Source organism: Nelumbo nucifera, chromosome 3 (assembly GCF_055504915.1).
Source record: "Nelumbo nucifera cultivar China Antique chromosome 3, China Antique-T2T, whole genome shotgun sequence".
Taxonomy (NCBI): Eukaryota; Viridiplantae; Streptophyta; class Magnoliopsida; order Proteales; family Nelumbonaceae; genus Nelumbo; species Nelumbo nucifera.
In genome coordinates this window covers 63,010,408-63,071,355 of record NC_142651.1, presented here as the reverse complement: position 1 = coordinate 63,071,355, position 60,948 = coordinate 63,010,408, and the positions used below count along the sequence as shown (strand labels likewise).

Below are 60,948 nucleotides of genomic sequence, written 5' to 3'. Positions count from 1 at the left end.
CATGCACAAATCACTCTTTGCATTCACTCATTTTCTCCATTCTCGAGTTGTGAGATCGAGTGCACGGTTTCTAAGGTTGTTGAATCCAGGAGCAGAACGTTGAAATTCGTGTATTACACCGGATTTGATCCAGAGGAGGCAAATTCTGCTTAATAACAGTGTTTCAGACATGCCTCGGCTGACAAGTCTTCTTAACCTGCTTTTACATTTCTGCCCTTTTACACATTCACGGTAGCATCCTACTGCACACACTATACAATTCACATACGTATTGGCCCACTAATGAAACACCCAAAGGGTGTTAAGACAGCTAGGTAGGTTTTGTTTTTGAAAAGAAAAATAACTGCCATGTTAGCAAAACCAATATAATTTTTCAATAATTTATGTGGAGTGTGTAACTACCAAGTTACACTTGTGTAGAATCTTGGCTGCCAAGCGTGAGAATGTGAGTTCATGTCTAAAGGTGGTCATTTTCTGCAAAAAAAAAAATGCCAAAGATTAAAGACTCCGGTTTATCCCTCTCAAGACCCTGGGTAGCTGGGATCAAAATTAATGTTTTTTATTTTTTTTCCGCTACTACCATGATACACTTGAAAACGATAAGATCTGGTGGAAGAATTAAGATGCATAGGTACATTTATGAAACCAATATAAATCTGAGTAGTACTTGAAAAAAATACTAATTTTAATGAAGATGCAGATCCGGACTACTCTACAATACGATACTGGCTGATACTGTGCAACATGGATGGAATTGCACATGGACTCTAGTAATCTACTCATGCCATGTGCTGACCCAGTGACCCCCTTGAAAATCTAATACAATGTAGGTCATATGATCCACATCATATTGATATTTTGAACCTTTGATGTTAAAGAGAAATATGGTATTGATGTGCACAAGTAGAAAGCTAGTGATGCAACTTACAAGTGTTACGAGATTGAAAGGTTAGCTTCATTCTAAGTATGGGTTAGGATAAAGACACAAGATATCAATTACCATTTTTCCTCCATGAGATATAATTGCATATCAACTTTGCAGCAAGTTATGAGACTGAATCATCTGGAATATATAAATTAGACAACAAACAAAACAAATAGGACCTTGGCCTCGTTATTCTAGCTTAACCAATGATGGTTTTAAAGCAAGCTTGTTAAGAGCAGCATTGGTCCTTTCCTCATTGATTGTTTTATAGTTGTCATAGAAGTCCAATATCTCCATAGAGATGTTCTTTACCTGCAGAATACCATGGTAGTCCATATTTGAGGGATGCCAGAATGTCAGAAAATGAACAAGTGCACTACCATTCTTTTTTTTTTATTGTTAATCATCATCATCACTAAGTGCACTACCACTCTGGGGAATACAAGTATAAACTTAACATTCACATAAGTGGATGGTACAAGAAAAACTAATGAAGTACAAAAAAAAAATAATAATAAATAAATAATGAAGTACAAATGTGTACAAAATTATAGCCTCAGAGTATTTGTTTGACATTCTATGGCATTCTATCAAAACGAGAGTATTTGTATGGCATTCCTCCACCTCTTCCTACATGAGAATTGGTACTAATAAGACATGGATAGGGTACTGTAAGAGATCGCATGATAAAATCTTAGAGAGGAAAGTGGTGATTTCAGGAAGTATCTCCATTGAGGAAGCGGCTAAAAAACATGTAGAGTTCAGCAAAAGCCTGGGTCTGTTTTTCTGGGGTGGAGAGGAATTTGCTAGGAAGGCCTTTGAAAAATTTGAGAGGAAGAAGAGAGAAGAAACCCTGAAGGAGAAGGAAAACAGAGGTGGAGGTGGAATGAAGACGTCAACTGTCAGGAGGAGGTTTTTGAAGGGGAAGATTAGGGCCTTGGTACCAATAGGATTGCTGTTGCTCGTGTAGAAATCCTCTTTTTTATTTTAAAGTCTTGTAGTTGGTGGAGTTTCTGAGTCAGTAGTCATGTTTTCTCTGGGGTGATATCTTATCACCTTCCTTATTGTTAAACAACATAAAATCGCTCTGATACCATGTCAACTAACATAAAACATAAAATGAAATAGCAAACCACGGAGAAAAGATAAGAAGAAATAGAGAGAACACCAAGATTTAATGTGGTTCATCTTGGTAGCCTACATCCACGGGAGGAGAGGAAAAATATCCACTATGAGAACAAGAAATACATGATTTCACTCTCACACTCTCTCTTCTCTCACTATTCTCACTCCTCCTCACTCACTCTTCCTTAAACCCTAATCTCATACAACCACTAGCTTAAATAAGCAACAAACCGAAATATATCAGAATTACACAGAAGCCCCTTTTTTCCCAGAAATGCATATAGGTTGCCACAATTTATCAATATTACAAATATACCCAAATACAACCAAATATAATATTTCTCTCAACACACTCCCTCAAACATAGTGTTTTAAAAGTGCAAGGGTCAATTTGCACCTGAGGCACAATTCGCAAGGCGCAAGGTGAGGTGCACGCCTTCTTAAGAAAGGCGCAAAACTACAAAAAAATCTAAAAAATAAAAAAAGTCAGAAAATTTAAAAAAAATGAAAAAAAATCAAAAGATATTAAACATAATGTTAATAAAAAATATAAACATAAATTTTAAAATAAATGTTTTAAAAAACCAATTATCTAAAATTAAAATAGATAAAAATAACATGTAAAGCATATTCAAATGAAGATTTAAAAATAAAAGCAAACATATAAAGCATTTTCAAGCATGTAAAACCTACAATCTCATTTTTTCCTTATTTGCATTGCTTCAAATTGCTAATGTGACGTAAAACATATTGCATTCTTGATTCTATGAGTCGCCTTTGTGCCACGCCCCTCGAGGCAAGCCTTAGGGGGTTCTTAGAGCTTCGACATGTGAGAAATAAGAATTTCAAACCCTAACATAGACTTGTTCAGGCTTGCCTCGAGGGGCGTGGTCAGGGGTTTGGGGCCGGAGCCCCCAGCCTAGCCGTTAGACTCAAAGAAAGGCAAAAGGCACAAAATTTTAAAAAGGTGCATGCCTAGGTTGAAGCACAAAGCGCATCAGGCGCACCAGGTGTGTGCCTTTTGAAAGGGGTGCACCTAGGACTTGGGTGAGGTGCATACCCCAAAATGCACCTCGCATGTGTGCCTAGGCGTGCCTCAGGCATGCCTTTTAAATCACTACTCAAACTCAAGGTGGGAAAACCGGCTTGAGTTTGCAAGGATGTTAAAGCAACCTTCATGGAAATAGGTTTACTATTGAAGCAGCAGTAGCCATGAACCTTGAGATGTTGAAGGAACCTCCGAAGCAATAGTTCACTGATGCACCAAGGGAGCTTCACACTTTCACCAAGAGAAAGTTGAAGGAACCTCGTATAAGAGTGCGAGGAGGTAGCCCCATCCTAGAGAAAGTTGAAATAGCCACCAGTGAAGTCCTCTACTTGGTTAGAATTTGGCCGGAGATCTTCACTTCAGCTCGAAGATGGAGACCAGACAATCTAGGAAAGGGAGAAGCTCACAAAAAAGGGAAACAAGGGTCAGAGATTTCAAGAACGTTGGTTCTGGAAGGAGAAAACTTCACCTATCAAGATGGTAGAAAAGATCGGTCCTACAGCCTTCTGCCGTCCCCAAGAGTATCGGCGGGAACAATACCAGTTCAAGAAGTCAGAGGAAGGTGCTCTTAGCAGAAGAAATGAGGGCCATCCGATCTCTTTGCCTTCGGACGAACAGGATGCTGAAGAAGGAATAGGGACTGAGGAAAGCTTTCAAATTTTGAAGTGTAGGGGGGGAGGAGGGATAGCTGTTGAAAAACTAAAAGAATTGATTAAAGTTTGTCTGACAGAGTTACAAATGGAACCTTCAGGCCGACAAGTGGAGAAAGGGGAATCAAGGAAGATTTTAGGGGAGAAAGGTCAGGCTTCAGTTGAGTTAGGGATGTAGGTAGGCGACACTTGGGCCCAAGAGAAAAATCCAACTACCCATTCGACCCGAAAGAGAGCTGAGAAATATGCCCTTGACCCGATAGAGTTAATGAGCGAGCCACGTGTGCTCAACTTCGAGCCTCCTAGTTTATACCCAGCTCTGTCTGATTCAAACCGGGCCAACCAAACACCAGTCTTAGCCATGGATCTCCGTTCTTTATCGGAAAACCCAATTGCCAACTAGATAGAGGTGGAGGGAAGAAGTTTGAGGGAGGGTGTTGGTTCTCCTTCTCTTATACATCGGGGACAGTCGTCAACTCCCCAGGTGGTTCCAATGGATCAGACGAAGAGTCTGAACCTCACCCTAGCAAGGCTAGATGAAGAAGTTTTGGAGGTGATACCGATTGCAGTTATGGTCAACTTAGAAGACAAAGGAAAGATGAGCGCTCCCTTGTTTTCGTAATCAAATCAAGGGGCTCCACACTGTTCCAATGGAATGTCAAGGGTGACGATGAATTCAATCTTACGAATGTCAAACAATATAGGTACGTTGGTTGAGTCCCTGCCACTTTCATCCTGGGTAACCTCGAAACTTTTGGGGTTGGGTAAATTTTTGGGGATTTCTTTGGAAGGTTTTGAAAGGGAAACAATCAAATATCCAGAAGTGGAATAGAGGACTCTGCTTGAAAGAGGAAAACTGGCGGCTAGAAAAGGAGGGGGGCTTCTTCGAAGAAAAACAGAGAATTGATGAGGTTGACCTGGGGGCTAAATGATAAGGCAGGTAGTAGTGGTGGGACCTCGAGGAGTCACAAATAGTAGCTTGGAGGAGGAGTGGATCTCTTTTCTTTTATCTTTTCCTTTGGAATTAAAAATTCTTTCTTGGAATGTAGGGGGTCTAGGGTCGGGAAGAAGAAGGTTGGTGGTGAGTGATGCTATTAAAAGATCGAATTCACAAATTGTGCTTTTGCAAGAAACTAAGCTGGAAGTTCCTGAAGGCAGGTGTAATTAGGAGTATTTGGGGGGAGGGCCAAGTTAAATGGAGGGCAAAATCAGCTACCGGAAGTGCTAGGGGCATATTGACTCTTTGGAATCCTATGGTCTATAAACTTATATCTTTTAAAGTTGACCTTCAGTAGCTGGATTAGAGTCTCTTCTGGGAGGAATTGGCTGTCATGAGAGGTTCTTTATCTTGTCCATCAGTAATTGGAGGGGTCTTCAACGCCACCTTATCTTCAGAGGAAAGAAATTCTGGAAATAGAAGGACAAGGGAGATGAGCTTGTTTGCTGAATTCATAAATAATTTTGAGCTTTTGGGCATTCCTTTAATAGGAGCTCAGTTTACCTGGAGAAACAATCAGGAGGTTCCTACTCTGGTTAGGCTGGACAGATTTCTTGTCTCTTCAAATTGGGAGGTCTTTCCGGATTTTAAACAGTTGTCCCTTCCTAGGCCTGTTTCAGATCATACACCAATTCAGCTAGTCTGTGGGGGCAGGGAAAAAGTAAAGACTCCTTTCAAGTTTGAGAATTCTTGGTTTGAAGAAGATGACTTTATCTCTCTCCTGAAGTTAGTGTGGTGTGAAGTCCTGGTGGAGGGTACTAGTTCTTATATTCTTGCGAAGAAAATGGGAGAAATTAAAGAAAAGGTCAAAAGCTGGAAGCTAGAGAACTTACTTGAAAACTATTTCAGATATTGATAGGGCAGAAGAGGAGGGTCTAATCTCTGAAGAGTTCAGACTGAAGAGGGTTCAGGCTAAGATAAACTTTGACAAGGGGACTGTGAAAGAAGAAATTAAATGGAGACAAAGAGCCAAGGTAACTTGGTTAAGGCTAGGAGAAAGAAATTCTCATTTCTTTCATAAAATGGCAAATGCTCGAGTGAGAGCTTCTTCAATCAGCAAGCTGGAATGGGAGGATAGAGTTGGGGAATCAGTAGCTGGAATCAAATCAGTAGCCACCTCTTTCTACAAGAATCTTTACAAGGAAACTTGGGTCAAGAGACCTTTTCCTTTGGAGATAGCCTTCAAGCAACTAAGTTCATATCAGAATCAGCTTATTGAGAGGCCTTTTTCAGAAGAAGAAATTAAGTCAGAAATCTGGAGTTTGGATGGTCACAAATCTCCTGGGCCGGATGGACTGTCTAACTTGTTTTCATCAAATGTCGGGACTTTGTAAAGTCTGATTTGTTGAAGGTTTTCCAGGACTTCCATAGTAATGCATCCTTGCAAAGAAGTCTTAACACCATCTTCATTTCATTGATCCCAAAATTGGAAGGGGCTACAAATCTTAGGGATTTTAGACTCATCAGCCTTTTGAATGGTTTCTATAAAATTCTTGCAAAAGTGCTGGCTGCAAGCATGAAACAGGTGTTAAGTAGTGTAATCTCAAAAAATCAGTTTGCTTTTGTCCCGGGGAAACAAATGCTTGACTCTGTCCTTGTAGCAAATGAGCTAATTGATTCAAGATTAAGGGAGGGTTCTCTGGGCCTTGTAGTTAAGCTGGATATAGAAAAAGCATATAACCATGTAAACTGGAGGTGTCTGGATTGTGTGCTAGAGAAAATGAACTTTGATCAGAAATGGAGGAATTGGACCAAAGTATGTGTTTCCTCTCCCAAATTCTCAGTGTTGATTAATGGTCAGTCTGCAGGGTTTTTTTTTAAGTTCTAGGGGCCTTAGGCAGGGGGACCCTCTATCCCCTTTGCTCTTCATTTGCATAACAGAACTCCTGTCCCAATTCACCCTTAAGGCAGCAGCTAATGGTCTGTGGGAAGGTTTTGCTATAGCCCCGGAAGCGGAAAAAGTCAATTTATTGCAGTTTGCTGATGATACTTTCTGTTTCCTTGATGCCTCAACTGATCAGTTGGAGTTATTACTTGGAATTCTTTGCTGGTTTGAAGTAGTCTCAGGTCATAAAGTAAATCTTCATAAAAGCAAAATCATTCCACTGGACCCTGTTCCAAATCTGGAAACCTATGCAAGGTTGATGGCTTGCCAGGTGGAATTCCTTCCAGTGAAGTACCTAGGCCTTCCCCTAGGAAAGTGTTCTTCTGCTATCTGGGATCCAATCACTGAGAGAGTGGGAAAAACACTGGCCTCTTGGAAGGCTAAGTATTTGCCTATAGGAGGGAGAGTGACCCTTATCAAAAGTACACTGGCCAACCTCCCTACCTACTTCATGTCCCTTTTTCCCATTCCAACTAAAATAGCGAAGAAGCTTGAGAATTTGCAGCAAAATTCTCTGGAGAGGATGGGAAGAAGAGAGCAAAATGCATCTTGTGAATTGGGACCAAGTATGTTTGCCTAAAGCTGAGGGGGGTCTGGGCCTAAGAAGGTTGAAGGTGGTAAATTCAGCTATGTTGTGTAAATGGTGTTGGAGGTTTGCTTCAGAAAGATTCTCTTGGTGGAGGTCTTAATTGCCTCAAAATATGGGGTGGATTGGGGAAATTGGAAGTCTCAGGATCCATTCCCAAACTGGGGTTGTTAAGGTGGGAAGTGGTGGTAGGCTGAAATTTTGGAAAGATCCCTGGTGTTTGGACAGATCTTTAGCAGAGGCTTTTCCCCTTTACCAATGTGCAGCTAACCAGGAAATATCAGTGGCGGATTCCTATGTTTTGTCTAACAATATAGTGGTATGGAATCCTCAATTTAGAAGAGATCTGTTCGATTGGGAAATAGATGGGGTACTGCAGCTATTGCAGATATTACAGGAGCAGTCCATAGATATTAATAGTGAAGATGAATGGAGTTGATCCTGAAGTAGGGATGGCTGATTCTCAGTCAAATCCCTTACTTCTAAACTCAGTAGAACAGGGGTTACTAACTTTCCCTGCCATCAAGTGTGGAATTCTAGTTCTCCCTCGAAGTCTAACTTCCTTGTGTGGACAATGGTGCTGAACAAATGCCTCTCAAGAATCAATCTGGATAGAAGGGGTCTTCATCTCCCTTCTCTGTTGTGTGGTTTGTGTGGTCTATTGCCTGAATCCACAGACCATCTGTGTATCCATTTCCCTATCTCTTCCAGAGTTTGGTTTCATTTTATAGGGGCTGTTGGTCTTTGTTGGGTCATGCCAAATTCAGTTAAAGATCTGCTGCTTTGCTGGGATATTCAAGGCCTGAAGAAAAAGGAAAATTAATATGGAGAACCATTCCTGCAGCTGTGATTTGGGTAATCTGGTCAGAAAGGAACAGAAGAGTCTTTAGCAACAAATCAAAGAGCACTGAGGAGATTGTGCAGCAGGTGGTCAGCAAGTTGATTTCTTGGGTGTCTGTAGACCCTGATGTTATTAGGGAAGTGGAAAAGATTGCAAAGGAGGTAGAGGCTGAATTCAAATGGGTCAATAGGAGCACAAACGGGCTAGCTTATTATCTTGCCAAACAAGGGGCACTGAGGCAACAATTGTTTTGGGCTGCGCTGTAAAGTGGGACAGAAATATACTAGTCTGGGAGCATTATTCCCATCTACAAGCTGTAAAACTTTATTTTAAACTTATTTTAAATAAAACTCTCTTTTGCTGATCAAAAAAAATAAAAAAAATAAAAACTGGTTTTCACAAGAACTCTCTGGTTGCCTTTAAAGATTACTACCTGCACAACCAGCCCCTTGTACCACAGTAGTCATCACACCACAGCAATAAATTCCAAGAGAACATTGATATCATAAGAGGATGGCATATAATGAGAGTCATCAAGGACTGAAGCTTGGGACATCATTAAATTATAGAGAAGTTATCATGGAAGATGGCTGTTGGGTGGTGGTGCCCTGGATCACATAAAATATACTGGGACCATGGCTATTCAGGAATGTAGTAAGGGAGATAAAGAACTTGGTAGAAGAGGCAAGCCAAATTGTTGTAAATCAACATTCTTTTACACTAAACCAATAAAATGTGAATCACTTATAAAAAAAACATGCCATGGTGTCTTTCTCATGGTAATACAAATAAAGAAATTGAAAATTCAGATCTGAAGGAAGACATACCACATTCATGTCAACACGAAGTTCTTCAAACCATGCAGTGGTGTCTTTCTCTTTGAGTACACTTGCTATGTATATGCAAGCTAAAGCAATCATGTACGGTGGGTAGATAAGAATGAGATCCATCTTATAGGTGTCATTGACAAGACCCCTGTGCAATTAAAAACAATTAATTAGATCATAATGGATTTTCTTAACACCACAACTGTATTTACCAACATTTTTACAAATGTCCCAATTTTGGAAAGCATAACACACTCATCAAGGTAAGACAGAGTAGGTGCAAAGCAACAGCTTTGAAAAAAATAAATAGAATATTCCTTTTATTGGAGTAAAATATATTCAGAAGAGGTTGTCTAGTAAAAAAGAGAAGGATAAAAAGAAAAACATATACATCAACATATAAAATTAAAAAAAAAAAAAGAAACAACCACAAATTGTTTTCACAGTTTGCTCATTTTAAAAATCCTCTAATAACCAGCCGACACACTAATAGATAGTCGATAATTGTGAATTACAATTAAAAGAAATAGAAAACTATTTGAAGACAAAGCTTGAGGAAGAGACCAAGTTACTGTGATTTGTTGAAAAAGAATCATGGATTGGATTCTCATTCTACTGGAATTTGAAGGAATTTCCAATGAATCAATTGGAAGTGGTTTTTGGTCTTCATTTGACTTAGAAACCAAGGAATTAATGTCTTTGTTTTTTATTGTCTGGATTATTTCTTTAAATTTTGGGCTGTTAGCTTGGTGATTTCTCATTACCCTCTTCGATGTAATCCTTTTTTTTCTTTGTTTTTGATAATTATAATATTTCTTCTTTTATTAATAAAAGTTCTTTTTTATTTTATTATTAAAAAACACATATAAAGAAGCATAATATTATTCTCAATCCTGCCATTCCCCTATCTTATACAGCAATATAATGGGCCTCACATGGACTTATTTCCCTAATCTAAAGACTCCTAATCACTCTCAAACTCATACATCCTTATATTTGGATCTATAAGGGGGTATCTACTGGTTTTGCCCCCAATAGACCTGTTTGTTCTAGCAAATCAAGAACATACTTCCTTTGTGAGAGAGATATTCCCCACTTTGACCTTGCTACTTCTATGCCCAAAAAATACTTCAAGTGCCCCAAGTCCGTAGTTTGAAACTGTTTCTGTAAATGTTTCAACTCTTCAATACCCTATTGATCACTTCCAATAATAATATTATCATCAATATTAACTGCCGAAACAATCTTCACCCAAGCAGTATCCATACTAACACGGAGTGATCAACACTACATTTTTCATCCTGAACTATTGTACAATGCTACTAAATCTTCCAAACCAGGCTCTTGGATAATTACACAAACCGAAGCCATCTTAGCTATGGGTGAGAAGGTATTATTAGTATAGTGAACTCCATAAGTCTGCATATACCATTTTTCCACCAAACATGCCTCATACCTCTCTACATTGCCATCTGCTTGGTGTTTCATGGTATAAACCCATCAACAACCAACCACTTTCTTCCTTGGAAGAAGAGAAGTAAGGTCCCAAGTGTAGTTAGACTTAAGAGCGTGAATTTTGTCATCCATTGCCTTCTTACATTCTGGTCACAGAAGAGCATCATGAACCGACTTGGGAATAGTCACAAATGAAAGCAAAGATACAAAGTTCTGATATGAAGGAGACAAATGAGTAAAGGAAACATAGCGAGAAATAGGGTGTTCAGTGCAAGCATGTTTACCTTTATGAAGAGCAATAGGAAGGTCTAAGTTGACTCAGCTGAAGAAAAGTAAGGAACATTCTCAAGAAATGACACATCTAGAAGCACAAAGGAATGGCAAAGAGTAGGACAATAACACTTATATCCCTTCTAGGTCCTAGAATATCCCAAAAATACACATTTAAGAGCAAAAAAATCCAACTTATCCAACTCCAGACCCAAATGATGAACAAAACATGCATAGCCAAATACCCAACGTGGCAAAGGAAATGAAGATTGAGAAGGAAAAACTGTAGGATCAATGAGGGCATACGATTAATGAGGAAGAAAGAAGTAAGAACAGCATCACTCCAGTATTTCTTAGGAACCGACATTTGGCTCAAAAGTGCTCGAGCAGTGTTAAGTAAATGTATGTTCTTCTGCTCAGCCACCCCATTTTGTTGTGGAGTAGAAGAGAAAGAGGACAGATATATAATGCCATGTGAGTCGAAAAAAGTATGAAAAGGACCCTAACATCTGAATGAATAAGTTCAAAAGGACTTGAGACTATTGTTTTCCCTTGAAACAAAGAAGACACGATGATGTTTACTAAGATAAGAGGCTTCACATAACAATTCATGGATAGACACTACTTTTGGAACAAGACTCTTGAGAGTAGGAAGTGACGGATGGCCCAACCAACAATGCCACTGTGACAATGTAGTAGAGGAATAAGGCATATTGCAAACCATCACCATCTAGATAGAACAATCCTCCAACTTCACACCCTCCACCAATCGTCTTCCCAGTCTTGAAATCTTGGAAGGCACAATAAGGAGGGAAGAATGAAATGGAACAATTCAAGGTTTTTATTAATTTACTAACTAACATTAGACCAAAAGGAAATTTAGGAACCTATAACATAGAGGGTAAAGTCAAATCCAAATGTAAGGTTACATTACCAGTACCTGAAACAATAGATAGTACCATCAGCCATGAAGAGATTAATGCCCTACATAAAAAACACTTGCGAACTGGTTGATCTTCCTAAAAGGAAGGATCCTGTTGGGAGTAAGTTGGTTTTGACAGTCAAACACATAGCTGGTGGGTCCATTGAGAGATATAAGGTACAACAAAAGGCTGCTTCACACAAACGTTTAATGTTGATTATTTTTCAAGACCTTTGCACCTGTTGCAAAGATGAACTGCATATGAGTTTTATTATCAATGTCAACAAATATGGGATGGCATCTTCATTGACTTGATGCAAAAAATGCCTTCTTGAGTGAGGACTAATGGGCTAAAGTAGTCACCAAGAGCTTGGTTTGGCCAATTCAACAAAGTTGTTTTGCAAATGGCATTTAAACAGTTTTAATCAAACCATACAATGTTTGTGAAGGGGGAAGGGAAGAAACTATATTGTTATCATAGGTGACTCGGAAACAGAGATATAGAAATTTAAGCAGTTTCTTGCTTCATGGTTTGTAGTTAAAGATTTAGGTCCCCTTAAATATTTCCTATGGGTTGAAGTTGCAACTTGTAAGGTCCAAGAAGAACATCTTCATTTCCCAATGGAAATATATCATAGATCTCTTACAGGATAGAAGGAAACTTGGGTTCAAACCAACCAACACTCCTATTGAACTTAATCACAGGCGAGGAGATACAGTAGTGGATGTAAGACAGTTCCAAGGACTTGTAGGGCAATTAATGTACCTCTCTATAACTCAGCCAGATATTGAATATGTTGTTAGGGTTCTCAGTCAACATATGCATGGCCTGAAAACCTCACATGTCATAGCTACTGAGAGGGTTCTGAGGTATTTAAAGAAGCATCCCGGCATTGTATGCTAACAATGGGCACTTGAAGGTTGAAGTGTACACAGATGCAGATTGGGCATGTTTTGTGAATGATAGAAGGTCAACCTCTGGGTAATGCATATTTGCGGTAACATGGAGAAGTAAGAGAAGTAAGAAGCAATCAGCGGTGGCTTGCTCAAGTGCAGAGGATAAGTATCGTGCAATGGAACATGGGGTAACTACCTAAGATGCTATAGGTGAAGAACATTCTCCTCGAATGAGGAATTCCTGTGGCTGAGCCTATGGCCATATATTGAAGTGATAAGGCTTCTAAAAGCATTACTAACAACCCTATTCTTCATGACAAAACAAAGCATGTTTTAGTAGATAAGCACTTTATCAAAGAGAAGTTGGAAATGAGTGACATTTGTCCTCCTTCCACAAGTCAGTTAGCCAATATCCTTACAAAAGGAATCCCTGCTCCTCATCATGTTAAACTTTATAACAAGTTGGAAATGTATGTGTGTTGTGTGTGTGTGTGTGTGTTATACATATTGTTGTTGGTACTGTTCTTAAACTATCAGTGGGTCGATTTATTGACTTTTCTCTGTTAAGTTGTAAGTAGGGGTACTTTTGTAATTTTCCTTTTGCTTAAACACCCTAATATACAAGTCAGTAAGGGCACCGCCCCTGACATCTTTTGCCAATTATTCTCTTCTTTTCTTCTACTGTTTCTCTCCTCTTCCTTCTCTTCCACTCTAGACGGAATCGGAGCAGGTTTGACAGCAGTTTAAGGCTTGAGTGGATGTTTCTTTCTCTTCTCCCTCTCTGTTTTCTCTAGAAAAGACTAAAACTTTCCAAATCTGAAAAGGATTTGATTGGGTAAGGGTTTCTTTGCTATTCTTTTATTCTTTTGGTCATAGGACCAAAAGGGTGATTGCTTGGGTGTTTCTCTTGTATCTTGTAATGGGGTTTTGAGTTTGTGGAGAGGTGTCTCTCAGTTTTTTTTTTTTTTTTTTTTTTTGGCAGTATATAACCTGTGAGATTTGGCTGAAGAGTTTTTCTTTCCTTTTTGGATTGGTGGTGTTTGAAGTTGTTTTCTACTACTGTTTTCATCTTGTGGAAGGAGTTCTTTGTCTTCCGGTTTCTAGAAGTGTGCTGTTAACAGACAGACAAACCTGTTTTTTTCTCTTGTTAGTGCTGTTTCTATCTTCTGGTACAAGTTGTTTCTGTAGTTGTTACATTTGTTGTGTTTGGGCAATGTCTACTAATGATTCAGAATATGGTCAATCCAGGGGCTGAAAGCTAGGGTTTCCCTGTTTCTATTACTGTCCTTGACGGATTGAATTATTTGGTGTGGTCAAAAAGTGTTAGTATGTGGGATCAAAAGGAAAGCTTGGATATTTGTTTGGTGATGCCCCTCAAGACCATTATTTGATTATGTCTTGGTTTGTAACCTCCATCACCCTAGTTTGAGGAAGAACTTTATACGGACTGATACAACAAAAGAGATTTGGGATCAAGCTATCGTGTTCCCAAATTTCCTACCAACCATTGCTAGACAAGGTACCGTGCCCTTACATAATGGGGTTCTCCTCCATTCAATCTATCGTGTTCCCAAATTTCCTACCAACCTTTTATCTATTAGTTGCATTACGAAATCCTTGAATTGCAGTGTAACATTTTATTTCTGATTTCTGTGTTTTACAGGATTTGACTTCTGGGAGAATGATTGGTAAGGAATGTGTGCTTGATGGATTGAATGCTCTTTTGCATTACGAAATACTTGCTGTCAAAGCAACACAACCCTCAAGTGGCAAAAACCAAGAAATGCCAACGCAAGACATATCAAGGCCTTTAAGTACTCATCAAGTATTGTAACTCTAGCTCCTAGAATGCTCTTTTGGTGTATTCTTCCCCTCCTAAAACCAATAAGCCCAACTTTTTACCCACTTGGAGACCAGTTTCCACCACCTTTTCCACATCCACCTTTTGCTTAATTTCTCAAACCCTACCCAATTCCACTCCTTCCCTTCCTCTTCTCCTTTATCAACTTATTCTAAAACATCCTTTTCCTCCGATAATACCCCTTCTTTTGCCACACCTCTTCAGTGACCTCTGATGTTTTACCTCCCTTGTTACGACCTACAGGAAAACAGTTCGATATATCCTCAGCAATACTGTCACTGATCAAACATGTTTTTTCTTTCAATTATTTCCTTCTATACACTCTCAAATTTGCTACTTGGGCGTACTCCTGTGAGCATCTTTCAGCCTGGAAAATACCTTGGTACTGTGAAGTAGATGCCCAATGTTGTTGCTCCTTGTCTTCTTTTGGGTTTACTGATGATTTCAAAGAGGAATTGTTTCATTGACCCAAGTTTCCTTGGTCCCTGTGTCTTCCTACCAAGATCTTTACCTAATTTCCCCACTATGATTTCTAAGGCCTAGCTTTTATCTTTAGTTATCCTCCCTTCCTCTAGGTTTTGCCCCTCCTGATTAGACAACAAAGCTGTACTCGATAATATATCTTCCCACCACAACCTCAAGAATCAAGGCTAAGAGATGATCATCGTCCACAGTCGAAACAGATGCATCCCCCACCTTCTTTAGTTGAGTACTTTTAATCTCTTTCCCCTCACCGAACTCATAAAGCAGAAAAGGGTCAACGTAGTCTACCTTCACCGTCGATTGAAAATGTTTTGAGGCACTGCGGCTGAAGTAGATATCATCAAGCAGCTCTTTCCCCACACCTAAGCGCAGACTCGAGTCTTCCTCATACCTATCTGGACAAGGCGACGTTGTTGCAATACTTAAAACTCCACAAACTCTAGACCCTTCACCCATTTTCTCTAAAGTTGATTGAGCATAGTAATTTTCTTGGGTTGTACCTTGCGTGTTCTCTAAAGACTCCCCCTAGCAAATGAACATTTCATCATGAAGCACTTAAAAATCACCCTTGCAATAAACATCAGTCGTCTTCCCCAGAAGTCGTATCCTCTCTCCATCAACACCCTCTGAACTTTCTACTCTTTTGCTCGAAGCTAGATTACCTCTATTTAGAAATGAGGAAAAGTTGGGCTGTTGTTGGGACAAACCACCTAATGGACAGGCCCAGCTTGCTCCAGTTTGTTTCTTAACATTTAGGCCAGCCCCACTTGGGCCAAATATTGAAAATTTATTTTCTTTTCGAGCCAAGGGCTTGTAACTTTTCAAATTTACACCACAGGCCCCTGCCCTTTCATCATCTGCAGTCCCCTATTTCTGTGTCTCTCCCAAAGCCTCTCAAAGCACTAACGGATTCATTAGATTGCTTGCATTGATGACCTCCCTAGCTGCCTTATGATCCTTTCACACCAAAACAATGGATCTCTGCTAGCAACTACAATCCGAAGTTTGAAAACTTCCTCAAGAGAAAACAAATCCAAAAATGTTGGGATCGAACTAACATCTTCCATTTCAACAAGAATTCTTGCAATATTGTATATTTTCCTATCTTATATTTCTAAAGTCAATTTTTTTTTAAACTTCCCACAGCATTCCCTATTGCCCTAAAAACCTCTGTACACCAGGCATGCATCGGTATCCCGTAGATTCCAAACGAACTTCATTTTCTCTACTTCCAATCACAACCTAGGTGACCAATGGCTGAAAAAAAGTTTAGGGTTCCTCTTTTTTCCAAAGCATTCTCTTGATAGGGCTTCTTCCACGTCTTTTTTCCACCTAAAATTGAACAAGAATAAGGACACCCCCATCCTTCAAACGCAAGATAAACTTAGGATTTTCCATTCTTGGATCGCCCATTTCTCCACAGCTCTAATGTCAAGATCCGAGTAAACAAAACTACCTACTAGACATCTATTTAAGAACTCCAACCTTACCTCCATCCCTAACTAACACACCTCTCATCATAATTGCAAATGGTTCTAGCCACTATGCCGTTGCTGACCCTAAGACACTCTGCACCATTGTCGTTCCTTTGCCTGTTCACCATCATTCACCATCATTCCATTCCTTCACTGTCATCCACTTCATTTTTCACCATGCCTGATCCTATTGAAATTGACACCTATGACAATTTAAGATAACTTTGCAAGTTCCAGTTACAAACATATAGAAAGAAAGGAGAAAGGTTGGAGTATTTAGCTCTACAAAAAGAGACTGCCTAAGTGAAGAGACCCGACATTGCCTATGCTATTGGGGTGTTAAGCCAGTATACGCATGCCCCTAAGACCACTCATCTTGCCATTGCAGAGCATGTTCTTATGTTCTTGAAGAAATATCCTGGTAGAGGCATTCTCTTTTCCAAGCATGGCCACTTGAAGGTAGAGACATTCATTGATGCTGATTTGACATGCATGGTTGATGGCACATGGAGTTGCAGAAATGATGTGGTTGAAGAATATGTTAAAGGAGTTGGGAATTGAAGTTCACAACCCAATGTCATTGTATTGTGACAAGGCAGCAATCAATATAGCCCACAATCTTGTGATGCATGAGAGAACAAAACATATCAAAGTTGATAAAAATTTCATTCGCAAGAAACTTGAAGCCGGTGGAGTCAACATTCCTTGCGTAAATTCTGTGGATCACTTATGTGATATTTTCACCAAGGGTGTTAAAGGTACCCGACATGTTGACATATGTACCAAGTTGGGAATGATAGACATATACAGCCCAACTTGAGGGGGAATATTGTTAGGACTGTTATTAAACTGTTAGTGGGCCAATTTTATTGTCTTTTCTCTGTTAAGTTGTAATGAATGGTGCTCCTGTAATTTTCCTTTTATTTTAAACATCCTAGTATGTAAGTTAGTAGCCCTGGCATCTTTTGGCAAATATTCACCTACTGTTTCTCTCTTCTATTCTTTCTCTTCCATTCTAGACATATACATATGTATGTATGTATTTACGTATATATATAACCCAATTTGAGGGGGAGTATTATGTGCTTTACTATTAACATAATGTTCTTTATAATGTTTTTGTCTTTTTATTCTTGGGAGGTAGTTCTATCTTTTCCCCTCTTGTTATTGTAGCCCTATGATACACATAAAAGTGCTGCTGCCCACTCACTTCTGACTCTCAAAAACATTCTTTTCTCTTCTACAACAAGAAATTCCATTGATGATTTTTCAAGATGTACAAGTATCTACTTGCTCCATTTGAGAGAGGAAGTTCTTAAGAAATACAATACTTCCAAAGGGTATTTTTACATAGTTTCATGTGGAAATCAAAATCTTTCTCATAATATGTGAGGATATTTCAAAGAAGATGTGAATCAGATTTTTGCCAAGAATGGCATTATAATTCAAACTCTATGTCCTAGAAAACCTCAACAAAGATCTACTTGATCAATCGTATGCCAACTTGTATTCTCCAGTTAATTCCTCACATTAACTTGTCTCCATTCCCATTGATACTTTCAGGTGTCATTTTTTGTTCATGACTTGTCTCCTTAGTGGTAAGCTTGATCCTCATTTTATATCATGTGTTTTCCTTGGATATCCTACTACTCAAAAGGAGTATAAGTGTTATGGTCCTACTTCAAAGAAAGTCTACATATCCATGGATATGTCATTTCTTGAATCTTCACCTTCTTTCTCTATCTTCCTTAGAAGGAGAATATTGGACTTAAGGAGAAGCAAATTCACCTCCCTCTACCCATTCTTGTATCTTCATACATGGAATCTCAGCTTCAGCCCGTTCTTTGTGTCTATTCTTGTCACTATAGGATCAGCATGCATGTCTATGTGCAGATCAGACTGAAGCTACACATGTCCTTCTTGTGATCTTTATGTTTCCATTGTCATTCACAAAGGTACTCATACATGTACTACTAAGTATCCTATTGCAAATTGTGATAACCTTTCTCCTTGTCGTGCTTACCTCTCTGCCATTTCCAGTGTCTATTCCCAAGAATGTTGCAGAGGCCCTACTATGTTGGAGGAGATCAGTGCCCTTCACAAAAACAACACATAGGATCTAGTAGATCATCTTGAAGGAAGAGAAAGAGCCTATAGAGTGCAAGTGGGTATTCTTTGTAAAAAAATCATGACGATGATTTAATAGAAAGTTATAAAGCAAGTTTGGAAGCCAAGGGTTTCTCATAGACATATGGAGTTGACTATAGAGAAAGTTTCACTCTAATTGCCAAGATGAACTCCATACATATTTTTCCATCTCTTACAGCTAATTTTGATTGGTGCCGATATCAGTTCAACATTAAAAATGCTTTGCTAAATGGTGATCTTGAGGAGGAAGTATACATGGTTCAAACTCCAGGTTTTCATACTGAAGAAACTTTTGAGAAAGTTTTCCACCTTAAGGATTAAGAATTTTTTTTTATCAATAAAGAATTAACAAGTAATTGTATAGATTAAAGTAGTTGCCCAAAGCTTTTGGCAAGTATAATAATGTGGTTAAACAGGTTTGCTTTAATCAGTGCCAAAGTGATTATTGTTAAGAGAGACAGAATTGATAGTAGTTTTGATAATGTATGTGGATGGCATTGTCATCATTAGAAACTAGGAGTCAGAGATATAGAAGCTGAAGGAGTTTTTGAGATCATAGTTTGAAGTAAAGGATCTAGGTTCCTTGAAGTACTTTCTTGATTAAAGATGTTAGATCTAATAAAGGAATCTTTATTTCTCAAGGTATGCCCTATATTTGCTTAAGGGAAACGCAAAGTTGGGGGATCAAACTGGTTGACACAAAAACTGAGACCAATCATAGACTTGGGGAAGATGATAGTGAGCCTCTTTTTGATTCCAAGCAATTCTAGAGAATCGTTGGCTAGATAATTGGCTATGCCATGGGAGTCCTTAGCTAGTATATGCATTGTCCTAGGACCACACACCTCGTAACAACAGAACAAGTCCTTAAATATTTCAAGAAACACCCTAGAAGAAGCATCCTTTTCTATAAGCATGGGCACTTAGAGAGTGGAGGCTTATACATTTGCCAAATGGGATGGATTAGTTGACAATAGGAGATCTAGCATAGGCAATTGGAAATTTGTTAGAGGTTACTTGGTAATCTAGAGGAGCAAAGAATAAACAATGGTGGCTAGATCTAGTGCCAAAGCTGAACATAGAACCATAGCACACAGGATTACTAAAATATTATGGCTCAAGAACAATCCTGTAGAGTTGGGGTTTGATGTTCCAAAGCCTGTGCCACTTTAATGTGACAAGGTTTCCATCAACATAGCTCACAACCCATTGATGCACAAGAGGAAAAAACATATTGAAGTGGGCAAGCACTTCATTCAGGACCAATGGGAAAAGGGTGAAATTATGTCAATTTTAATGAGCAATTAGGGGATGTTTTTACTAAGGGTATAACAAGTGTTTGACATATTGATCTTTGTAACAAGTTGGGAATAAAAGATATATATGACCCAACTTTGAGGGAGAGTGTTGTTAAATCAGTTTATGCGATATATTGTAACATCAGAGTACCCAAGGATATACTAGTCATTTTACTTTATTTTATGACACCCTAATATATAAGACAAAGTGGGCACTACCAAACCACTTTGATTCCCTCAGAACTTCATCTTTTCCTTGTTCTTTCTATTCTTTTTTTCTTCCGATCACACTATGGAGCAGCTTGAGACATCTTGGTCAGAATGGAACAAAAGGAAGGCCACAAAAGATGTAAATAGAGCCAATAAGAAAGCATTTCACTGAAGACACAACAAGGAGGATATGGTAAGTTGAATGGATAAGGAGAAGAGGATCATGTAACCTATCCCAATTTCCAAATGGTTGTGACAAAGCTCTCTTGGTGAAAAATCCAAACATGTGCATTCTCTTAATCCTGACATAAAAATAGTTTCAATTCCTCTTATCCACTCCTTGCTTGACTTTTCACCCACTGCTCAATGCGTCTCATGTAGGAAATATCCCATACCAAAATCAACCTAATTAGATAATCATCAAATCCAAACTATTCAATACTTCTATGGATCCAAAGTTTTACATACCCAATTGCATAAAACCTCATTAGAGAGTTGATCACGACGCTTGCACTCAATTCCATCTCATTATAGCACATAACTCTTAAATGCAAATGCTCTTTAACACTCGTATAAAAATAGCTAATACAAAAATGAAGAAACTGAAAGTAGTCTAATAAAGCATGCCTGCATGTATTTTAACTTTTAAGTGGGTATTTCAAAAGCTAATAGCAACCTCGAGGATCAAAGTATTACCAAGACAAGTGAGTCATATCTGTCATGCCAGCATCCTGGAGTAACCTGCCAATCAAAAACAAGATAAGAGAAAGTTATGATTTTCAAGGTCAAATATACTTCTATCAAGAAATGGTATAATTCCTATCTATTATATACAGAATAAGAAATAAAAAAAAAAAAAACCTACAATTAGTAGAATACAAGTTTTCTTATTGTATGTGGAATTAAAAGTACAATAAGGAGGCCTAGTTTGTAGTTTTTCCAAACTCAATAATGCAGACCAAAGGAAAATTTGGTGAGATAAGTATATGACATTATAACCAATCCTCCTAAACTGCTAATATGCTCACCTTACACATGTTGCATCTAATGAAGGAAATGACTTCTGATAGTTCTGCATAGAGATTTGAACCTTGACATCTCATTCAAATAGGTTACAAAATCATCAAAGACTATCAAACCCATAGGAAGATCCTAAAAGCCATTTTCAAAGGAAGGACAAAAGGATATGTTTCTTCCTCTTAGTTTGCCACCATGCGGGTCATTTTTGTAGTTGATCTTGCACTCACACTTCTAGTGTGAGTGGACAATTAATGGCATCAAAAAGTCACAACTACCAATGAATGGCTAATGCAGATACTGAAGCAAGGAAAGAATTCACTAAAAAAACAAAAGACAAACAAACAAGTTTTCCAATTCCTACACCAACATAAACAGAATTTGAGTGATAGGATATTGGTATTGATTGAGCACTTCTAATTTATTTTCTAGTTGTAGGTGTCTTAAGAAAAGGATTCTAATTTTTCGAGGATTTACAGTTATTTCAAAATTACTATTGATAGTAACTTTCAGACTTACTATTTACAGTAATTCCCATAAATATTATTTATGATAAAATCATGATTTATTATTTGTAGTAATATATGGTGTCCTTATATTAAGCTAGTTTCAGTAGGATTAGTAAGGTATTATTGGAGTTAATTATGAGTTATAGTGCTTATTTCAATGTCCCTATGGGTTATATGGATTTTTCTTAAGTTCAAAGCAATTAGAAGTTGATTTGGGTTGGTTCCCTTCTCCAAATTGGAGTCCTTGAAGGAACATCCGAGTTCATATGTTAAATTTATAAACAGTGTCATTGAGCAATTTAAGGAGAGTTCATTTGATGAAACAATTTTTTGTTCTGGTTGTCGCTAGGAATTTTTCTCCCCCCCCCCCCCTTCACCTATTTCTTCTTTTGAATGATCTACTGCTTTGCTGTTTACCCTAACAGTAAGAGTTCTTCATTTTCTCTCTTATTTCTTGTTCATTCTTTGGTAGACATCAAGCTGTCTACTTGCTTTTCTATCCCAATTCTTCATTCTCAATCACCCAAAACCTGTCATTTACCCACAAAGCCCACCACCAGATCTCAAAATTTGTAAGACCCCTTACCTGTCCTACATAAATGATGTCTCAAGAATGTTCTCTATTCACCATCAGCGAGCAACAACTAATGACTGAAAATAAACGTGTTACACTCAAAACCAAGTAATTGATGGTAATTGATGAGGCTATGGGCCCATATTTACAAATAGATACCCTTAGGCAGAGACTAGTTTGGAGAGAGTTAGAGAGGAAGTCTGAATTAGTGATGTTTGGAAACAAAATTATGGCCAGCAAAAAGAGAGTCATTTCCGGCAGCGTCAAAAATTTCCTGGTCAAAAACCTAGTAGCAAGGATGGAGACTAGAAAGCTCTTTCTTAGAGATTAGTGGGTCAGTTTAGAAGAGAGGTGCCCAATGTAAGATAGGTAGAGTAATGGGCCTTGGAAACATGGTGACCTATAGGAATAAAGGTGAAGAAGCTAATCCAGTGCTTGCTCCTATTCATCATTTCATCCAAAAAGGAGGGTATGAAAATACTTAACCAAACACATGGAGAATGGGGAAAAATGAATTACTGCTAGAGATGTGGAGTGCAAGTGTAGGGTGTTATACAAATGAACAGTCAAGGGCTCAGTAGAAGGCAGTCTGGATTAGGAAGTAAGGCTTGCTATTACCACCTCTTTGCTATAACAGAGAAGAAAAGATAAAGAAGAGAGATGGAGAGAAGAGAGAGAAAGAGAGGAGAAGAGTGAAGAGAGAAAGGCTGGTTCGAACTAGAGAGAAAAATCGACTCTCTCCAGTCGGCCAGGTTATATTTATAGTTTTCTATATCAAGAACAAATTGACTCTTGTGCCCCTACTTAAGTATGGGACACATCACTTAACTCAACATTACACCTCATACTAAACATAAACAAAAGGATTAATCTGCCCCTATATAATCGACACTAAAACTCCCCCTCAAGCTGGTGAGTATATATCATGTGATCCTAGTTTGTTACATATGTAGTCCACTCTCGCCCGACTCAACAGAGGAAGCCATTGGGCAGATCTATTCACCAAAGGGTTAACATATTAATCCACTAAGAACCTTTTCTCTCACAAAGTGACAATCAACTTCTGTGTGTTTTGTTCTCTCATGAAAAACTGGATTAGAGGAGATGTGGACTGCAGCTTGGTTGTCACAATAAAGCTTCATCAGTGTGTCAATTGAGTATCCCATCTCCTATAGAAGGTTTCTCAACCACACCAATTCACAAGTTGTATGTGCCATGGCTCTGTATTCAGCTTCTACACTGCTTCTTGCCACCACTGTCTATTTCTTACTCTTCCATGTCACCAAGTTACCCCCAAGAAAGGTACAATAACCTGTAGTGGACCTTCTATCAGATATAGAACCAGCCCAATCAGCATAGCATCGGTGTATCCTTCTATTGCAAGTTTTCCTCCACTCTTGTATAGCAAGCCACAACTAAGAGCTCCCTTCAAGTACCTTACAATCCTTAGAACTGCATCCCAATGTGGAACCCAAGGATTCTGCATAAACCGACTCACCACACTAACCACAAATGAAATATCTGGTCGAGTAATGGTTAGGTAGTTTAGCTTACCCACTAACCTTCTGTACCTTCCTGAATCTTTAAACTCCTCACCTATATCACTACTCAACTTAACATTCAATTCCATGGGTGGTTCAACTAGTTTGGCACCCAATAACCTTGTCTCCTTCAGTAGGTCAAGGACATATTTCCGCTGGCACAAGTTAATACCATACTTGGACCTCGCTACCTCTATCCCTAAGAAATATCTTAGTTTACCAAGATCCTTTGTCTGGAGGTGATCATGCAAAAAGGTCTTCAACCTATCAATCCTGAACCTATCACTACCAGTATTAGCAATATCATCTACATATACCACCAACAAAATCTTCCCAGCACCAAAATCATAATTGAATACTGAATGATTGACTTGACACTGTTTCATGTCAAATTTCTTCACTACTCATAAATAGCTTTCTTGAGCTTACACACTTTACCATCCTCCCCCTAAGCAACAAACCTTAGTGGTTACTCCATATACACCTCCTCAAGAAGATCACCATGCAAAATAGTATTCTTAATATCAAGCTAAAACAAGGGCCAATCATGCATAGCAGCTAGAGAGATCAAAACACGAACAGAACCAATCTTGGCAACAGGAGAGGTCTCTATGTAGTCAATGCCATATAACTGTGAATAACCATTGGCAACCAACCAAGCTTTCAATCGCTCAACACTACCATCAGGCAAATACTCGATAGTGTATACCCACTTACATCCTACAGCATGCTTACTAGGGGGAAGAGTGGTGAGATCCCACATATAATTATGAGCCAGAGAGAGTTATTCTTCCATCACCTGACACACCCTAGAGAGATAAGGGCTTCCTAGACATCCTTAGGAACAAAACAGAAGATAACAACAAAACAAATTGTCAATGGGAAGGGGAAAGGTGAGAAACAGAAACATAATTAGGGATAAGATGAAGGGTACAACTATGTTTACCTTTCTGTAGGGCAATGGGAAGGTCAAGGTCAGAAATGGGGTGTGATGGTGCTGTGGAAACCACTACCGGATCCGTCGACAGTGAAGAAACTGGAGGAGCCGGTGCATGTCAATGCATATACAAATGCTAGGTAGGTGGCCGTGCAGGAGGGAGTGGCACCGGAGGCAAAGACTTAGTCGTAGCTGGAACAAGTGGAATGGGACCCGCAATAGGAACTAGAAGCGGAAAAGAAGAAGAGACATTTGACCCAGAAAAGAACGGAACCGACTCAAAGAAGGTAACATCAAGACACACAAAGAAACGTCAAAAACTGGGATTGTAACACTTGTACCCGTTTTGGGTCCTAGAATATCCAAGGAAGACACACTTGGTAGATCGTGCATCTAATTTGTCTAGTCTAGGGCCAAGGTTATGAACAAAGCACACACACCCAAAAACCTGAGGGGTAAGAGGAGAAGGGGACAATGTAGGAAACAAAACAGAGAAGGGAGACTGACCATCAAGGGTGGACATAAGCATTCGGTTAATAAGAAAGCAAGACATAAGCACAGCATCACTCCAAGCGATTTCCAAGAGGTGGTGGTTCTTTCGTTCAGCTACCCCATTTTGTTGAGGGGTGTAAGAGCAAGAGGTTTGATGAATAATACCACGTTGTTCTAAATATTGCTGAAAGGGCGTATAAAAGTATTCTCGGCCATTATCGGAACGTAAGATCTTAATATGGATACCAAATTGAGTGTGAATTTCAGCATGAAACTTTTGGAAAATAGAAAATAATTAACTTCTTTCTTTCATAAGATAAAGCCATGTCATCCTTGAATAATCATCGACAAAAATAACAAAGTACTTGTAGCCATTGTGTGACACACTGACACTATTTTATTTGGACCCCAAGTGTCCGATGGACCAAAGAAAAATGACTCAACATACGACAATCGACTCTAGGACTAAAAGAAACCCGATGATGTTTCCCATACTAACATGACTCACAATCCAAAGTAGAAAGACGACTTAATGCTGGAACAAGTTGCTTAAGAGATTTAAGAGATAGATGACCAAGTCTACAATGCCACTGGAGAGGGGAAAGAAACGACTGAAAAGTTGTTGATGAACCACCATCACCATCAAGATAATACAGTCCACCAGCTTCATGCCCTCTACCGATCTTCATCCCTGTCTTGAGATTCTGAAATACACAAGCTGAAGGGTAAAAGGTGATAGAGCAATTAAGAGACTTGGTTAGTTTACTAACAGACAAAATTAAAAGGGAATTTGGGAACATATAGAACTAAAGACAAAGATAATGAACCAGTGTTAACATCACCAATACCACATATGGAAGAAGCCATTAGCAAGGGTGACAATGTAGCTTATAGAGGATGAAGAAAGAGAAGAGAACACACCTTGAGTCCCAATTATATGATCGGAAGCTCCAAAATCAATGATCCAATGGGAGGGTTTGGATGCCAGAAAGCCATACCTGAGTGGCCAAGCATAGCTGTACTCGGCTAAGAAGCCTAGATCAACCGCTCATATTCATTATGTGAAATACTCATCATCTCTTGTCCGGAGGCATCTATAGATAAAAGTGTCTGACCGGCCTGTTGACTCTCTTGTTCCATACCACCACTAGCAACTACATGATATGCCCAGGTTTAAGGTGGGTCATGTAGATCATAGCAAAAATTAACAGTATGTCCATCCATACCACAATGTGTACACCTCCTCGGACCATTACTACGTCCTTTAACACGAACTCCCCCTAAATCTCGACCTCCAACATGCCCACCACCACGACTGTACATGTGTCCACCACTATCACCATGGCCTGGCTAACCCTGATGAGTTACTCCTCTACCACCACGACCTCCCCCTCTTGTCACTGCAAAAGCAGACCTACCTAATATGGTAGGGTTCTTCGGATGTCCAATGGAAGTCCTCCGGAGACGGGCAAACACCTCTTCAAGGGAAGGCTGGTTCGAACTAGAGAGAAAAATAAACTCTCCAATCGGCCAGGTTATATTTATAGCTTTCTATATCAAAAACAAATTGACTCTTGTGCCCTACTTAAGTATGGGGCACATCACTTAACTCAACTACACCTCATACTAAACATAAACAAAAAGACTAATCTGCCCCTATATAATCGACACTAACAAGGATTATTGTGGAGAGTGGACAATTCTAAGGTTGAACTCTCCATGTGTGAATGGATAAATGTTATGGACGCCTTCCTCGGGAAGACGTACTATCGCCGGCGGCAGCAACAGGCACCTGACCCATCGCCAGCAGCAGCAGTGATTCAGTGATGCTCATCCTACCCAGTTCGGCAACAGCAGCCTTATCTAGATTAGATTAGCTCATTTTACTTGTTCTTATCTCTTATCTTATCTTGTTAGTAGCTTATCAGATTAGGATTAGCTTATCTTATCCTTAGCAAGATAGAACTGGAAGTCTCCCTATTCAGCAAGGAGACTCCCTTTGATTAGGACTCTTGTAATTTCTTATTTAAGGAGACCGCATTATTGAATGAGATATCGAATATTCAGTTGAAGAAGTGAGTTAGGAGAGTTGGTGATCTCTTGAACAAATCACCAGAGGTGCCAAGATAGGTTCATCAAGAGCAGGAAGGAACAAGAGAAAACAGGAGGTTTTCCCCTTGGACCGACCCGTGACAAGATCCTATTCCCGGGCCCTCAACAATAAGAATGAGAGACTATCCCAGAGACAATGAGCATCAAAGTGGACTGAGTAATATACACTGTTACGATAGTGACATAGCTTCAACTCATGGTCCAAACTCCAGCATTTTGTTGAGTCCCCAGACATCCCCATTTGGTCCATTGCCAAAAGTATATTTCTAGTCACTTCTGGCTGACTTAGGGCAAGAAATGGCAAGAAAGGTATTTGGTTGGCCCCCATGGTCTATTTCTATCCAATATTAGGTAAGAAATAAGGCCAATTTCTTGCCCAAAAGTCACTCTGCACTTGGAAAATATTGAACAAGAAGTGATTCATTGTAGGAACTACAATATAAAACATATTATAATAAGTAAGGGGCAGCCCAATGCACAAGGCTCCTAACAATGTGGGGTCTGGGGAGGGATAGATGTATGCAGCATTACCCCTGCACTTACAAAGAGGCTGTTTCCACTTTCCAGGATTTGAATCCCAGTCACCCAGGTCACAATGAAGCAACTCAACCGTTATGCCAAGACCCTCCCTCAAAATATATTATAATAAATACAATAAAATAATATGATATGGTACATTATATAATATAAAATGCATAATGTTTTTATAGAATAAAAAAACGTATTATATTGTATTATTTTAATAATTTATTTAACTATATAAATATCATAATATTTACAATATAATATTGTGATATATATACTGCAAAAATGGATCATATTTAATATAGTATTGCAAATAATAAAGTAAATCATGATAATATAATAAAAAAAAATGCCATTACCCAATGTTGGTTTAGTTATCTAGGAGGGGTAGGTTGGGGCTTAACCTTTGGCATTTTGTCACACAAAGTGGCTTCCCTCAGACTCAAACCCACATCCTTAGGCTTGCCAACCCAAGATTTTACCATTACACCTAGTAGTGGGCCTAGTGGTGCCTAAAGCATGATAATATAATATATTATGTAAAACTTTATAACATAGTATAATTTTGCAGTGAGTGAATACAATCATACTTTACCTTTCTCTCAAAAAAATGGGTTACACATGATTTTGTAAAGAAATGGGTTACACATGCTCACATCTATATATATATATATGTGTGTGTGTGTGTGTGTGTGTGTGTGTGTGTGTGTGTGTGTGTGTGTGTGTGTGTGTGTGAGGTGGAATAATTAGTTATTTGCCCCCACTAAGCTGTTTATATCTAGACCAATGGCCTAGTTGGTTGCCCAAACAATGGGCCTCCAAAATGCCTAAGCATTCACTTATTTGATGCATAAGGGATGCTTTAGATACACTGATCTAAATCCAGGCTGTACAGATGAAAAACATAAGCAAATGCAAGAGCAGGAGATCTTACTGAGACAATGCCCGATAAGGATGGTAAACAACCAAATAATAGTCAAGAGCTTCTAGCACCTTCATTTCCATTTCCAGCAAGTCTTTGATTTCATACCGATACTTCTCATCTGTATCTGTGATTTAAAGAAAATAGAGCAGGTTCTCAGCAAAGAGAAACCATCTTGGAAAATTAAACAAATGATTAACACCAGCTCCCTTAACAATAAATAGTTACTTATTTTTTTGATGTAGAAGACAAGAAGTCTAGCCTGCACTGTGCTCTCTTCTGCTTTTGATGCCAAGTACAAGCAAGTAGGAGCCACCAGCCGTGGATCATATTCTGTCATACTCTTTCTGAAGGCACAAACTTGTTATGTTAATTAATTTTACCAAGGCACTGCCAGACTTGAAGCTATCTTGAATCTAACATGCTTTACCTTCACCATAAAATTATCCATCCAAACAAAAATTTAAAGCATACAAAGCACAAAGAGAGAGAGAGAGAGGTGATAAACTTCTGGATTACAAGTAATGTTAACAAGATATTAGAAGAACATGGCTGGATACAGATTTTCATATGAAATAGCATCACATAAGGAATCTTAAAAATTAATGAACACAATCAGAAGTGTGCCAAAAACATCCATTCTAGTTCCTGCTACCCACCCCATAATAAAATCTTTGTTTTCTTACTGATCCAGAAAAAAAAAAAAAAAAAAAAAAAATCAAAGAGATTTCTTATGGGATGGGGGTGGTAAAGGACTAAAGGGAAGAAGTCACCGTTGATTAAATGGTAAGTGGTCATGGAGGTTTGTAAAGGAGAGAGAAACACTATAGAGAAGAATAATGGTCTGCAAATATGGTGTGGCGAGGTTTGTATGGAATACAAAGGATGTTTCTTCATCATTTGGGATTTTAAAAAGGGATCATGATGCTCCATTCTGAATTTGTGGGTTACATTAAATTTGTTTTGAGGGACAGAAGTAGGGTGGGGAAGATAAATGGTATATGGAAGGAAAAGCCAGAAGGCTTTGTGATTTATAACCAAGATTGTATAGGTTTAATTCAATGTTGCCAGACGCAGACTGGAGTAGATGGTTGGACCACTTAACCCATGACCCAGTAAGAATTCCAGTTTAATATACATTCTCGAATTTTTGAAATCCAAGGAGAACTGCTATTGAATGGGCAGTTTAGTGAAAACCAGAGTTTTCAGAGAAAGTCCAATTTTTAACTAACTACCTAGGTCAAACATACTCACTGTTGTAACTAGAAGAAACATTGAGGGGATTTGAACCTCCACAACTCCACTGAAAATTAAGACACAATCCATTAAGCCATATACCATTTTGCACATATTTTCATTTTGTATAATATTTATATGTATATTATATAGTGGCCATTACTTGGTGTAATGATAAAATCTCAGGCTGTCAAGTGTGATAATGTGGATTCAAGTCCAAGAGAGGTCACTTTATGCAAAAAAAATGCCTAGGTTTAGGACTTTATCTAGTCTACTCCTCCGATGACCACAGATAGCCGGCACCAACATTGGGTAATGACCCAGTGTTCCCTATTACAGAAATACAGTGCAAGCATAAACCAAGAACAGATCCAATAACACAGATAAAAAAGCAAAAGAAAGAAAGAAAAGAACCCCATTAGTAATACAAGAAAAGCATAAACCAGTGCCTCATACAAGTAGAAAAATAACCCTTAGAACCACCAGATCAACCAAACCCAAATGACGAAACAACTCCATGAGCACAAAAGCATAGACAATAATCTACCAACTTTACATAGCAAACTAAACCTGCAGCAACCAAAACCCTAATTCTGCAGGCCTTCCTCTCCAACCTCTGCCTCTTCCTCTTGTCACTCTCCCTCTCCCATGATTCCTTCTTCCATTAGCTCTACAAAGCATGTCTTCCACATCTACCTCTTCCAAATTGAAAAAAGGACATTACCAAATGTTGATCCCAGCTAACTGTTTCCTATCAAAAAATAAAAAATAAAATAAAATAAAATAAAAGTTGTTGATCCCAAGTCCCAACTTAAAATATATTCTCTGAAAACATTTTTTGTTTTGATATTCTTTTCCACTCATCTTACCCAATCCAATTTTCTACCTTGCTATCATGACCCTCGAATAAGTTGTTTCTGATGAACCCAAATCGTTTTCAGATCATCTTCAATTGGAGTCACCATGATCAAAGCCAGAAACAGTTTCTGAGTTCTGGATAGGTAGACTCTCCTCCCTATGATGAAAACTAGCATGATTCTATAAATGTAATTGTACGAATTGATGATTAAAGAGAGATACATCTTTATTACAATGCTAAAAAGGTACAACAGTTCAATCATAGCATATGCACTGAACAGATGATGGACTAGCAGCAAATTCTTCCAATCATCAAGGGATCATAACACACCTTGTGTAAACACGTCTCATGTAAGTAACTGCAGTAGCAACAACCCTGAAAATATTGATCAGAACATTAGAGATTATTCAATTCCTTTAAGTGTATGCAATAACCCAACATACAACACAAGAAATGATGCTCCAAAATACTGGGCTAGGAACCACTGGAGAAACAAAGGCCATAACAATGATATTTCCTGGGGCTAGTAGTAGTGAGAACTCTTGAAAAATTTGATGACAAGTGTTGCCACTTCTGAAGACATCCTATAATTGTTTTCAATAATAAAGATAAAATCCATTAAAATAAAATAAAAAGAGAGATAGGATACAAGAATATGTGATAAGAAACTCGTAAAATGGTTGAACACCCTAATTATCCTCTCCCTAGTGTAGAGATTATAAGAGCTGATAATATTGTTTGGGAGTATCTTTTTATCATGTATCCTATGTACTATATCATTTTACATTGTTCTATTTGTTATCTTATTCTTTCTTCTACTTGAGAAGGGCATAGTTGTCCTTTCTCATATTCTGTATCTCATTAATATATAATACATCTTGCTTGGGCATGTGTAACATAAGGCACACTCTTCAAATCTGTCTTCCTTGCTCTGGTACGAACCCTAGTTATCATGGTATCAGAGCTGGTCACTTACATCAGCTTTTGATTCAAGTTCAAAAGATAAACATTGAAGCTTTCTATCCCTGTTACTAAAGATTAATTTGAGGACAGTTTAAAGGCTGTTCTGATCAGTACGAACTCGGCACTGTTTTTCTGGATTTTTGCATTTCAGAGTGAACTTCTCACTTTTTTCCATCAGCTGCTTGATCCAATCACTTTGTGCTGTTGGATTTTGATTGCCCTAGGCTCTTGCACTTACACATTCAGTTGGATTGAAGTTCGGACTTGTTTTGAAGGGTTCTGAATCCCTTTCCTATCATCAATAGGCCTGCAACTTACCTACTCTGGACTGTTACATCTTGCAACTATTATTCTGAAGTTTTTTCTTGAAAGTTTTGATCCTTCTCTTTTGCCCTAGTCTTTTTATCCCCCCATATTATTGGACTGGTGGCTGGACCAGTTATTTTGGAGGGTTTTGACCCATTGTCTGCCTTTTTGGAACCTGTACTTTCCATCTTTACACTGATACTTGATTCCCTAGTATTTTGGGAGTTGTTTCCTGGCAAAGGCTGATTTCTTTGGTGCTGTACCTCTTCGTTGTATGCTGTTTACATCATCAAGTCGGAATTTAGTTGGATTACAGCAAGATTTCCTTTTATTACTTTCTTTAATACCAGTTTTCTTGCCTTGGAGGGTGCCTTCTTGGTGTTTTCATTGAAGGAATGACCTCAGACAGGAGAGATTCTTGTCATAAGATTTGATGGGAGTAATTATTCACTATGGAAGCTCCATGTTGAGAATACATTGTAGCACGAGGGTTTTCTTCCTTCCTCAGAGAACCTATTGATCGTGGGAAGACATTTTTTGCTGACCCAGATTACAGGAAAGACCTGCTAACATCAGACCACCACTGGATGATGTCAACAATTCATACAAGTGACGGCAACAGTTCTTGAATCTGGTAGGGTTTGATGCGCCCTGATTTCAGAAACATTTTGGTATGACTCTTGTAGTCATTTGAAGCTTCTATGATTTATTTTGATTTTATCAATCAAAAATTGGCTAAAAGTCCAGATTCGATGTTGGGTCTTTCTATGTAGTCTTTGAAGAAGTTTTTCTGCATGAAACCAAGTTTCCTTAGCTTGTTTAAGTTTCTGGATTAACAGGAAGAGGTCCCATATTTTTCTAAACCTAAGAAAAATTTTGGGAGACTTTTCTCTCCCCCTATTTTTCCGCCAGCCAGCTTTTTGCCCATGTTTTGGCTTCCATCCGTGTTTTGACCTATCTCTTTGGGATGTGTGTTGATTTTCTGTTGGGATTCCTTTTTTCGCAATCGAGAGGTATGGAGCAGTCCAAGGATGTGTCGGCTACCTTCAGTGTGCTTCCTAGTAATATTGACACTTATAGCAGCATGATAACTACAGAAAAACTTGATGTGACAAACTTTTTGGAGTGGTCCCAACAAGCTAAACCTATCATCACAGGAAGAGGTAAGTTGGGAATTATTACAAGCAAGGAAGTGAAGCTGAAGGCTGAAGATCCAAAGCTTGCTAAATGGGAGCAAAACAACTTGTTGGTAACGTCATGGTTGGTCTGCTCAATGCAGCCCCATATTGCTCACAACTATATGTTTCTATCTACTACCAAAGATATTTGGAACAAAGTTGGTGCTACCTACTCCCAGGCTAAGAATACAGCTAGAGTGTATCAGTTTCAAGAGAAGTTTGTAGTATGTGTCAAGGGGAGAGATCAGTGGACATGTATTTTTCTTTCCTTCAGTCACTCTGGAAGAAATGGATCACTTGTAGGCTTTGGAAAGGAAAGACCCCAAAGACAATGAGCAGTACTAGAGATATATTGAAGAGAACAGTGTCTTTGATTTCCTGGTTGGTTTGAATCCTAAGTTTAACTTTACAAGACAACACATTCTTAGTGCAGATATTGTCTCTCTTTCAACCACCTACTCCCTAGTGCAAACCCAAACAGAGCATAAGCAAGCACATTGTCAATGAAAAGCCTGAAGATGTGTATGTGAGAACTGTAATAAGCCTAGACATACCAAAGAAGTTCAAGACAAAAAAGGAAAGGTAATGCCCATTTGGCACTGCTGGTAGTGATGTTCGACCCACTTCTGCTCCATCTTCTTCCCTAGACTCCTCTGGTGTGATGGATAAACTTCGGAGTCTCTTGCTGCACCAAGAAAGGAGTGGGACGTCTACATCAACAGGTTCTGAAAATCATTCTAGTGCCTTTGCAAAGACAAGTATTGCACTTGCTTGTTCCTCCTCTAACAATTCCTGGACTGTAGATTCCAAGGCCAGTGTCCACAAGACTAGTATGTCTTCATCCTTCACCTCATATAAGTTAGCTCTGGAAGGGTAAAATTATGGTAGCTGATGGATCTCAAACTCCAATTTCCAGTCTGGGTGAAGTCAAACTTACCAACAATCCCACCCTAAACTCTTTCCAACCTTAAAAAACCTTTCTGCCAAATTTTCAGTTTCCAACCTTCTTCCTTTCTCCTCCACTCTGACAATTAAAGAATCACCAAGAATCGCCTTGCTTTCTTGATCCCCCCAAACTCCTTTTCAAATGCCTTTGACCTAGTCACCACTCCATCCTTAGTAACAGAACACCGATTCAGTTCCTCCCCTCTATGATTTAAAACTCGGTGCCCCCTTTCTCATCAAGCTTCTTCTTTACGCCTCTGACCCTAGACCCTCAAACTTATTTGTAGGACCAGCGCCAACCAAACCATCCTTAGTCTTGAAAAAATTTTGAAACGTGAACAATTTGGAACTTACTTGAATCTCTGACCTTCTTTCATCCTCTTGTTCACTAGTCTCTTCTGACCTAAATCCACTCCAAGTTTGCTGACTTGGACATCAATTCTTAGTAGATTATCACTAACGTTAATAATGTCGCTCTCTCCTTTTTTACCCTTCTCTCTTGGATTGCAAGCCTCTTTAATTCCTGACTTCACCCCCTTCCTCCTCCTTTTTGTGCCTTTTCCCCCTCTTAAATCTCCCCCTCTCCTTCCCCCCATCTTACTTTCTTTCCTCCCTTTTCTCCTTCATATTACCCCAAACCATAGTTTTCAAGGCACCAAGACGAGGCTAGCCAACAGGGGGGTGCCTTGTCGCCTTGTCGCCTAGTTGCCTAGGCGATGGATTTTTTTTCTATAGAAAACATAGATCCTAGGGTAGTTCCCCAGGTACCATAACCATATTTCCTTAATATTTTATTCATAATTTTCATAAGAAAAATATAAGGTTCATGTTAAAGTATAAAAAATCAACATATTCATGAGAAGAAAAAGAAGAAAAAGAAAATTCAAAAAATATAGGGGCTGAACCCTTATTTTTGTTATGTAAAAGAAGAAAAGAAAAAGTAGTAGTAGTAGTAGTAAAGGTGTTGATTAGACAAAATTTAAGTTCTAAATTACTTATTGGTTCAGGTTTTAAAGTCTTTGGGGGTTCAATACAGCATTTAGCAATGTTTATATTGATTAAACCCTAACAAGTAAGAAAAATAATAAAAAGAAATTAGTATATAAACACACAAAATAAACATTTTAGTTTAATAGTGCCTTTTTTATAATTATAATGTCAAAAAATAAAGAATAAAAATGTATTTTATAATACATAGTACAAAGCTGCTTGGCAATTAGGCAAGGTGAACCTCAAAGGGTGCCTTGTCGCCTAGGCGTCGCCTTGACAACCATGCCCCAAACTTCAATCAGAAGAGACCAACCCATTCCTTTTTTTTTTTTTTTTTGATCAGTAACAAGAAACTTTATTAATGATATGAAACTATGTGAAACTTTAGGTACAAAGGGGGGAGGTAAAATGTCTTAACTCCCACCAACAAAATACATTGGAAGAAAGTCAAAAGTTAGCCCAAAATATAGATTCCCTATTCACCCCTTGCTTGGCTAACCCATCAGCAAATGAGTTAGCAGTCCTCTTCACCCAGCTGTAATGCACCACTATATCCCTACTTAGCCATTTGAATTTTTTCTTCTCATTGTTATAACTCCACAACCCGCTGTTTTCTTCCTTTAGCCACCTAATCACCACCTCTGAGTCACCTTCAAGGACCAATCATCTGATGTTCAAATCTCTTGCTCTTTGGATACCTTCCAAGGCTACAGAAATCTCAGCCCTAAGAGAGTCTCCTTCTCCAATTAGGCCTGAGAACATGGCAGTGATAACCCCATCCTCATTCCTGAACACTCCCCCAATCCCAGAAGGTCCAGGATTCCTTAAACAACTACCACCAAAATTCAGTTTTATGAACCCAGAGGAAGGAGGGGACCAATAAGGACTACGAGTCCTCTTATATAGGGCAGAGGAACCTATCTCTTTCCAATTTCTTACCAAATCAGCCACAGAATACTCAGAAAACAGCTCCATAGTTTTCAGCCAGTGGGCTACCCTTACAAGTATTAGATCTAACAAGTCTTCCAGGGTTCTTTCCTTGTCTGAAAATATTTGTGAGCTTCTTTCTTCCCATAGGGACCAACACACTGCTGCCCTAATGCTTCTCCACATGGTCTTCCCTCTCTTCTTCGGCCATCTGAAAAAGGAAGAAGAGAATAAACTCTGGATACTCCCAAGGGGAGTCCAAATACACCCAAAGAGGGAAAAAACCCACTCCCATACTGTTTTAGCAACCGAGCTACAAAGAGTACACCTATTAGGAAGTAAACAAGAATTGGGTCTCTTTTTCTGAAGTAGGTCAATTGTGTTAATTCTTTCCAAGAAGGTTTCCCAACAAAAACTACCAACCCGAGGAGGAATGGGCTTGCTCCAAATTTCTTTAACCGGGAAGGACAACCCAATAGGATCAGAAGGTTGAGTTAATGTCTCAAAAAACGAAGCACAAGAGAAAATACCTGAGGAAGAAGGGGTCCAGAATCTGGTGTCCTCCTTATTAGGGTCCAAGAAAACATTTTCGATGATGGATAACAGAGACATTATGTATCCCAAGTCTGTATCCCTAATTGCCCTTCTTAGTCCTAGGTTCCACCCAAAACCAGAAGAAGAGTCTGAAGGGCTTAAGAAGGATGAAATGGGTTCATTTTTCAAATCTAATAGAGCATACAAGGAGGGAAATTGGTGCATCAAAGGTGAGTCCCCAATCCAATGTTGTTCCCAAAATTTTATTATGTTACCAAAATTTTATTATGTTACCGAAGTTAAGACCATACCTGATCCAAGGGGAGAAGATTGGAAGCAAATCATGAATGGCTTTCCAAGGAGAGGCAGCTGTAGCCCTTGCCAAAATTCCCGGTTCCCAACTGTTGTCTTCATCCCATGTATGCTAGCTACAATCCGTGTCCACAAATTATCTCTTTCCAATGGAAACCACCATAACCATTTACCCAACAATGCCATATTCCTTTTCCTAATATTTACCACTTCCTACCTCACCCTGTGATCCCTTTTTTCCCCTCCTGGCTCCCACAAGAAATCCCTCATTAATTTTTCCAAAATGTTAGAAACCTTTGTGGGGATCTTAAACACTGACAAGAACTAAACAGGTAGATTAGCTAGGGTAGACTTAATCAAAGTGACTCCCCCCCCCAAGGAAATATCATTTTTTTCCTCCAAGAAGCAAGTCTTTTTTCAAATCTTTCCAATATCGGGTTCCAAAAGCTACCACAACTACAAAAGACCCAAAACAAATAGTCATACCTGAATGGCTTGTAGGCTTTATCACTGCCCTCTCTAGTCTTCCTACTCCCTTCACCCCCTGAATAACACTGCCAATGCCAACACCAGAAACAGGAAGCCTTTCGAACTTGAATTGAGCCACCTCTACACCACTGTTCATGTCCTCTTTTTTCTGATCTCACAAACTTGGTAATGGCCTAAATCCAATCATTAGACGTGCCACTTCAATAACTTGGAAACACCCTTTTTCTATCTCTCCATTTAAACTTTGCGTCTTTCCCCTTATTTGCCATAAGGAATTTGGGCTCCACAGTATTACTATTACACCCGTTTCTCGATATTAGAGATTGATTTTCAATCGTCAAAAAAAAAAAGATATTAGAGATTGATTCCCTCTCCCACCGCCGACAGCTTCCCTCGAGTGTATTGAACCAAATGGATCAGCTATTAAACTTCCCCTTATTAATTTGCACTTATCCAAACATTTTCCACCAGTCCCCTCCACGTGTCTAATACCATTAGAACCGTCAATCTCCTTCATAATAGTGTAGGCCCCATTTGACTTTCCTGTCCCTTTGGTAGTCGAAAAGGAACTCACATGTTCCTCCAACAGGCCACATACGGACTCCTTGGCTTCTCCCCTCTCCTCTGCCACGTCATCCCATGCCCTTTATTAAAAAGAACCAGTTCAGCCCCTTTTGTGGAAATTACTTCTTTAGCCCCGCCCTTTCAGTTCTCTCATCTTCAACCTCAGGACAACCCTTCATCTTCCCAATAGGGATCTCACTAATAGAGAAGGTCTCTACCCTGCAAACTGTCGTCACCGTCTTGCTGAAACCCAAGCAGCCCTTAGAAGAGGCAGAGTATCTGTTAGTTCCTTTACAAAATCCAATAATTGTTCTATGACTTTCCAACTCATTGTGTCTTCCAGGACCTGAACACAGGAAGGACGAATGGAAGTGGACATGTGGCTGATGGAGTCTATCTTTTTTATCACACATCTGAACAACAGTTGTTGTTCCAAACTAAGTCCTATCCCGATGAAAATTTGAGTCTTTTGGAATTATGGCATTGTCATCTTGGCCATGACTTTTGGTTCTGATATCAGAACAGAATAAATTAAATAAGATGCTAAAAACTCCAAGCTACAGTCCAAATCTGGCTCCAACTGAAGTAGGAAAGTAGAGAAGAAGTTGAAGAGTGAAGGCTCAAAGCAGGTTGAGAATGAACAGAACTTAATCTCTCACCACCACCCCACTTTTCCTTCATTATAATAAAACTAGAATTACAATATTACACCTGAAAAGAAAAAGGCAAATAACTAACAAGGGAAAATAAATGAGAAAGACAAAAAAAAACTACAATCAGCACTTATAATTTACTCCCCCTCAAGTTGGAGTATATATATCATAAAGTTCCAACTTGTTACAAATGTATTTCATCCGATTCTGACTTAATCCTTTGGTAAAGAGGTTGGCTAACTGGCAGATGATCTAAATTAAAAGAAAATAAGATCAAACCTTTGCCTCACTTTAACCTGTTGGGCCAGCTTCCAAATATCTGCAACAAGGACATATATAAGTGAATACCAAAAGAGAAGCCTTATTAGACAATATAATTGCAAAATTAAGAATGGAAAACAAAATGAGTAAACAAGCATAACAATGGAAGTAACAAGGCTATCTGTATGCATAAAATAAAGAAATAGAAGGTTATTCAAGGGAAAGAAGAAAGCAGCCGGAAGGATTTATGCTGATAGTGACATCATGATCATGTACTGGATTCTAGTTTTACCAAATTCTCTGAGTCTTCTAGAGAGTTTTTGCGATCCAATTTTTGGTCTACCATTGAGATAGGTTGACTTTGTGCATGGATTATTTAGTTATGTGATTATGTCAGCAGTTGATGTCTGTTCTTCTTTGTATGGTTGTTTTTTGATGAGTTTCTTTGTATGGTTGTTGATGTAATAATTTTCTGTTTTCCTTGTGGAGCTTTCAGGAACTTTTGTGAGAAGTATTATCTCATCACCTTTCACTTAAGTATTAAAATCATTTTCTCCCACTTCATACCATGTTTTCTTTTGAATCCCATGAATAAACTCATCAGAACAAATATTCATATCCTATTTGATATTTGAAATTATTATTGATATTAACACACACAAAGTTATGCATCATTTTGCAACTGAAAAGGAAAACACGAATTCAGCTTATTTCTGGAAAAGAGGAAGATTAGACATACTATGAAAAAGATTTAGCCAGATAAAATCACTTAAAACTTAGGCCTACCAATCACTGTTTTCACAATCCTACCAAGAGAAATGATTCAAGAACTAGACCAGCGGGTGTTAGCAAACAATTGTACACGCATTCCATGTAATGGTAATATAGATGCAATGATTATAATGGACTGGACATTATCATGTGTACCATGTATATATATTATACATAGAAAGGATTAGGTCCACAACAGCAGTTTCTCTCCTCACTATAGTGCTTCATGACCATCTCAAAATATATGTACGAGGTTCAGCACTTAGCCCTTATCTATTTCAATTGATCCTAGATGAATAGACTAAACATATTCAGGAAGAAGTTCCATGGTGCATGTTGTTCACAGATGACATTGTTTTAATTGATGAAATTAATGAAGGATTAAATGCAAAATTAAGCTTATGGACAAATACCTTAGAAACAAGAGGTTTTAAAATAAGTATGACTACAACAGAGTAATTGACCATATTTTGGCTGTTTGAGAAAGCAAATTAAGCCTTAAAGAGTAATTGGAAGGTGGAGTAAAGAGGAGGTTAGATCTAGGATGTTGGAAGTGAAGAAAGAGAGTGTCATAACAACTAAATAGGACTTGGACCTTCAGAAGAAATCAGGACTTTATCTAACATAAAGAAAAATTCTGGAATGGAAACAGAAACTGAATAAAAGAGGTTGACCCTAGAGATTTAAAAATAAATAAATCATACAAGAAGTTTTCTCATATGGAGAATATCTTGTGGAATCTTTTCTTGGTGGAAGGAGGCTCAGAGGTTTTCCATTGGATAACATGTTCCAGCAAGGAATGCAACAACAAAATGATAAATCAAAGTCGATGGAAACCTTATTGACTATTGAGAATGAGGATAAGGTACAGAATACAATTTTTGACTATCATAAACAACTAAACTCAAAAACATCTTTTTTTTTATCAATGAATAGTTAATAGTAATTTACTAACCCCATGAAATCACACCCTCAAATCCTCTCATTGCATCTTTTTCTCCCCAATTTCTCATCCTACACTTTCTCAACTCAATGTGTCTTTCACATCGAACAAGAATTTCTTGACATATTATGCACCCAACATACATATCCAAAAATTCAGAAGTTTTTTTTTTCCATCTTATACATATGCACAGTTAAAACGCAAAGAAAAAAAGAAAAAAGGACTAAGAACAAAATAAAAAATTGTAGAAATTCCACAAGGCAAGATAAGTTTTCCAACAAGTAGCCAAACTCAGTTAAGAAGCCTGTACATTAAGTCCCCAGCAAATTCAAAAAAAAAAAGTACATTTATTGACCAATGAAAATTTACAACCAGCAGGGAAGTTCGAACTATAAAATCCTAGAAATTCACAGCCAAGGAAGATTTATCAATAAATAGTCGAAACCCAGATGAAGGAACTTCACATAAAATCCAAATTTCCGAAACGCCAAAATGAATTTAGAGAGAATGAGATGAAACCCACATAACAAAATGAAAACAACAAACACCAGTGCGCTCAATTAATGGCATTCAATCGATCCGCAAAAAAGGAAGCAAATGGAGAACTTACAGTTAGCCATGTGCATCTTAATAATCTTGAAATCTTCCAGAGTTATGCCCTTCTCCTTGTCAGGCGAGTGCACCACGTCCACCTCTTCTTGGTCCATAAGCTGTTTACTGAAGAAACAGAAAACAAAGCATGATGAAACAACATCAGATGATCAGACTAGTGGAAGCCAAAGAAAACAAAAAACAAACTCGACTCCTTGATCAAAAGAAATAAATAAAAGAAAAGAAAAAAGAGATGAGTTGTTACAAGTGAGAAGATGTCCAGAAATTAGCAGCCATTTCTGGGATTCTGGAAAGAAGACCTGGCTGAGCAAACCGTTGATTTTGTTACAGTCCTTTTAACGGACCGGGGTTGCACAGGAAGAACAATCAAGGAAGGAGGGACCGACCATGCTGATGCTGGAGAGTCTTTCAGAGTCCAACTTCAACGCGTGGTGTGCACCAAAACCGTGGATGTTCCATGTTCGGTTAGCAGATTATTCCCACCGCCTGGGGCCGCTGAAGCGGCTAAACTGAATGACTTATTATTTTGTCTTTTAGTGGGTAAAAGCTGATGGAACCTCCTAAGTCCTAATTCTTAAGCCCGTGGGTGGGGGCCCCCTGCACCCACGCACCTCCGATCTGAACTTGCCCAGCCCAACAGTATGCTTGTCAACGGATCGGGTCTGAATGAAGACAGGGTGGTACCGAGGCAAAATAACAAACCCATAACCGTTTGGATAAATTTGGGATAATCGGATTAGATTATATACCAGGTGATGTTTGTCATCGATGACGATTTTCCAGAAATCGGCGCCATGTAAGATTCACATCAGAAATATCTGTGATTTTTTTTTTTTATTTGGTTGGCCGATTATGCAAATTTTGAAAATCAGCCAAGAATCGATTATTGAAATCAACCTTTTTTAGGGATCACTTTTTCTATCGATTTCCTTATTTTGAACTGATTCCAATTTTTTGAGATAACATGACATCCAATATAGCAATGAGTAATAACTATAATACAAAAATCATCGGCCCTGAAAATCAATACCAAACCAACTCAAAGTCGATTTCTCAAAAATCAGCTTATATGGCATAAATGATTAAAAACAACAATTTTATATGATTTTTCAAAAAGCACTCATTCATTTCTGGATAATCGGCAAGGAGAAACCATCATCAACGCCAAACATAACCTAAAACTATATTCGTTTAAGGATAAATTTCTTAAAGTACCCCCCAAGTTTTACAAAATTGACTAATTCTACCTTTACTGTTTAGATATTGTTTTAAAGTACCCATAGTTTTCTAACAATTGACTAAATCCTCCCTTTTCGTTAATATCCGGTAACAGAAAGATGGAAAAGACTATTTTACCCATCATTCTTCTTTAAATTTTCAAAATGAAACATTTGAATAAACCTCAAGTGATTAATAGCAGCTCTGTTAGGTCCTAATCAAAGCTAGAGCTAAAGAAAAATATTCTGCTTAGGGTGAGAACAAACCACCAGATTTTATTGAACTTCCAACTCCCCTCCCATGCTGGTTGGGCGGTGTTTAAATACAAGAGAATCCTCAACTTCCTTCCCCTAACTTAGCCATTGATTAAGGGATTAGGTTCTCTATTAGCTAGTCGATCCCTAAGCCATAGGAACATAACCACTTAACCACTAACAACCAGACATAGTCTTAAGTAATAACTGCTTAACCAAATTGACCACTTCCTAAGGAGCCAACCCTTGGCTTTTATTGACCTATTCCTACGTACTGATAACAAGGAAATAGAACAGAAATAAACTTATAAGAAAATGAAGCAGTCCTGATGCCACGTCATGCCATGCCACGTCACGCCTTGCATGGGCCATGCATGGGGCGTTAATCGATGTATTTGGGATTCCTCACGGGTGTTCTCAGCGACCTTCGTGGCTTATCAATACCTCCCCCTTTGGCAAGAACCTTGTCCTCAAGGTTCATGAATCTGTCCTTTATTTCTTGCATGTTCTCCCATGTAGCGTCCTCTAGTGGAAGCTGTCTCCATTTGATCAAGCTTTCCTCTATAATTTTAGACGGGTATCTAGTATTTCCTCCGGTTCAATAGTCAAGTCACCATCTTCGGTCAGTGGGGGTATTTCGTTACTAGCAGCAATTGTGTCTCCCCATTTTTTCTTGAGAAGGGACACATGGAATACCGGGTGAATGCGTGAACCTTCAAGAAGCTTGAGTTTGTAGGCCATCTTGCCAAGCTTTTCTTCAATTTGATAGGGTCCGTAGAACTTACACGCAAGCTTTTGATAGGCCCGTTAAAACACAGTGTTGACGATAAGGATGAAGTTTCAGAAACACAAAATCGCCCACTTGATATTCAACGTCCCGTCGTTTGGAATCTGCGAGTTGCTTCATTCGATTGTTTGCAGCATGCAAATTCTCCTTAAGTTGTCGTAACAAGGCATCCCGAGAGGCTAAGCTACGGTCCACTTCATTTACCGGACAAGAACCTTCATCATAATGTGGGATTGTCGGTGGAGACCTTCCATATAGAGCTTGGAAGGGGGTCATTTCGGTAGATGCATGATAGGTAGTATTGTACCAGAATTCAGCCCATGGGAGGAAGGAGTGCCATTTACGGGGCTACTAGTACGCAAAGCACCGGAGGTATTGCTCAAGACAACGATTGCGATGGTATGTGGAGCTCATCTTCAATTGTGTGCCTGACAATTTGAAGAACTCTTGCCAAAAATGACTGATGAATACTGGGTCTCGATCGCTTATGATGGATCGCGGCATACCATGAAGTTTCACAACCCCTTCAATGAATCTTTCGGCCACCAATTTTGCTGTATACGGGTGGGCGAGAGCCAGAAAGTGTGCTGATTTGCTCAACCTGTCAACCACAACAAGAATTGAATTCTTACCAATTGAAGGTGGGAGGCCATCGATGAAGTCCATAGTGACGTCATCCCATACTTGACAAGGGATTGGAAGTGGTTGTAGGAGTCCGACAGGTGACAAGGTCTCATTTTTAGTGCATTGGCACACTTCACAGGAAGCAACAGAATTTTTCACCGCTTGGTGCATTGATGGCCAATAAAATTGTTGCACTAGTCTCTTGTATGTCCGTAGAACAGCCGAATGTCCACCCATTGGAGAGTTGTGGTATTGTCGCAAGAGTTGTTGGGTGATGTGGGAATGAGGAGGCACCACTACTCGGTTTTTGTAGTAAACTAACCCGTTGCACCAGCTGTAAGGAATGCTCGGGTTTTCGGTTGCTTGTTGGCTAATTCTTTTCATGTAAGGGTTGTCACTAGCTTCGGCTTTGATTGTATCCCATAATGAAGTTTGCGACACAAACATGGCATCCAGACTAGGACTGCCAACCACCCGTGATAGTGCATCAACTGCATTGTTCTCCCGGCCTGGCTTGTATTGGATCTCATAATCATAGCCAAGTAGTTTAGTTACCCATTTTTGTTGCTCAGGTGTGACTACTCGTTGCTCCAACAAGTATTTGAGACTGCGTTGATCTGTTTTGATGTAGAATTTCCGACCCAGCAAATATGGTCTCTATGTCTGAATGGCGTGAATGATTGCTAGCATTTCTTTTGCATAAATCGACCACGAGCGTTTGGTGGCGCCCAAGGCGCGACTCATAAACGCAATAGGCCTTCCCTATTGTGACAGAACTGCCCCTATGCCGTCCCCCGAAGCATCTGACTCAATGATAAATGGCTCATTGAAGTTCGGCATTGCGAGTGTTGGGGTAGTGGTCATAGGTTTCTTGAGTTCCTGGAAAGCATTTTCTGCCTCATCTGGCCACCCGAACTGCCCCTTTTTTAGGAGATTGGTGAGAGGACATGCTATGATGCCATAGTTACAGACAAATTTTCGGTAATAACCTGTAAGTCCTAGGAACCTACGCAATTCAAAGATGTTAGTAGGCTTAGGCCAATTCAGCATAGTTTGGATTTTGCCTTGATCCACCTTAACCCCTTCAGGAGTTACAATATGGCCTAAGTATTCCAGTCTTGTACCCCGAAGGCACATTTGCTGATTTTGACAAAAAAATGATGCTGCCTTAGTATTTCCAAAGCCTTTTGAACATGTTCAAGGTGCATGTTCCAGTTGGGGTTATAGATCAAAATGTCATCAAAGAAGACAAGCATAAATTTACGGAGGTACGGGCGAAATATTGAATTCATGATTGCTTGAAATGTAGATGGGGCATTACAAAGACCAAAGGGCATAACTAGGTATTCATAGTGGCCATTATGAGTGCGAAAAGTAGTTTTATGAATATCTAGGGGATGCACTCGAACCTGGTGGTATCCTGCCCATAAGTCCAGTTTAGTGAAATAAGTAGCTCCATGGAGCTCATCAAGCATGTCATCTACTGTGGGAATTGGAAATCTATCTTTGATGGTTACGACATTAAGCGCTCTATAATCAGTGCAAAAACGCCATGAACCATCCTTCTTTTTAACCAACAAAATAGGAGATGAGAAAGGACTAGTACTAGATCTTATAAGCCCCAACTTTAACATATCATGAACTTGCTTTTCAATTTCGGCCTTTTGGAAATGGACGTACCTGTATGGTCTCACATTGACGGGCTCGGTTCCTTCCTTTAGATTGATATGATGGTCAATTTCCCGTGTGGACGGGAGGTGCGTCGGTTCTTGGAACACATCTTCGAATTTCTCCCGTAGTTGTTGCATCTCCGGGTTGAGATCCTGTGATGTTGGCTCAATGGCGGCTTGAAGGCAAATAGCAAACATTGAACTCCCTTTCCGCTTGTCTTTGGAGATAGTTTTGACTAATGCGGGTTGAATTGATTGCGCATCGATCCCATGTAGTTTATGAGTTTGGTTGCTCCACTGGAACTCCATCGTTAGTTGCTTCCAGTTGCATACTACCATTCCCAATTGTTCCAACCAATGGACACCTAAGACCAAATCTAGTCCCATTAGTGGTAAAGCGTATAAAGTGAGGATAAAAGGGATACCTTGAAGGAGAACTTGGACATTTTCGAATCTGCCTTGGCATTTTAACGACCTCCCACTTGCCACCTTGACATTGAATGGTTCGGTTGGTACTACGGGCAGTCGCAACATATTGGCCACTCTTTCATTAATGAAGTTATGAGTAGAGTCGCTATCAATTAATATAACCACCTCATAGGGACCAATTTTTTCCATTACCCGCATTGTTTTATAGGTTGTCCATCCTGAGAGTGCATGGAGTGAGATCTCGGGTTGTGGTTCCATTATCTCGTCAGTTTCCTCCTCCTCTGAATGGTCGCCGCTGCCTTCTAACAGTAGGAGTTGTGGTCCTTTACACCGGTGAGTCAGTGTAAACTTCTCATTGCAGTTGAAGCATATCCCTTGCGCCCTTCGTTTCTGCATCTTGTCCCACGTGAGCCTCTTCATAGGTAGAGTCGTCTTGAACTTCGTTGGGGAAGGGGAGTCAGCGATGGGTCGGTTGAAAGACCGAGTGGCTTTCCGTTGGCGCATCAACTACTCGTCTCTCATCCGTGCAAGGCTGATAGCTTCTTTCAGCGACCTTGGTTTGAACATCCGGATGTCGTCAGCTATGTCGGGCTTGAGACCTCCCATGAACATCCCGACTAAGGCTTTTTGTGTCCAACCATGTACCCGGTTACCCGACCGCTCGAACTCTTTTTGATAGTCACGTAAGGAGCCTACTTGTTGGATTTTTGACAATGCTTCGCCCAAGTCCTCACAGTCAGTAGGACCAAACCATGCCCAAAGTTCTTCTTGAAACATCTCCCATGTCACCTCTTTGCCTTCTTCCTTATAGGATCTGCGCAACCATTGCCACCATTGGTTAGCCTCGCCTTCCAAATGGAAGGAGGCCAAGTACACCTTGTGGGATTCAAGAGTGCCTTGATATTCAAAAAATTGGTCCACTCTTGTGAACCATTCGGTGGGGTCATCTCCAGCAAACCGAGGAAACTCCAACTTGGCTAATTTGGAAGAGAACAGCTGCCATCCGACTTTGGAGTTGTCTCGAGATTCTTCTCTCACGTTGTGAGAACGTCCTGTAGGAGAGTTTGCCTTAAGCTCGAAGCTGTTGTTGGTCGATGCAGCTCAGTTGGAGAGTAGGGCTTCTGATAATTTGTTGATGGCATCTTCCAACTGATGAAACTTATCAGATACGCCCACCTCCATATGACTAAAGCTATCTTGGAGTCCTCCAAGTCCAACTTCTAAGCTCTCAATTCGCTCCTTGTTAGTAGCCATGGTGCCTAGCTCTGATACCAAATGTTAGGTCCCAGTCAAAGCTAGAGCTAAAGAAAAATATTTTGCTTATTTTATTGAACTTTCAACTCCCCTCCCATGCTGGTTGGGCAATGTTTAAATACAAGAGAATTCTCAACTTCCTTCCACTAACTTAGCCATTGATTAAGGGATTAGGTTCTCTATTAGCTAGTTGATCCCTAAACCATAGGAACATAACCACTTAACCACTAACAACCAAACATAGTCTTAAGTAATAACTGCTTAGCCAAATTGACCACTTCCTAAGCAGCCAACCCTTGGCTTTTATTGACCTATTCCTACGTGTTGATAACAAGGAAATAGAACAGAAATAAACTGATAAGAAAATGAAACAGTCCTGATGCCACGTCATGCCATGCCACGTCACATGCATGGGCGTTAATCGACGTATTTGGGATTCCTCACGGGTGTTCTCAGCGACCTTCGTGGCTTATCAAGCTCCCATTTGGATGCCACACCACCGTAACCCTATTTATAACTTCAAACCCCTGTTCAACCAAAACTACAACAAATCCAGCAACTTTGTTCCTACTATCTTTATGAACTTGTCACCCTTTCCATAGCCCAATGGTAACCTTTGAATGCATCCAACAAACCAATTCTGTGAATTCCATTCTTGTGGAAACTTGGACGTGAATCCCTTCAAACATTTAAAAAACACTAGTAAGTCAATCATCCTGCAAAAAACGTTGGCACCACATAAGCCATATGTATCATAGAGGTCTTCAAGGTTTGTATGCATAACCATCCACTTAGGAGTTACATAGATTGGAGCAATACAAACTGATGAGGGGTGATTTGACCCGACCTATTCATGCACGGACATGTGGAGGTGACCTACTAATTGGACATCGACTCAACACTGCCTGCCACCTCAGCAGGCCAGGTCACCTCGGGTACCTCGGTAACCTCAGCCAAGACCAACGTCCGAGTAGCTCATGATGGTCCGACCTGCCGAAGTGACACGTAGCCAACTTCTAGAAGCGAGCCAGTTGTATCCGAGCTCTTTGGGATCACGTTGCACGTCTATAGGTCTTATCCTTATCCCACCCGGATCGGATGGACTCGATAAGCCTTATCAATTAGCACGAAGTCCACCTCCTAGTTGGGAATGGACTCCTAACAGCATGGGTCGAAGATCTTGGAGGTGTTTCATGAGACCTACAGCAGCTCACCTATTTAAGGGCATCGACCCCAGCAACACAAGGTATGTGCGATTTACTACTTACTAGCATTCTAGCATTCAAGCATCTAGCTCGCTCAACAAGAGTTCTAACTTAAGCATCAGAGTGCCCACATTGGGTAAACCACCCTAGGTCCTCTGAGGCTTTCTCCCCTTGTACCGGCTAGCTAAGCAACTGACATACGAGCTACCCTCTTGCTAGGAGCAGCCAAATAGCACACAATCAATTAGCGTCGTATGTGGGAACTGCAACAAAAATCTAAGTTCTCACCTTCTAGTATTTACTTTTCTACAAATTTCATTAATAGCTTCCTCTAGAACTGGAAAGAATGTTGAGATGCCCGTCACTGGGGGGCAAGATCAGCCTACACTCAACCTAGAGACCCCCTCTGTGACCATCGGGTAGTTTATAGTGCCCCTTACTCTGCTAGGGATATTAGCAGCCTAGAACCCAGCATTCACAACTCAGTAAGTCAGTGCACCCATGCCTCATGTGAGCGCCGCTCTCCCAACTGCAGAGCCCTCTATGGTTCCTGTTGGGATAGAAGAACGGTGGTTCCATGAGCTCATACAGAGTATCTGGATCATGCAGTTATAGATGCAGTCCTGGGAACACAAATTCGAAGCGAATGTCCCACCGCAATTCTAGTAGTACCAACAATACCAATACCAACACCAGTTTCCTTCTCCATCAGACCTAGCAGAATCTAAACTAGTAGCATGGACGTTGGTCACCTCCCCGGGGGTCGGTGCCATCTCAAGTGCCAACTCCTCCTTGGGACCCAGCACTAGGTCAACGTCCATCACCACCACGGTAGGTAGACGATCAGAGAAACCAACTGCAGTGTAGCCACCAAAGCGATCAGCAACAATGATCGCACAATGAACAACACCGCCATGACCAATATGATCAGCAACATTGCTGTTAGGATGAAAGAGAACTCAGTAACCGATAGCCCGGGGGTGAGGGGTGAGGATCTAGCCCGAGACCCATCTTATCATCCCAACCAACAAGATCCAGCTCGTGTTCATGAGAAAGTCAGTAATCGAGACTAGCTCTCTGCTCATGGTAGTGTCTGAGATTGGGAGAACACTAGGGTCGAGACTCCGACCCATACCGAGGTGAAAAGCACCAACAACGTGGCAGCAAAGAAGTGACGTAGTCGACGTGCACACCACACCTCAAGCAAGAGTACTGTTGCCTCAATAGTCGGAGCAGAGAAAAGAAGGGAAGAAGTGACCTCAGCAGCAACACAGTCAGCTCCTATCCCACTAAGCCATCCTTCCCCTCTAGCATTAGAGATCCTCTCAGCCCCGAGGCCGAAGAGCTTTAAGACGCCAACCCTGGAGACTTACAATGGGAAAACTGATCCAAATGATCATGTAGACAGTTTCTAGTCCCTGATGCTATTTGTAAGAGCTGGTGAAGCCAACCTGTGCATGGCCTTCTCAATGAATCTCAAAGAAGATGTGAGGTTATGGTATCGAACTTTACCTCTAGGTTCGATCAGAAGTTGGAAGCAATTTGTCGACCATTTCATGACACACTTCGCTACCAGCAAGAAGTGTTTGAAGTCCGTGACAAGCCTCTTGAACGTGGTCTAGAAAGAGAATGAGTCCCTGAGAGACTACATTAAAAGATTTAATTAAGAAAGGCTTTAGGTACTGAACCTTGACCCAGCCGTGCAGCTCACTGCGGCTAAGAGAGGAGTACACCACCCTGACCCTCGTTGGCACCTCGAGTTGAATCTGCCGAGCACTATGGAGGCGTTCCTCGAGGAGGTCGACAAGTTCATTAAGGTAGAAGAGGCTCACAGGTCCCGGTTAGAGCTACACCAAGCCGAGAAAAGGAAAAGAACTGACGAAGAAGCAAGTAGCAGTGGTGAAAGAGCAAGTCGCCGAAGAGAAGCAAGTCACCGTGCAGCAAGCGAAGCAAGTAAACAAGAAAGAGTCGGTCACCACCCCGGGGTTCTAGATTAGGTCGGTGATCTAGAACCCCCTAGTCCAAAGAATGAGCTACATCGCTCTGAATGCCAAACGAGGTGAAATCTTAATGTCCATATACCAGGTACGTCAAGTGGTCGCCCAGAATGAGAGGAGACCTAGCAAACAGGAACCCAAACTAGTATTGCCACTTCCACCGGGACATCGGGCATGATACTGAAAGTTGTTGCAACCTAAAGGACGAGATTAAGGAGTTGACCTACCACGGTTACCTAAGGAAGTTCATCAAGTACAAAAATAGAGAAATGGAGCACTGACCTATCGAGCAGCGGAGAGACATGCCAGAGTCGAGCAGGCGGAACAACCGCAATCAACCACCTCGGGACCTGCTAGTAGAAGAGAAACCGATCCGCGGGGTGATCAATATGATTACTGGTGGGTCAATTGTAGCAGCTTGCAGTACAACAGCGGGAATGACATCAGTTCAGGAGCTTGAGCATGAAGATGAGAACCCATCGAAGCGCCCTCAAGTAGAGGAGGTGATCTACTTTACCGAGGATGACACTCGCAGGATCTAGTATCTGTACGATGATGCACTCATCATCAAGATGATCATCAATGACTTCAAGGTGAAGTAGATTCTAGTAGATTTAGACAACTCCGCGGACATCATCTTCCTGGAAGCATTCGACAAGTTGAAGCTAGAATGGAAAGACCTCCAACCAGAAGACACACCCTTGGTTGGTTTCAACAGAGATGTGTGAAGCCCCTTGGCAAGGTCACTATGCTAGTAGTAGTAGGAGTGAGACCCAAGACAGTCCGATTTGAGCACATGTTCCTTGTGGTCGGCACCCCATCCCTTTACAACGTGATCCTAGGTCGGCCCATCCTGCATGCACTACGTGCAGTGGTGTCGACCTATTACCTTGCAATGAAGTTCCCGACGAGCTATGGAGTGGGGGTAGTACGGGGCGATCAGTTGGAGTCACGGAAGTGCTACGTCGTTGCGTTGAAGGGCAAGGCGAAGCTAGCGGACGATGTCGAGCTGGAACCTCCCCTGAGCACACTAAGGAGCAAGCTACACCGATGGAAAAGACGGTCCAGGTCCTGGTCTTTGATACCGAGCCCACGAAGACTCTCCAGATCGGTGCTTGCCTAAAATAACCACTTCAGTTGCAATTGGTAAGTTCTTTTATTAAGTAATTTAGATGCTTTTGCTTGATCGATAATAGAAATACCCGACATTGACCCTAGCATTATAACTCACAAACTTAATGTGGACCCTTTAGGCAAAGGAAAAGAAACCTCGCCCCAGAATGGTGGAGGGTAGTTAATGAGGAGGTCGGGAACCTCCTCACAGCAAACTTTGTTAAAGAGGTCTAGTACCCGAGCTGGGTATCAAATCCAGTCCTCGTGAAGAAGGCCAATGGCAAATGACGTATGTGCGTCGATTATACCAACCTCAACAAATCCTGCCCAAAGGATAGCTTCCCCCATTCAAGGATAGATCGCTTGGTAGATGCGACCTCGGGGCACGAGTTGTTAAACTTCATGGACGCCTATTCCGGCTACAACCATATCAAGATGGACGTATCCGATCAGGATAAAACAACATTTGTAACCAAAATAGGGCTATATTGTTATAAAGTGATGCCCTTCGGACTGAAAAATACTGGAGCGACCTTCCAGCACCTTATAAACAAAATTTTTGAACATATTATTGGAAATAAAGTTGAGTTTTACGTTGATGACATGATCATGAAGACCCAGTTTTCTTCCTCTTTACTTATTGATTTAGACTATGTTTTTCAAATCCTAAGAAAATTTAACATGTAGATCAACCCGAACAAATGTGTGTTCGGGGTCACATCGAGCAAGTTCCTCGGGTATATAGTGAACTGGCATGGCATCGAGGCCAACTCAGAAAGGATAAAAGTCATTTTAGATATGAGACCACCCCAGAACCTAAAATAAGTACAAAGGCTAACTAGCCAAGTAGCTGCCCTGAACCAATTTATGGCTAAATCAGCTGGCTGGTGTCTACCTTTCTTTAAGGCCATTAAAAAGATTGAGGACTTTGAATGGTCCAAGGAGTGTCAGCTTGTGTTCGACGAGCTCAAAAAAATCTAAGTACCCCACTGGTTTTAACCCGACCTAAACCTAGAGATGAGCTTAGACTATACCTCTTTGCGAGCGATGAGGTGGTCAACTCGTCTACTATATAAGTAAAGTTTTGTAGGTAGCTGAGACGAGATACCCTGACATTGAGAAGTTGGCCTACATGCTAGTCACTGCAGCATAGAAGCTACACCTTTGCTGACTGACCATTAAGGCATGTTCTTCGGAAGCCCGAGGTCTCACGCAGACTGACAAAGTGGGCCATTGAGCTGAGCGAGTATAATATCCAGTTCAAGCCACGTCCAACCATTAAAGCTCAAGTCCTAGCGGATTTCATCGTGGAATGCATGTCCAGCACGCCAACCCCTGAGGTGGCCGAGTCGACCAACACGTCAGAGGCATCAACCAGTGTGGCACCAGTTTTGGTCAAGGAAGCCCCAACCTGGGACAAGGAGCCCTGGATCCTCCATGTTGATGGCTCGTCTAATCAGTGAGGAAGTGGAGCTAGACTCATACTATACGGAACAAGCAAAGTAAAGCTGGAGTACACTTTCTAGTTCAGATTCGAAGCATCGAACAACGAAGCGGAGTACGAGGTGCTGATAGCCGAGTTGACATTGGCGAAAGAGGTTGGAGCAAAGCACGTCGTGGTATGCAGTGAGCCTCAGTTGGTTGTGAACTAGGTGAATGGCGAGTACGGGGCTTGGGAACCCGCCATAATGGCCTACTTAGCCAAACTGAGGGAACTCTTGCCAAGCTTCCACTCTTGGTTCATCTGGCAAGTACCGATGATGAAGAATGTTGAGGCTGACGCACTCTCAAAATTGGCTAGCACTAGCAACAACATTATGAGGATGATGTACATCGAAGACCTGCCTCAACCTAGCATTGTTAGGGTGGCAGAAGAGATCACTCCTGTGTTGCAAGTAGAACCAAGCTGGATTGACCCGCTTGTTGATTATCTACTCAACAAGACCCTACCAGCAGAGCATAACGCAACCCAAAGGGTAGAGCATCAGTTAGCCTAGTGTGTTCTCATCGACAGGCGACTGTATAGGAGATCCTTTATGCTCCCCTACCTGCGCTGCTTAGGACCTTCAGAAGCAAGTCGGGTGTTACACGAGATCCACAAAGGTCTTTTGGAGGACACCTGGGGGGTATGGCGCTTGCCCAAAAAGCGCTAAGGCAAGGATATTACTGGCCTACTATGTAAGCGGATGCACTCGAGCTGCTAGAGGCATGCCAACATTCTTCACCAGGCTACCGTCGACCTGAAATATCTGACCAGCCCGTGGCCTTTTTCCCAGTCGGAGATAGACATCCTCAGTCCATTCCCACCTACAACCGGGCAGAGAAGATTCCTGGTCATGGTGAAAGATTACTTTACGAAGTGGGTGGAGGCCGAGTCCTTGGTAACGATCACAGTCCAGAACGTACAGAATTTCTTCTAGAGGAACATAGTATGCCGATTTGGACTTCCTAAGGTATTAATCTCAGACAACTGGAAATAGATCGAAGACATCAAATTCCATAATTGGTGCGCCAAGATGGGGATCCAATAGAGCTTCATGTCGGTGGCACATCCTCAAGCAAATGGACAGGCCGAGGTAACGAACAGGGCAATTCTTCGTGGACTGAAAGCTTGCCTAGCGTGAGCTAAGGGTTTGTGGGTCGACGAGCTGCCCAGTGTCCTATGGGACTATAGGACCACTATCAAGACCGTGACAAGTGAAACACCGTTCCACCTCACTTACGGTACGGAGGTCGTCATCCCAGCCAAAATTGAAGTACCAACCTTGCGGCTAGAGGCATACAACAAGGAGGCCAATAACGATGAGCTACAGATGAACCACGACCTGATCGAAGAAGTGCACGACCTGGCCTACATCCGGGCTGTGGCCTACCAACAACGAGTAGCTCAATACTACAACGCTTGAGTCAAGCGACGTCAATTCCGAGTTGGCGACCTTGTGCTCCGGAAGTGATGGTACCTGAGCCCGGTGTAAGTAAGCTCGAACTGAACTGAGAGGGTCTGTACAGAGTTAGATGAGTATTTGGTGAAGGGACGTACGAACTCGTGGCATTGGAAGGGAGGCGGGAGCCTCGTTCTTACAACGTCGACAAGCTAAGGAGATACTACTTGTGAGCTCAGGAACTAAACATCCACCAAATTTTCTAAGTCCAAGTGACCACCCGCTTAGGCAAATTGGTCAGGCTGCACGTTGGCTAAATTATACGATGGAGAGTAGACCACGAGTCCCTCTAAAAGCCTAAGGGCCATGGTGCCGAGCCAATAATGACCTTAGTGATAAAGATAAATAAGACCCAATTGCTTTCTAAGCATATGGGCAGCACATGCAAACTTCACTTATGCCTCACTGGTGAATAGACAGTTTGGGTCATATACCCTACAATGTCTGTCCACCTTGGCTCATAGTTACTTCGAGTAATCCCTTACTGTGCCTAGTTGTGTTAGGAGCTTAGCACCTCGGCGCAACCTACACTTAACAATTTTTTTTCAAAGATTATTGTACGTGAGGTGGCAAAAAGAGAATTGTAATTCATTTCTTCAAAAAGGAGTGGTTCACACATTCAACAATAAAAAAAAGGAGAAAGAAGATGAAGTCTCCAAAGAGCTCGGAAGCTCGGTAGATGTTGTATATACAAGGAGGTCCAAAGAAAAGAGGCAAAGTACAATCATCATGGGGCTCCTCACCCCCACCTTCAACATTCTTAGAAGTGTCTTTGGTCAGTTCAGTTTCCATAACATCCTCGACAGCAGCAATCTCATCGGTCTCCATGATCTCATCAGTAGTGGCATCTGGGCTTTTCTCCGTTGCTCCCCCATTGAGACCTTTGTCACTCTCTTCGTCGGAGTCCGGTTCTTGGTCAACTTCCACGACCATCTCAATGGTGACTTTGACCGTGGTGACAACTCCGAGGTAGAGCTTGGGGATGCACTTGGTTAACTAGTGACAAAGTTTAAAACCCTTCCGAAAGGCATTTGTACCGAGCTCCTTCCTCCTCTAATTGAACTCTGACAAAGCTTTGTAAGCATTGACAGCAACTGCCTCAACATCCTTAATTCCCTAAATGAGAGTGGCCTCACTCTCGGCAAAGGCAATTTTCTGCTCCTCGGCATCCTTCACCAACTTTTTGTTCTACTCCTTCCTTGTTACCACCTCGGCCTCTAGCTTCCAGATGGTATCGACGACCTTCAACATCTTGCTCCGGCACTCAGTAACCATTACCTTGGCCCATTCAGCCTTTGCCTCGGCGACCTTCGCCTTTGCAACATGCTTATCAGTCTGCTACATAAGGGAATGGATCATAGAGTTCACTTGCAAAAAAAGAGAAAAATTTACTAAGTACGAAAGACAGGGTGAACAGAAGCAAGGTATCAAGACCGGGAAACATACCACCATAATGTGACTCATAGCTTTAGCACCTAGTTGATCATGAGGTAGTCCAACAAACTTAGAGACCTCCTCGGGAAAAACCGTCTCCTTACTCTTTGAGAAGCTAGTCCGGGCGTTAGGGATGCTTTGGACCATCTAGGGGCCCTCACTAGAAGAGCTGGCCCCAGGATGAATGGTTTAAGGCTTGGACAACGAAACCACCTTGGGTCGGTGAGGCGGTGATCCCTTCTCTTGGTTCTCCTCAACCAAGTTGATGACCAGTGGGTCCTCGGTTTGAATAGGAGCAGCAGGCTCGACCATAGGCGCTTGGGAAGAGTCACCTCATGTTAGACAGTGTATGCCCTTAGCTCCAATCAGACTGATGTACATTATGACATTTATTGTAAATGAATAAAGTACATATTTGATTCATGTTATAGTGGTTTGTTTCTGTGTAATACCCTTAAACTGGACACATAATGAGACTCGTGTTAGTTTAGAATGTTCACAGCCATTGGATAAGTCTAGGGAGATTTATCCTATTAAGGCTGACATTGATGTGCCGCCAAGTGTTGGGGTGGCCTGTCTCAGCTACTAGGGTGAGACCCGAGGTACATGTAGTGTAGGTTTAGTTGAAACCCTGAACCGGACCAGATTTCCAGTATTGCCCTGGACCTTGGAGATTAGTGGGCAAAACTGGAAAGTTACACATGATCCCTAGACTCGATTATGATACTGCATTAAGTGTCGGATTGGGCTGTCTTTGATATGCCAATCAGTGAGATCCTTAGCGGGGGTCAAAACTTGGGTATGTTGGGATAGTCCGAGAATTCATTTGAGTGGGTGATCATAGTGACAGGATCAGCCCCTTTGTCGGACAAAGGTAATGATCGGGGATGCACTCTCTCTGATGGAAACCAAGACTGCCGGCAATCAATTTTAATCGTTGAAATTTGTTTCACAAAATATATTTTATATACAAATATAAATATATTATATATATATATATTATGGTTTCAAATTGTTTGCAAAAGGTTTTAATTCTCGGGATCCATGTGAGCAGAGAGTGCAACACTGTTCCTTGCAGCCGATGGAGATGTCCTCTCTTGTCGGGTAGTGTTTGATCATTATGGGTTGAGAGGTTAAGTGTAAGACCATTAAGGGTAATACCTGATGGGCTAATCTTGCATCTGCCCACAATCCCTGGGTTTTTTATAAGGTGGCTTGGCCCAAGGACCACTTAGTGTAAGTGTTGAGCCCATTAGGAGTCCATGTGATGGGCTTCAGGGGATTACTGTCTTTTCAGTGAATTTGGCCAGGCCTTGTAACAGAGGCTAGGTTGAACCCATGTGGTTGATGTGTAAATAACTGTTTGGGTCCCACGCCATACAAAGAAGCCCAACTGGGCAGCAGTTTGAAAGCAGTTCGAACACTTAGACTTCATGGGCCTAAAGCCCATTTCGAACTAGTCTAGTTTGATTAGTTAAATAAGGGGGCGAATCTGGGATTAAATCAATAGATAGGATAGGGTCTTACCCTATCCACTCAGAGAGTCCAAATCTAAATTCAGATATGGAAACCTCCTAATGAAATTATGAGAGAGCTGATCTGGTTTGTAGATAAGATAAAGGCTTATCCTTATCTCTTAAAGAAGACTCCTAATCCAAATACAGGTTTGGAATAGGAAACTCCTAATGAGATTAGGAGCTCTCTTTAAGCCTATAAAAGGAGGAAGGGGGCGAACCATTCAGATCATCCAAAATATTCCAGCCTTCCAGAGATACAAGATCTCAGAACAGAGAGAGAAGTCGAATACAGTGTAACTGCGCCTTGTCCCTGCGTTCTCCACCTGCCGCCGCCCTACTACCAGTTCATTCTCCAGTTTTTTAGGAGTGATCAAGATCAGTTCTTGACATCAATCTTTGGAGAAAGACTGATTTGAAGTTGTGATCACTGCCTTCATCGAATTCTTGTGAAGGGTTCGGTTCTTGGGAAGAACACTGCTGATTCTGCTCCACCCTACACTATGTCATCTTCGGTGGGAGTAGTCTTTGGAGATTTTCTTTGGGCGTGAACACCTTCATTGGGAGATATTGCATCTTCGTATCAGGTATATCCCTCTCCTACCTTTTGGTTCAGATCTGGTTCGGTTCTTGGTTCAAGATTGATCCTTGAAAAATGCAGTTTTTCTAAAATAGGAAATGCGATTCCCACATGGGAGAGAAAATTTTTTTTTAAATTTTGCCTTACTTTCCTGCAGGGATCGGCCATCCATATGATGGATCTCTCATCCCTTCACCTCAGGACTTCTTCCTCTTCTTCATGCCAGCAAAGAGGTTAGTCTTTAGGACACTTGCAATGATGCCTGCGGAAAATAAATAGAAGATAAGTCGAAGTAGTATAAAGTAAAACAAGTTCGAAATGATGAGGTCCGTATTCCCAAAGAAACAACCTACCTGGAGGACTCAGCCCGGCCTTAACAAGCTTGTTCTCGACCAAGTGGTCTTCTAATCTCAAGTTGAGTTCTACCATTGACCTCATCTTCTTTCTCATCTTCCTACTTAAATGATCTCTAGGGTCATTGATGGCAGTTCTCCATTGAGTTGGGAAATGCCACCCCCTTCAACAATCATAGTGAAATATCTATTCTTCTAGGTCGGCACCTTAGAAGGATACTCGTAGAGTAGCTTATACCCAGGGAGGTAACCTATATAGTTACTGAATTTGTCCACCCCCTTGGGACCAGTAGGATTCTTTTTAATAGAGCAGAGTGAGGTGAAGGTATCGATGTCTAGGGGGAGGTCGTAATCGTGAAACAAGGAGATGGTGCCAACCACGGTACAAATCGAGTTTGGATGAAGTTGGTCGATGGTGACACCTAAGAAGTTTAAGACTTCAACAACAAAAGGGTGAAGAGTATATCAGAGCCCAGCAATCAACTACTCCTCGAAGAAGGTAATTTCATCGTCATCGTGTACCTAGGGAAACCCTTCCAAGGGTAGGTTATAACCATAGTGATTGGGGAACTTATACCAGACAGCTAGCGCACTAATTTTCTCGGGCGCCAGGATAGGACCGAAGCAATCTAGCCCCCGAAGAGGACAAATGCAACGAGAAGATGATGCCCTCTTACCAGAAGCTTTCTGCTCCTGAACCGAGGTGTCCACCTTGGCCAGACTGGACTCTAAGCTATGGGCCAATGTAACCATCGAGGCTTGGCCAGATTCTAAGTCTTGGACCGAGGTGCCCTCCTCGACCTGATCGGGCTCACCACTCATATCAAAAAGGCTACCCATGCTTCTTGACATACTGAAATGAAAGACTAAAATGGACAAAGGCAAGAAAAGAAGGCTTACCTAAGGGAGGGGATGACTTGGAGACAAGACAAAGACCACCGACCTGGAAACTAGCATGCGACCTCTAGAACGCAAAAATCTAAAATTAGACAAGGTGAATGAGACCCTATTTATAGCCGCTGTAGCCGATCATGGACAGCTTAGATCGTCTTGATCTGACAGCTCCCATAAAAACCTATTGCACGACTTTCGAGGGCAAAATTGGTTGAGCGTGTGTTTTGACGTCTGTGGAGTTTATAATCCGAGTGACGTCCGCATGTCCTCGATACGCAGTCTGATATATGGTTGAGCCAATTGAGTCATTAAGGTCTAACCTCTAGATCGGACCTCGGTATTGATGAAGACCCCAAATCTACTTAAGCTCGTCATGACCTCCCCGCACCAGGTCGAGACCCCTGGCATGGGGAGTGGGGACAATTGATGAGGGGTGATTTGGCCCGACCTATTCATGCACAGACACATGGAGGTGACTTACTGATTGGACATTGACTCGGCACTGCTTACCACATCAGTAGGCCAGGTCACCTTGGGTACCTCAGTAACCTCGGCCAGGACCGACATTCGAGTAGCTCGTGATGGCCCAACCTGGCGAAGTGACACGTAGCCAACTTCTAGAAGTGAGCCAGTTGTCTCCGAGCTCTTCCGGATCATGCCTTACATCTATAGGTCTTATCCTTATCCCGGTCGGATCGAACGGACTAGATAAGCCTTATCTGCTAGCATGAAGTCCACCTCCTGGTGTAGAACAGACTCCTAATAGTGCGGACCGAAGATGTCAGAGGTGTTTTGTGAAACCTATGGCAGCTCACCTATTTAAGGGCATTAACTCCAGCGACACAAGGTATGCGTGATTTATTGCTTACTAGCATTCTAGCATTCAAGCATTTAGCTCGCTCAACAAGAGTGCCAACTTAAGCATCGGAGTGCCCACACCGGGTAAACCACCCCGGGTCCTCTGAGCCTTTCTCTCCTTGCAATTCAACCGGCCAACTAAGCAACCGACATCTGAGCTACCCTCCAGCTAGGAGCAACTAGATCGTACACAATCACAAACCTTGTGAGAATAGAATCACCGTTGTTTTGATATGATAAGAACATTTCATCTGAATTGGATTTAAAACTAAGTTTATAAGCTACAATGTCCTTGAGGGCCATACTACCACTAAATTTATTCCCAGATAGTTCAGTATTGTTTAACCAATCCTTTTAAAAGTATCCCTTGAAGAAGTCCTCGAGGTTCTATGGTGAACATGAAATTTCTTAGAGAAGTGTCGTCATCATTTTTCCAAGATGTCAGTTATTGATTGCGATCGGTTTTCATATTCCATCCCAACTTCATTCCTGGTAACAAAGTATTAGATAAATGACCAAAGCTCTACCATAGGTAGCCTTGTAGACTAACATTGTTTCCATCTCTGATAACAAGATTTTCAGAATCCAATAGCTCTACAACTGAATTCTTGGCTTGTTTGGAAGAATTCGAAGACCAAAAAATGCTCCCTATTTGATTGGTCAGACATGCAATGCATAGGGTCAGTCGTGTAGCTATATTTTGTTCGAGAAACTTGGCTTTTAGCTTAAATATTTGATCTAAGAACC

General features: G+C 40.7%; 1 protein-coding gene across 2 annotated transcripts; it reads right to left on the bottom strand.

Annotated features, from left to right (window-relative positions):
• Positions 1-936: 936 nt before the first annotated feature.
• Positions 937-41,559, bottom strand: LOC104609440 (cyclin-C1-1-like). 2 transcript variants are annotated; one of them, XM_010275765.3, is made up of 9 exons: positions 41,320-41,559; positions 41,074-41,180; positions 38,768-38,807; positions 30,958-31,002; positions 28,761-28,879; positions 28,545-28,659; positions 20,600-20,644; positions 8,885-9,032; positions 937-1,237 (listed from the first exon to the last, which is right to left on the bottom strand). In XM_010275765.3, exons 1-9 carry the CDS (start codon positions 41,349-41,351, stop codon positions 1,115-1,117), a joined length of 774 nt encoding a protein of 257 aa, XP_010274067.1. In that variant the 5' UTR covers positions 41,352-41,559; the 3' UTR covers positions 937-1,114. The 2 variants fall into 2 exon arrangements, with proteins under 2 accessions (XP_010274067.1, XP_088757640.1); XM_088901514.1 differs by lacking the exon at positions 937-1,237 and adding an exon at positions 2,372-2,519 and having other exon boundaries at positions 41,320-41,478.
• Between the last annotated feature and the right edge of the window lie 19,389 nt (positions 41,560-60,948).

What these genes read in the sequence shown, in the direction of transcription:
- LOC104609440 (XM_010275765.3), bottom strand. Translation starts at nt 41,351, where the DNA reads ATGGCTGCTAATTTCTGGACATCTTCTCACTT. An exon ending in TAAGATGCACATGGCTAACT is followed by an intron (nt 38,808 to 41,073) that starts GTAAGTTCTCCA and finishes TCCTTGTTGCAG; the next exon opens with ATATTTGGAAGCTGGCCCAA. An exon ending in CTTCTACATCAAAAAAATAA is followed by an intron (nt 28,660 to 28,760) that starts GTAACTATTTAT and finishes TTTAAATCACAG; the next exon opens with ATACAGATGAGAAGTATCGG.